This window comes from Amblyomma maculatum, chromosome 1, assembly GCF_055883805.1.
Source record: "Amblyomma maculatum isolate TAMU_Amacu chromosome 1, ASM5588380v1, whole genome shotgun sequence".
In the NCBI taxonomy this organism is placed as follows: Eukaryota; Metazoa; Arthropoda; class Arachnida; order Ixodida; family Ixodidae; genus Amblyomma; species Amblyomma maculatum.
In genome coordinates this window covers 310,331,652-310,403,740 of record NC_139344.1, presented here as the reverse complement: position 1 = coordinate 310,403,740, position 72,089 = coordinate 310,331,652, and the positions used below count along the sequence as shown (strand labels likewise).

Here is a 72,089-nt window from a genome sequence, read left to right as displayed (position 1 = left end):
TAACCAGACCCGACTAAGCCTAACCAATCCTGACCAAACCTAACCATACCCAAGCGAACCCAATCAGACCCGACCGAACACTACCAGAGCCGACAAAATCCAATCCGACCAAACCCAATTACACCCGACCGAACAGAACCAGAGCTGACTAAACCCAACCAGACCCGACTAAACCTAACCAATCCCGACCAAACCTAATCAGATCCGACCGAACAGAACCAGAGCCGACAAAACCCAACCAGTCGACCAAAACCAAGTCCAACCCAACCAACCTAGCCAGACCCGACTAAACCTAACCAATCCCGACCTAACCTAACCAGACCCAACCAAACCCAATCAGACCCGACCGAACACAACCAGAGCCGAGCAAATCCAACCAGTTGACCAAAACCAAATCCAACCCGACCAAACCTAACCAGACCAGACTATACCTAACCAATCCCGAGCAAACCTAACCAGACCCAACCAAACCCAATCAGGACCGACCGAACCAAATCCTACGCGACCAAACTAATTATTCCAGACCTAACCAAACCTAACCAAATCCAACCCGACCAAACCTAACCAGACCCAACTAAACCTAAACAATCCCAAGCAAGCCTAACCAGACCCGACCAAACCCAATCAGACCCGTCCGAACACGATCAGAGCCGTCCAAATCCAACCCGTCCACCTAACCAGTCCCCACCAAACCTAACCAATCCCGACCAAACCTAACTAGACCCAACCAAACCCAATCAGAGCCGACCGAACACAACCAGAGCCGACCAAATCCAACCCGACCAAACCTAACTAGACCCAACCAAACCCAATCAGAGCCGACCGAACACAACCAGAGCCGACCAAATCAAACCTGATCTAAACCTAACCAGACCAGACTAAGCCTAACTAATCCCGATCAAACCTAACCAGACCCGACCAAACCTAACCAGTCCCTACCAAACCCAACCAGTCCTGACTAAACCCAACCAGTCGACCAAAACCAAATCCAACCCGACCAAACCTAACCTGACCCGACTAAACCTAACCAATCCCGACCAAACCTAACCAGACCCGACCGAACACAACCACAGCTGACCAAACCTAACCAGACCCGACTAAATCTAACCAATCCCAACCAAACCTATCCAGACCCGACCAAACCCAATCAGACCCGACCGAACAGAACCAGAGCCGACCAAATCTAACCAGTCGACCAAAACCAAATCTAACCCGATCAAAACCTAACCAGACCCGACTAAGCCTAACCAATCCTGACCAAACCTAACCATACCCAAGCGAACCCAATCAGACCCGACCGAACACTACCAGAGCCGACTAAATCCAATCCGACCAAACCCAATTACACCCGACCGAACAGAACCAGAGCTGACTAAACCCAACCACACCCGACTAAACCTAACCAATCCCGACCGAACAGAACCAGAGCCGACTAAACCCAACCAGTCGACCAAAACCAAGTCCAACCCAACCAACCTAGCCAGACCCGACTAAACCTAACCAATCCCGACCAAGCCAAACGAGACCCGACCAAACCCAACCAGACTCGACCGAACACAACCAGAGCCGACCAAATTCAACCAGTCGACCAAAATCAAATCCAACCCGATCAAAACTAAACCAGACTCGACTAAGCCTAACCAATCCCGACCTAACCTAACCAGACCCAACCAAACCCAATCAGACCCGACCGAACACAACCAGAGCCGAGCAAATCCAACCAGTCGACCAAAACCAAATCCAACCCGACCAAACCTAACCAGAGCAGACTATACCTAACCAATCCCGAGCAAACCTAACCAGACCCAACCAAACCCAATCAGGACCGACCGAACCAAATCCTACGCGACCAAACTAATTATTCCAGACCCAACTAAACCTAACCAATCCCAAGCAAGCCTAACCAGACCCGACCAAACCCAATCAGACCCGTCCGAACACGATCAGAGCCGTCCAAATCCAGCCCATCCACCTAACCAGTCCCCACCAAACCTAACCAATCCCAACCAAACCTAACCAGACCCGACCAAACCCAATCAGAGCCGACCGAACACAACCAGAGCCGACCAAATCCAACCCGACCAAACCTAACCAGACCCAACCAAACCCAATCAGAGCCGACCGAACACAACCAGAGCCGACCGAACACAACCAGAGCCGACCAAATCCACCCAATCAAAACCTAACCAGACCAGACTAAGCCTAACTAATCCCGATCAAACCTAACCAGACCCGACCAAACCTAACCAGTCCCGACCAAACCCAACCAGTCCTGACTAAACCCAACCAGTCGACCAAAACCAAATCCAAACCGACCAAACCTAACCAGACCCGACTAAACCTAACCAATCCCGACCAAACCTAAACAGACCCGACCGAACACAACCACAGCTGACCAAACCTAACCAGACCCGACTAAATCTAACCAATCCCAACCAAACCTATCCAGACACGACCAAACCCAATCAGACCCGACCGAACAGAACCAGAGCCGACCAAATCCAACCAGTCGATCAAAGCCAAATCCAACCCGACCAAACCTAACCAGACCCGACTATACCTAACCAATCCCGACCAAACCTAACCAGACCCGACCAAACCCAATCAGGCTTGACCAAACACAACCAGAGCCTACCAAACCTAATTAGTCCAGACCTAACCTAACCAAATAAAACCCGGCGAAACCGAAAAAACCTAACCTGACCTGACCAAAACCAAATCCAACCCGACTAAACCTAATCAGTTCCGACTAAACCCAACCAGTCGACCAAAACCAAATCCAATCCAACCAAACCTAATCAGACCCGAGTAAACCTAACCAGACCCGACCAATCCCAATCAGAACCGACCGAACACAACCAGAGCCGGCCAAATCCAACCCGACCAAACCTAACCAGTCCCGACCAAACGGTCCAGACCTAACCTGACCTGACCAAAACCAACCCGACCAAACCTAACCAGACTTGACCAAACGTAACCAGTCCCGACCGAACCCAACCAGTCGACCAAAACCAAATCCAACCCGACCAAACCTAACCAGACCAGACTAAACCCAACCAATCCCGACCAAACCTAACTAGACCCGACCAAACCCAATCACACCCGACCGAACATAACCAGAGCCGACCAAACCAAATCCAACTAGACCTAACCTAACCAATCCTCACCAAACCTAACCAGACCCGACCAAACCCAATCAGACCTGACCAAACACAATTAAAGCCGACCAAACCAAATCCAATCCAATCAATCCTATTTAGTCCAGACCGAACCTAACCTGACCTGCCTAAACCTGACCCTTCCCCTCCAAACCTAACCAGACCAACCTAACCAAACCCGACTAGACTAAAGCTAACCTAACTAAATCCAACCCAGTTAAACGTAACAAAACCTAACCAGACAACCAAACCTAACCTGTCCCGACCAAACCTAACCAGTCCAGACTAAACCCAACCAGTCAACCAAAACCAAATCCAACCCGACCAAACCTTACCAGACCCGAATAAACCTAACCAATCCCGACCGAACCTAACCAGACCCGACCAAACCCAATCAGACCCAACCGAACACAACCAGAGCCGACCAAACCAAATCCAACCCGACCAAACCTAATTAGTCCAGACCAAACCTAACCTGACCTAATCCAAAAACAAGTTATGTCGTGTGTCGTAGAATGTTAAGCATTTACCAAGTACTTGGGATGAAGTTTCTTGTTGAGTGCTCGCGGTGTTATGTATTCTGTCTGCCTTGGGCGTCAAACAAGGCGATGAGGGCCAGTGAGCGGGTCTTGTAGTTGCAGTGCTGGGCTTGCCTTCCACTGGTAGTGAAACATGCGATGATTGACGGAGTCGTCTGGGGAACACAGCTGTTGGAGAGCACGACCGGGGTGCAGGTGAGTCAAGTATTCCCAAGACGTCTTGGGAATACTTGACTGCCGCAGTTTGTTACCACCGAAAATGTTTTCGTGTGGAGCGCAGAAGACTGGCAGTTTGGTTCGTTTCAGACCAGTACGCAGCGGCCGACCGTGTCTTGTAGCAGAAAAGTTGAGAATCAGTTAAACTTCCGGATTGTGCCACAGTTCAAATTGAACGAAGCACCGGGTTGAAGTTCTTATTCACGCTTGGCAGAGTAATGATTTCCAGCAGTTTATTTTAGGTATTAGTTTTTGCACCAATGTGTATAGGTTATTAATTCTGTCATGGAATTGGAAAGCTAACAGTTCGTTCATCGCAGCAAATGATGTGGGTACGGGCATGTAGTAAGCGTAGATGTTGCCGTTAGGTGCATCAAAGAGGGGACTCGTGTTGCAGTACATTTCGATAAAGTCCAACGTTCACATTTCGTGGTTGTGCACTTGAATGGCATATTGCAGGTGCTTGCTGTCTTATGAAGCGCATTTCGAAATCAGATAATCATTTCGGTGTGCACACGAGCAGTGATACGGGTTTCTGCCTGAGCGAGTCGTAAATTGGTTCATTATTTTGTCTTTTGCTGGTAACTCGCGCATACTAACGTATCATTGTGACTTGTGCACTTCTTCGGCCTTCATTGCATGGACTTGTTCGTAACCTTTGACAATATTGCCACGTGCCTAGCGCCACGCGACAGCCGTTTGGCGCAGACGACGAAGCGGTTGTTGGCACGAGCGGCGCGCTGGTGCTGGACTCTGTGATCGGAACGACAAGCCGACCTTCTTTGGTGCTCGGCCAGGCGTACCTTCACGGCTCCCTGTGACTTCAGTCGTGACACTGGTGGAGGTGCCATTGATGATCCCTTCTCCAGCGGACGATCCTACGCGGCCGCCTCTCGTGACCACTCCTGTTCATCGTACCAGCCGACGCCTCAGAGGCTTGCCCCCGAGGCCTTCGCTTTTGACGAAGAGACCCTAGCTGTGGCAACAACACCGCCCGCCCGTACCATGACTGTCTCTTCTACCCCTTCGTCCTGTCTCATCCTTCAGACCCCACGTACCCCTAAACCATTTCACGGTGAGCAGTTTGAAGACGCCGAGGACTGGCTAGCTCACTACGAAAGGGTCGCGACGTTTAACGGCTGGGACGACGCTGCGAAAATGCGGAACGTCTACTTCAGCCTTGAAGATGCCGCTCGGACATGGTTTGAGAATACAGAGGCCACATTCTCTATGTGGCCAGCCTTCCGAAGCCAGCTCCTCGGTACGTACGCCAACTGTGACCGTCGAGAGAATGCAGAGCGTGCCCTGACGTCTCGAGTTCAGCCTCAGAACGAAGGGGTCGCAATGTACGTTGAAGACGTCATGCGCCTTTGCTATCGCGCCGACCCGTCCATGAGTGAGGAGAAGGTGCGGCACCAGATGCACGGCGTCAAAGAGCAGCTTTTTTCCGGCCTCGTGCGGAACCCACCCACCACCTTCACGGCGTTTCTGGCTTAAGCTGTGATCATGGAGAAACTGCTACAGCAGCGATGCAGCCAGTACGCTCGGCCGCTGAGTTCCATCTCCACACTACCGCCGTCTGACCGAACAGACTACAATCCCGGGGCAGATATGAGCTCCCTTCGCGACCTCATTCGCACCGTGGTTCGCGAGGAGCTCCAGCAACTTCATGGATCATTTACTCCTGGCGCGGCTTCTCTGGCCAGCATCATCCGTGAGGAGGTCCAGAACGCACTCACGCCACCGACAAGTACAGTCAATCCACCACCACCCCCGGGCCTCACCCAGCGGATGACTTATGCTGATGTCACACGCCGCCCAGCCCTGCTACCTACCCCTCCGCCTTACACGCTGCCACAGGTCACTGTGCATGCTGTGGAACCGCTGCCCCTTTGGGCAGATCGGCACCAGGCGCCTTGGAAGACTGATCTCTGGCGCGCTCCAGATAACCGCCCTCTCTGCTACCACTGTGGCGAGGCAGGTCACCTCTACCAGCAGTGCCTTTACCGTCAGATGGGCCTTAGAGGATTTTCCCCAACAGCCCTCGTCCACGGCCTGGCCAGCAGCCTCAGGACATCGCCGAGTGCGTCACCCGCCAGCGTAGTCTGCCACATTCTCCTCGTCGCGAATCGCGCTCACCTTCGCCTCGTCGCTCTTCGCCCTCTGGGCCACGGTATACGGCTGGGCGCAATGGTTCCTCGAGCCCTCATCGGGAAAACTAGCTCTGGCGACCTTTGGGGGCGAGGCCGCCGCACACCGATTCGCCGTAAAGCTTCGACCGCCGCACCGTTCAATTTGCCCCGACGTCGAACGCCGAATTCCTATCCAGTTTTTGCCGCACAGACCAGATCGCCCCGACGTCGTCCGCATCGCCGACCAGTTATCACCGCCGTGTCGCTTAAATCGCCCCGACACAGACCACACAACTGCCGCCCAACTTCCGCCGCCGCACCGCTTGCTTCACGCCGACCTGCCGTTGACATTAGATCGCCCCGACGCCGACCACCCAACTGCTGTCCAGCTTCCGCCGCCACACCGCTCACTTCACTCCAAACCGACGTCGACAGGCCCTGGTCTTGGCCGGGTCTCCCTGGACATCCCTGTTATCGTCGACACGAAGGAGGTCAGCGCTTTAGTTGATACGGGAGCCGCTTATGCTATCCTTAGCGGGTGTCTTACAAGGACACTGAAAAAGGTGATGACGCCATGGAACGGACCAGACATATGGACGGCAGGCGGACATGTGGTTGCACCACTGGGTATGTGTACAGCCCGGGTTACGGTGCGAGGCTGCACATTTGTTGCGACTTTTCTTGTTCTACACGAATGCTCTCGTGATGTTATTCTTGGCATCGACTTCCTTCGTGAGCACGGCGCCGCTATAAGATCTACCGAACCGCTTGGCGACGTTTTCCGCCAAACTAAAAGCATGAGTACCGCGGGTCCCACTCCACACTGCGAGTCGCAGATGATAGCCTCACAGTGCCACCACGCGCCAGCATCCTCGCCAGAGTTACTTGTGACGAGCCACATCACGGCCTCCGGGTTGTTGAGCCTAATGTCTCCCTCTCACTCGCCTTAGGAGTTTCTGTGGCAAGAGGTCTTTGTTTCCTTCGTGGAAGAGAGATGGAGGTGCTTGTCACCAATTTCTCCAATGAACATCGACATCTGTTCCGTGGCACTGTCATTGCTTACTTCGACCATCTGCACGAAGTCGCCGAATGTTTTGCTTCAGAGGAAGCTACACCTAGCACTGAACCGGATGATGCTGTACACGCTGTCGACATCAATTCTAGCCTTTCCGTTGAAAAGAGGCAACTCCAAGATCTATTGCTGGAGTTTCGTGTGCTTCACGTCTTCATCTAAAGTGCAGCAAACGTCGGTCATTAAACACCGGATTATCACGCATGAAGGCACTCGACCCATCCATCAGCAGCCCTATCGTGTGTCTCCTCAGGAGAGACGCTATCTAACAGCAAGTCAAGGAGATGCTCGCCGATGGCGTCACTCAACCTTCAAGCAGCCCATGGTCGTCACCTGTAGTCCTCGTTAAAAAGAAAGACGGAACACTTCGCTTCTGCGTTGACTATCGGAAACTTAACAGTATGACAAAGAAGGACGTCTATCCTCTGCCACGGATTGATGACTCTCGACCGACTTCGCCGAGCCAAGTACTTCTCCTCCATTGACATCAGGAGTGGTTATTGGCAAATTGAAGTTAATGAGACGGACCGTGAAAAAACTGCCTTCGTAACACCAGATGGGCTCTATGAATTCCGCGTCCTCCCATTCGGGCTCTGCTGTGCTCCTGCCACCTTCCAGCGGATGATGGACACTGCTCACAGGTCTTAAGTGGCAGACATGCCTTGTTTATCTCGACGACGTGATAATTTTTTCACCGACGTTCACGGAACACCTGCACCGCCTGAGAACTGTTCTCAAAGCCGTCCAATCTGCCAACCTTTCTCTCAAGCCTCAAAAGTGCCACTTCGGCTTCACCGAATTGAAGTTTCTTGGGCACATCGTGAGTGCTGATGGCATCCGAGCTGACCCTGAGAAACTTGCTGCCGTTGCTGCCTTTCCCATCCCCGCCCACAAAAAAGCAGTCCGATGGTTTTTGGGGCTGTGCTCCTATTATCATCGCTTTATCAAAAACTTTCCACAGATGGCCAGGCCTCTTATCCTGACTCAAGATGACGCATCATTTTCCTGGGGCGCCGAGCAGCAGATGGCTTTCGACGAGTTACGACGCCGGCTCCAGTCACCCCCGATCCTGGCACATTTCGACGATGATGCCGACACAGAGTTACACACGGATGCGAGCAACGTCAGCCTTGGTGCCGTTCTAGTTCAGCACTAAGACAGGGTCGAGAAAGTAATTGCCTACGCCAGCCGTGCACTTTCCCGTGCTGAGTGTAACTATTCCACCACTGGAAAAGAATGTTTGGCGGTAGTATGGGCCGCTGCCAAGTTCCGCCCGTACCTTTATGGCCGACTGTTTCGTCTCATCACTGACCATCACTAGTTGTGTTGGCTGAAAAACTTAAAGGATCCTTGTGGTCGCTTAGCATGTTGGGCATTGCGCCTGCAGGAGTTCGATTTCGATGTTATAAGTCTGGCCGGAAGCACACCGATGCTGATAGCCTGTCCCGCGCGCCCATTGGCCCTCCTTCGTCAGGTGCCACCGACGACGATAGCTTCCTCGGAGCAGTCACTACGTCGCCCTTATCGTGTATCGCCGCGAAAACGACAGGCCATTCGCAATCAAGTTGAGGAAATGCTGCGGGATGACGTAATCCAGCCATCAAACAGCCCCTGGGTGTCACCAGTCGTTTCAGTGAAGACGGCACACTTCGCTTCTGCGTTGATTACCGCCGCTTAAATAGCATAACGAAGAAGGATGTCTACCCGCTTCCCCGCATCGACGACACTCGACCGGCTCTGCAATGCAAGGTACTTCTCATCTATGGACCTGAAGAGCGGATATTGGCAAACTGAGGTCGACGAAAGAGATCGCGAGAAGACCGCATTCATCACACCGGACGGCCTTTATGAGTTCAAGGTGATGCCATTTGGCCTCTGCTCCGCACCAGCCACGTTTCAACGAGTAATGGACACAGTCCTGGCAGGGTTGAAGTGGCAAATTTGTTTGGTATATTTGGACGACGTTGTTGTCTTCTCGTCAAACTTTAAAGACCACATAAAACGACTGCAGACAGTGCTGGAAGCCATCAAGTTATCGGGGCTAACGCTAAAAGCAGAGAAGTGTCACTTCGCCTACGAAGAACTGCGGTTCCTAGGTCACATCGTTAGCAAGAGCGGTATTCGCCCAGACCCGGAGAAAACAGCTGCAATCGCACAATTCCTACCGCCTGCCGACAAGAAAGCTGTGCGCCGATTTCTTGGGCAGTGCGCTTAATATTGACGATTTGTCAGAAACGTTTCGCGCATCGCCGAATAGTTGACACAGCTTACAAAGACTGATGTACCTTTCAAATGGAAAGTGTCGCAAGGAGAAGCCTTTGACGAACTCAATCGCCGCCTGCAGTGCCCTCCTGTACTTGGCCACTTTGATGAAAATGCCAAGACCGAAATTCACACTGACGAGAGCAGTGTGGGCCTAGGAGCCGTTCTCGTCCAGAAGAGTGCCGGACTGGAGCAAGTAATCGCATATGCTAGCAGGTCCCTCATAAAAGCCGAAGTCAATTACTCGACAACCAAGAAGGAGTGCCTCACGACCATCTGGGCACTTCTAAGTTTCGTCCATACCTATACGGCCGACCATTCAAGGTGGTAAGCGACCATCACGCGCTCTGCTGGCTGGCTAATTTGAAAGATCCCTCCGGCCACCTTGCCAGATGGAGCCTACGACTTCAAGAATTCGACTTGACTGTAGTCTAAAGTCGGGCCGGAAGCATTCCCATGCAGGCTGCTTATCCCGCGCTCCCGTCGACGCTCCCCCGAAGGACGATGACGATGCCTTTTTGGGACCGGTAAGCGCCAGCAGTTTCGCAGACAACAGCGATCAGACACTGAGCTGAAAGCGCTAGCCGATTACTTAGAAGGAAATACCGCTTCCCCTCCTGGTGTGTTCAGGCGACAATTATCTTCGTTCGCGTTAAGCAATGGCCTCCTAGTGAAGAACTTCGCACCCAACAGGACTGCGCAACTCCTTGTAGTGCCTAAAAACCTCCGGCAGGACATTCTGCAGGCGTTGCATGATGAGCCCACAGCAGGCCATCTCGGATTAGCACAGACGCATCGAATCCAGGAGTAGTACTACTGGCCGCGACTGCCTGCCGAAGTTGCCCACTACGTGAAGACATGTCGTGAGTGCCAACAACGCAAGACCGCCTATCAGACCAGCAGGACTACTAAATCCGATTCCGCCCCCAAACCTGCCCTTTCAACAAATTGCGATGGATCTCCTCGGCCTCTTTCCAGCTTCGTCTATGGGTAACAAGTGGAGTGACCACTGACTACCTTACCCGTTACACCGAAGCAAAAGCACTACCAAATGGTACAGCGGCAGAAGTCGCCAAATTTTTTGTCGAATAAATTCTTTTCCGACACGGCGCCCCAGAAGTGCTCATCACGGACAGGGGAACGGCGTTTACGGCAGAGTTGACGCAAGCCATCTTGGAATACAGTCATACAAGCCATCGATGAACAACTGCGTACCATCCCCAGACCAGTGGCCTTACGGAGCGCCTGAACAAAACGATAGCGGGCAAGATCGCCATGTACGTCGACGCTGAACACAAGGCCTGAGATGCCATCTTGCCGTACGTGATCGCGTATAACACGGCAGTCCAGGAGACGACCAGAGCGACCCCGTTCAAGCTTGTGTACGGCAGGGAGGGCACGACGACACTCGACGCAATGCTGCCGCACGTAACCAACGAGGACAACCTTGACGTCACCGCCTACCTGCAGCGTGCAAAGGAAGCCCGACGACTCGCACGGCTGCATATCAAAGACCAACAGCGCACCGACAGCCGACGATACAATTTATGACAACGCCACGCAGAATACAATCCAGGAGACCAAATGTGGGTTTGGACGCCAATTCGCCGTCGCGGACTAAGTAAAAAGTTGTTGCGTCGATACTTTGGACCGTAAAAAATCATTCGCCGCGTCGGACCACTGGACTATAAAGTCATTCCCGACGGAACGTCAGCATCACAACGGCGATGCGTACACCCAGAAATTGTACATGTACGACTGAAGCCATATTACGCGCGTTAAAAGAATCTGTGGTGTTTAAACTTTGCATTGTTTGTCTAAGCTGCTTTGTTTTGGAACATCGAGGCGATGTTTTTTTTTAAGGGGGGAGTAATGCAGCGAAACCTTCAAAACTGTATTTGTTGTTTTTTTAACAGCCGCCGGCATGAGGCCTTATCACTGATTCTGGCACGCGTATCAATTCCGTATCCCGTGTTTGTTCATGCTCGTTGTCGCGATATGACGAGTTATCATTTTCTTTGCCGCGAAAGATGCGCTGAGATCTGTCTCGAAGATTCCGATCACTTGCGTAGTTTCTAGAATGTTCCAGAGTGCACTAGTACAGTTTGCGACGTCATCTAGATTGTTCTGAGCAGCCTTTAAATTGAGCGTTGACGAGTGTGACGGGCATTCTTTGTTCGACCGACGAGCATGTTGCTATCGCCGCCGCTGAGTTGCTTAGTTCTTTTGCGGGCGCAAGTCGGCCCAATAAAGAGTTCCTTCAGTGCAATCATCAACCCTTCATTTGTGTCATCAACCTTGTCACCACTACGTGACAATATGAAGGTACAAGCTGTCCGACGCATTTAACACGCACGAAACGGGTTTTTTCTAGAACCTGTAGCCCGAACAGACATTGACATTCAAAGGAGAGAGCTGCCACGGCGGCAAGCAGAGCAAAGAGCGCCTCACCAAGCTGTTCTACGCCAATGAAGATGGTTCGGAAAAACTCGCTCCCTTTGTAATTGGAAAATTTGAGAAGCCGCGGTGCTGAAGAATTTGAAGAGGCTGCCGTGCCAATACAATTTCAACCGAAAGGCTTGAATGACTTCTGCTATATTCTCTTCATTACTGCAGCAGCTCGATACGAGGATGGGCACCAGGAACAGGAAGATTCTTCTTGTGCTGGACAATGCGCCGTGCCATCCATTGGACACTGCGCAGTTGAGGAATGCAGAAGTAATGTTCTTGCCGCCAAATTGCACCAGCCAGCTGCAGCCACTTGACGCCGAAATCATCAAGTGCGTGAAGCAGAAGTACCGCAAGTTTGGGGGGCAGCGTTGGCTGGCGGGCATGGAACGGGGACAGGCAGACAGGAAGCTATCTGTCCTGGATGCTATGCACTACATAGATAGTGCTTGGGACGCGATCTCCTCAGACACGATCGCGAATTCCTTTCGGCACTGTGGATTCAAGACATGCGATGCCTCCTCTACCATTGAAGCTGCAGCGTCGGTCGATGAAGAGCCCGAGTTTGGCACTCTACACCTGCCAGTGACCTTTGCTGATTACGTTAGTGCCGACGACGATGACGCTGTATGTAGCGCAGTGTCGCTGGATGAAATCGTCGACAGTGTGTGTGCTGACGCTGCAGGTACCTCCGACGAGGAGGACGTGGATGGCTCTACGAAAGCCAGCGTGTCTGTTCCAACCTACGCAGATGTGTTGCGCAGCGTCGACAACATTCGGCAGTTTTTTTGCGCTCACGACAAAGACGGCGACCTGCTGTCAGATGTCGCAAATCTTGAAAGAAAACTAATGCGTCGTGGCTGGGTAAATGTCCAGAAAAAAATAACGGATTTCTTTTAAAGGTGAGAATAAAGGGTTACTCACAGTTCCTCTAAACAAATGCTCGAGTGCTGACATTTTTAAAATAATTGTTGACATTTTTCGATTATACGACGTCCGGATTATACGACGGTTTTGCGTGGTCCCCTCAAAGTCGTATAATCGAGGTACCACTGTATACAGTAAAGCTCGTTACTTCGGACTTCTAGGGACCGTAAGATATGTCCGAACTATCGAGAGAACAAAAAAAAAGAACATGCACGATTTTATCTCAACATACCTTTATTACTTAAAGTAATCACGGATGCTTGTCTGCTTTCCCGCAGAAACCCGCGCGGATACTATTTTCCTCAGTCCTTCAAGGTGCTCAGCAGCGCGCATGCCATCTGCAGTGCCCCAACAAAATTCCTCTAACAAAGAGGGCCTCTGTTGCTTCCTTCACAGTGCGAGGGGGCCGAGGCTGCTCCTCTCGTAGCCCCTCTTCCTCCTCCGAATCTTCGCCGTGCAGCACGTCCCGGACAATTTCTTCCTCAGTTAGAGAGCCAGCTGTAGCAACGCCGTCATTAATGCTGATGTAATCGGCGAGTGTCACAGCATCCGGCAGCACACCTCCGAAATCTGAGCAGTCAACTGCATTGTCGTCTGGCGACACTTCTGCCACTGTGTCATTGCAGGGCTCAGGCAAAACAAAGCCACTGTATCGAAAACAATTAGCGATGACGTGCGCAGGCGTATTCTTCCAAACGTAGGCAAGAATGTTGACCGCGCTCAGAAGATCCATGTCGTACTGCTTACCGACTTCATTGCACATTAGCATGCGTTTCAGCATGCGCCTGCAGTATTTAGCCTTCACATACTGAATTATACCTTGGTCCATCGGTTGGAGGGCCGATGTGTGCTGGGCGGCAAAAAAACAACTTCAATGTTGTTCAGTCCGGTGGCACTGTTATGTGCACTACAGTTGTCAAGGACAATTAACACCTTGCGGTTCTTCGCGGAACTGTCGGTCTAACTTTTGTATCCAGCCGCGAAAAATTTCCGATGTCATCTAGGCCTTTTTATTAGTCCGGTACTCCACCGGAAGAGCAGGCACGTTCTTAAAGCACCGTGGCTTTTGTGCCTTTCCAATGACGACAAGCGGCAAGCGCTCTGTCCCTGTCATGTTTGCGGCTAAAAGAACGGTGACTCGTTCTTTACTCCCTTTTCCTCCAATGCAGGGATCTCCTTTCATTGTCACAGTCTTGTCAGGCAATGCCTTAAAGAAAAGTGCTGTTTCATCAGCATTAAAAATGTCATTTGGATCATATGCTGCGATATGTTCCACCAGCTGAGCGTTCTTCCAGTGGTTGGCAACATCTTCGTTGACGGCACCTCTTTCGCCGCACACAGTCTTGAAAACGAGACCATGTCTGTCTCTAAAGCGCGCACACCACCCTTCTGACGCTTTGAATCCATCGATATGCATCATCAGTGCAAACCTCTCGGCCTGCGCCATGATGAAGGGTCCACTCAATGGGAGGTTTGCATCACGCGAGTTGACCACCCACCGAAGCAAGGCTTCTTCCAACTCCGGATGAGCTGCTGTTCGCGGACGCTTTCTTGACGCTTGGAACTTCTCGCTTTCGAACGCCTGAAGAATCTGTTCTTCATTTTTTACATATGTGCTTAAAGTACTCCTTTTAACGTCATATTTTTTCATTGCTTCTTGTCGGGAGAGCCCGTTCTTAAGGGCCCGCAAAATTTCCACCTTGGTAGCCAAGTCCTTGGCCTCGTAGCTCTTCGGCCATTTCGCCGGTGTTGCCATCGGGGGCGAGTGCAGTGATACCAGCGCACAACAGAGAAGCAATGAGCCGCACTAAAGCAAGCAGTCTTCAATACAACAGCGTAGCGCACCGACAGCAGCAAAACGACAAAATGGCACCGCCAGTAACGTCGAGTCATGAAAAACAAGAAAAAGCGCCCATCCAGCCACAAGTCGAGTCAAGTTGATTAATTGATGTCCATGGCGATGCTGCTTTTGGGTATCGCTATTGCGCCGCGTTCGTCTTATTTTCGTTTTCGAGCCTCGGTAGCTGCCCGAAGTTGTCCGAATTATCCGTAGTGCGGTCAAATCCGTCCCAATTAACGAGAGTTTCGTCCCATAGACTCCTATACATAATTCTGAGGACCAGGCGCGAAGGTCCAATTATCCGATTTTCCAAATTAACGGGAGTCGAATTAACGAGCTTTCACTGTATTACAATGGTAGATTTGCGTAGAGGCTATTGGCAAGTTGCGGTAGCCGCAGGAAGCCAACACTTGACGGCCTTTTTAACCCACGAAGGGCAGTATGCTTGCGCGTCATGCTATTTGGCTTGAAAAACGCGGCCGCAACTTTCCAGCAAATGATGAATACGCTGCTATCGAGGCATCAGGTCTATGCTGCGGCATACCTTGACGACATCGCTATTTTTTCGGCTTCTTGGCAGGAACACCTGAAGCATTTAAAGACTGTGTTTGGCTTACTCCGCTAGCCTAAGCTCAAGGTCAGCACCGAGAAATGCCAAGTCGCGCAGGCACAGATAAAGTACCCGGGACATGTAGTGGGCGGTGGTACTCGCACCGGATCCCGAAAAACTAGCTGCTCATCAGAATCTCGTGCCACCTACCATGAAAAAGCAGCTGCGGAGCCTACTGGGGCTATGTGGATACTACCGCGAGTATGTACGGAGTCGCTGCACCACTCACGTTAACGAAGCAAGAGGTACCAAACGCGATCCCTTGGACTCTGCAAGCACAGTGAGCTTTCAAGAAATGCAAGATTTCGCTTTGCGAAGCAACAGCGTTAAACACTCCTGGTATGTCTTTACATGTGCCTCATGTATAGCAAATTTTAGGGCACACTGCTGTGCGCAATGAAAGATTTGGCATGCTGTCATGAAGAAATTTCGTATTTTCAGTGCCGTTGTTTTGCATTGGTTTTATTTCCAGACTTCGAGCGTACGGTTTTCCTCAGTGGGGACGCATTTAGGTGCGCTGTAGCCTGGAGAAATGGTCGCCTGAAGAGGAACGTGGCGGCCTGATTTTTTTTGTGTAAATGCCTGGATTCCAAGCTCATTTACCCTCTTAGGAGAGATGTGTAAGGCTGCAGTGAAAAGCGACTCGTGAGTGGAGTCGAGCTGGCAGTCGAACCCCCCACGCGCCGAGGCCAAAGAGCGAGCGGTTTTTTTTTTTATTGTGCTTACTCGGCACGTCTGCATGGGCCCATCAACAACTCGACAACCGCGCAAAGTCTCGAGTCAACTCCCCTCTTGCGGGGCCGAGCTGCCCTCAGCCTGGGGCAGCTCATCACCATTCACATCACAAAACACGGCAGTGGCGGGAACATTCACGCCACTGAGGGGCCATGGCTCAATCATCTTGTTGCTCTTTTCCCCACCCGGAGTTGGGAATGAGAGACAGCGCGTCTGTATTACCATGGCAGGCGCCTTAACAATGTTCAACTACCACATTGTAGCGCTGTAATGCCAGCGCCCATCTTGCCAGTTTTGCCCCATGAGACGTGCTCATCGTCAGATAGGACAGGGGATTGTGGTCAAAAACCACGTTAACCTGAGCTCCAAACACCCAGTGATCAAATTTTTTGAGCAAACAGATGATGGCGAAAGCCTCACGCTCGATTGTTGACCAGCAGGTTTGAGTTGGCGTGAACCGGTGGTTGGCAAAGGCAATTGGTTCCTCTCTGCCAGAATCTCCAATTTGCGCCAAAAAACAGTCTTTAAATGCTTCAGGTGTTCCTGCCAAGAAGCCGAAAAAATAGCAATGTCGTCAAGGTATGCCGCTGCATAGGCCTGATGCCTCGATAGCAGTGTATTTATCATTCGCTGGAAAGTTGCAGCCGCGTTTTTCAAACCAAATGGCATGACGCGCCAAGCATACTGCCCTTCGTGGGTTACAAAGGCCATCAAGTGTTGGCTTCCGGCGGCCACCGGTACTTGCCAATAGCCTTGATGCAAATCTACCATTGTAATATATTTGGCGCGGCCGACCCGCATGATTAACTCCTGCGGGGGTGTCATCGGGAATGCATCAGTGCGCGTGACTGCGTTTAGCGCGCGGTAATCGATACACATACGCACTGAACCGTCCTTTTTCCCTACGCAGACCACGGGATGAGCATAGTCGCTTTCGACCAGATATACGAGGCCGAGGTCTAAACACCCGTTTACCTGCCGGCCCACCTCTTCCCTAAGAAGTTCAGTCACTCGGTAAGGGAAAGCGCGTTTTGGCTGATACCCGTCATGAAGCTCGATTTTGTGCAGTCCTACTTCCGCGGCCCCAGGGGTCTCAGTGAATAGATCAGAATAACCGCCGAATACTCTCACGATTCCAGCGCGCTGCTGGGAGCCCAAATGTGCATTTCTCGCATTCGACCGAAACGAAGCCTGGGTGCGCGAACGAGGGGCGAGGAGTGCACTCGATCTCTGCGAAATCTGTGTCTTCGTCAAAGACTACCCTGACGTGACTAACCCGAGCGTAATAAGGCCAAAGCCTGTTGGCATGCACGAGCGGCGCAGCTCGCGCACCGGTATCACCTCAGTAAGAATTCTGCCTTTCGCGCGCTGTTATCACATAGGAGACGAGCCATTTCGGGGCCAGTTTGCTGCCACGGTCGGTGTCAAAAACGAGAACCTGGTCCTCCACATTAAAACTGTTGCGGGCCTGTCTATTGTATGCTTGAACATAGCTCCCCTAGCGCGCTCGCCGTCAGTCCCGCCGCGGCTATCTCTAGCTGCTCACGTAGCTGTCTAATACCCTCTTTACACGGCCGGCTTAACCACGGTTACGCTTAACCGAGGTTACCGAACTTAACCACGGTTAACCGCCAATCGCGGTTAGCTGTGCTTACACAGCCCGCCGCCGTTCTCGGTTACCGCCGCCATTGCCCATAAAGTAAAAGCGAAGCAACGCGGTAATCTGCGGAACGAAGCAGCATTTACAAATATTTTATTTATAATGTAGTTTCCAGAGTGCCGTCCGGCAAGGCGTCAACAACGCGGTGAAGCCCCGCACGATGGCAGCACCTCATCGATCATCATAAACACCGCCGCGTTCGCCCCTCCTCCCGCAGACCAAACGCGAACGACATGGCGGTTCGCTAGCGCCGACGTCAGAAACAAAGCATGCTAAACTTAATGGCATCTGGAATACTGAGCCGAATATCAGAATTGAATCACTCCTGATCACTGACCAGCGGCAAACTGCTGGCAAGACCGATAACCGCGATACTATCAAGTTTCTGTTAAAGACAGCTGCCGCCGGTACATTGCGCCTCACCGTTCTGCTTATACTAGCTCTGCAATTAATATATCGACAAAGTTTATCATATCGTTATTTTACGGCGGCAGAATAGAATTCACAATAAGGATGTTTCAGGAGTACACCATTTCGACAGCGTTGATCAGTTCCAAAGCGCCGATCGCCACGGCTTTGAAGAGAAATAATGTAGGCCTATCGACGACTAGGGGGTTACGCACCCCGCCGTAGTTGGCCGCGCTCACTTGCTTCACCACCGCGGTAAGTGTAACGTACCTCAGCCTGCTCGCAGCATCCCGCACTGCAAGCGTTGCGAACTTGTGCACTTTCATTAAAGAGCTAAGACCGCGCATTTTTGTGACGTTCCGCGCTCAGCACCAAGCCGCACAAACGACACTGCAAACACAGGACGGGGCGCTTCAGTACGCAGACGCTTGGCTGTAGGCCGTAACCGAAGACGCTGGGCGGCACAGTAGACACCGGCTATTCAATACGGGCAAACGAGTACACTGCTGAAGCAGACACGCTTGTACGCTTCGCGCACTCGAGGTCCGACGAGCAGCCTCCGTCAACAGACGCCGCCATAACCTCGGTTAACGACGCAAACCTAGGTCGCCAAACTCGGTTTGCGATAACCACGGTTAAGGGTGTAACTGTGGTTTGGTCTGCCGTGTAAATGGGCTAACCAAGGTTTCGCGTAACCGCAGTTACGCTAACCGTGGTTAACTCTGCCCGTGTAAAGAGGGTATAAGATATTTTGCGGGCTCTTCTCTTAGCGGCTGGGAGCGGCTGCTCACCTGTCCAGGCACGCTGCAATATGGGCAGTGGCCTCGTGGGGTTCCTGCCATAAAGAAGTTGGAAAGGAGCCACCCCATCGTGTCATGGGGAACTTCCCTATACAGTCGTCAACTGATTTTTCGGACTCCAAAAATTCGGACATACTCAATTATTCGGACTGCTTCGCGGCACCATCACTCTTCCCATAGGCCGTAATGCATAACAAATACCGAAATTTCAGACACTTCGCAACCTCTCATTTGATTTTTCGGACCCTACTCGAGCCAACTCGATCGACAGCAGCTACCCACACCGATGCTGACTGAAGCATGAAGCGCCATTTCCGTTTCCGAATGAGCCTCCTTACCACCCCAAGAGGTGGCGGCAGGAGCGGAGTTTGCTCATCATCGCTTTTGTGTTGCGGCACAATGGCTAGTTTCGGTCTCGCCCATCCAAATCCAGGTCAAATCCAGTAGCCGCTGGCCCGGTCGTCTCTTCTGTCTTCTTTGTGACGGCGTGCGGTGTAGTTAAAGTGTGCAGTGTTCATTTTACTTGTGTTCCTTGTGTGCTGTGTACGCCTAGCAGTGAGACCAACGAAGCACACGGGAATGGCGCCAACATCGGGGCAGTCAGCACCGGAGAATTCAGCTAAGAAGCGCGGAAAATATGCAACGCAATATGGATAACGGCGAAGAAGATCGCCGTGATCCATCAAGTGCAGAATGGCCGCCTGCAGAGCGAAGTTGCCTGGGAGTTCGGCATCTCGAAGCAGACTGTGTCGGACTATATGAAAAACAAAATGAAGATATTGAACGAATCATTGGTCTTCTTCAGTGCTGGAAAGAAAAAATTTCAGAGGGCAGCCACCCGAAGCTCGAAGAAGCACTCCACATGCGGCTGTGTGCGACAGTTGCAGAGGATCCCAGTGTCGGGCGATCTTTTGAAACAAAAGGCGGAGGCCCTCGCACTGCAAATGAACATCGAAGGCTTCAAGTTTAGCGATGGCTGGCTCCGTATTTTTAAGAAGAGGTACGACCTCACTTTCAAGATGCGCGGCGAGAGTGGTGCCGTGGACCAGACTCTTGTAACAAATTACCACTCCGACAGACTGGAGTCGCTGCTGGACAGATTTTCGCCTGATGATTTATTATTTTATTTTATTTAACACATACTGTGGACCAAACATGGTCCAAGCAGGAGCTTGGATTGTGATGAAACATGCCTTTTTTATAAGATGTTACCTGAGAAGACACTGTCCGTGTCTGGCGACCCCTCCCACGGCGGAAGGCATAGCAAAGACCCGGTCACAGTGATGGTTGGCAGCAACATGTCGGCAAACGAAAAGCTCCCGATTCTTGTGATTGGGAAATCAAAGAGTGCGAGATGCTTCAAGGGGGGTAAAAACATTGCCCGTGTGGTATGAAGCCAACTCGAAAGCTTGGATTACGCAGCATCTTTTCGCTGCCTATGTACACAAGCTGGACCGGAAATTCAACGCCCAAAATCGCAAGGGGTTACTCTTTGTGGACAATTGCGGTGCACATGGCCACATTGATGACCTGGAATCCATTCAGTTGGAATTCCTGGCACCAAACACAACGAGCGTCCTTCAACCTATGGACCAGGGTGTGATTAAAAATTTGAAGGTGCTATAGACCGTTTTCGCAACGAGGAGGAAAAAAGCCTCGAACCGGAACGCTCTGCGCGGCTCCTCCTGTCTGGTATGTGGGGACGCGGGGATAGCAGCGGGGGCAGCAGGGCATTCTACGGAGAAAGGGCACACGTTGCAGTCTTTTGCACACAGAGTGTCTTGAATAGCCGCAAAGTATCTAAGCTGATGTGAGCGATGTGCTTTCTTTCCCTGTTCTTTCTTCTTTCACCCCTTTCTTTCCTTCATTTTCCTGATCGTTTCATTTCTGCCGGCCGCAGTTTAGCTGCTAAGAGCTGCCGCGGTTAACGCAATCTTTTTTTTTTTGACTCAGTTGTTTGCATTAACAAAAAATAACTAAAGGGAGATGATTAACAGAAGATAAAAGATTAACAGCAGTGGTATGCGCGTGTGTTGCTCTACACTGTTCCACTTGCAACTCACTCAATTGGGCGAAGACGAGCAGCGTCTGATTTTCAAGCCCCAACCGAAAATGCTTCGCTTTGGCAGCCTTTCGTGCGAGTTCCGAACACTGTGTTTGTAGAGTAGGGACCGGAAAAACTGAATACCCATGCAACAACGGCAGACTTTGGGCAACAAGCGGATGATATTCCTTGGGGCAAATATTTACGAGATGCTGTCAGGTAAGGAAGAACTATTTTGATTCAGTCACCTGAGGTTAATGCAACTATGAAAGAACCTGTCCCACTTGAAGACAACGATATACTAATAAATTGGTTGTCAACTTATTCAGTGAAACAGTGCTAAAATATTTTTTTTAAACACGCATCTCGTAAGATTTTGCTGCCGATAATAAATGGGAATATGATCATAGGAATAGCAGCGATTGCTTGCAGTAAGCAAACCTTGCGACGAAAAATGGACTATATAATTGTTGACAAAAGCAACTTTCGATGAGGTCATTATGGGACATAATTAAGGTCCCTATTCCTTAGGTATCATTTGTCCATTTTATCTTGTATTTTATTGTCAGCATGACGGCAGCGTCAGACAAACGCAACAAACGCCCAGTCAGAGAAATTGCAGGATAGCAGCTTCCGCTGTTGGGAAGTCATCGCCACTCCCCGTACATACCGGCAAACAGGTGGTTGAGTCATGTAGGCAATGCTGAAATCCGATTGCCTGGTAGTGGACGCTTGCCTGATTGTCACCCAACAAAAGTAGCCAGGGTAGAGTAAATGGATCCGAAATGGATAATGGATACTTAAGAATAGAACCCCAGTGGAGGTGTGGGAACTTCCACAGTAGCCGCTCAAGCAGTAAAGAGTATATGAATGATCAGTTGACCCAACAAATCTAGCGCGATTAGCATTGCTCCTGAACGTGACATGAAACGGCTACATTCACTTTCTTTCTTTCCTCAAATTGTTACGGTAAGCTGTCTCTAGAAATCATTTAAGAATAAAAAGTAGATCGAAAGCTGCCATCACTGCCAGTGGTGCGCCGCCACCTCTCTGTGCCACATCAAAGGTACACACTAATTGTAATCAGGCTTGTAGCCTTCAGCCAATCTGATGAGGAGCATAATTTTTTGTAATTTCTGACCGAATGGCTGCGCTGCTACTGAACACTTTTTTCTTTCAGCTAGGTACTTTCAGAAAGCAAAAATTTGCACGCGAAAGCTTCAAAATGCCGATTTGCGCTACTTGTCGCCTGTTCCGCGGATGGGACCCCACATACCAGCATGGCAGTTGTTCACAACTCGGCCGCTAGATGGCGCCACATACACAAAATGGCAGCGCCCATGATAAAACGGTCTATAGACCTTTTCAACAAGCCTCCAGGGGAGTTGCCATTTTTAAATCCCCGGTAAGAAAAGCAAGGACGAGGGCGACGCCCAATATTGGACTGCAAGAAGTTTGTCGCGTTGCTGTTCTCTGCGCTTGTTTACGTGTGGTTTGCCGCTTTTCGCCGTGTTTTGGGAGAAACAATCTCCGCGTCAATGCTTGTACGAGCATTTTTTACTCCGCAAGACTTTGAAGGAGACTGGCTGGTGTAAATATATGAAAAACGGGCCGTTTTGTTTCATGGCATTTGTACATTCAGGTGACACTCATCCGTCGTGTTCAACGGGGACCCAGCCAACCTGGCTTATTAATATCGGAGGTAAGATTACTGCTTATACTATTTAGTTTCGATAGCTATTCACTCTATACCATTTTCTGCATCTCGTTTGACCGATACAGATGTCGCGGATACTCAGCTGCTGACCCTAAAGACGTGGGTTTGATCCCGGCTGCGGCGGTCACATTTCAGTGGAGTCTCCAATATGGCATTTTTAACCCCTACTTTTACAGAAGCCGAGCAAGAGAATTTGTGATCTTAAGCCCGTGACACTGAGTACTTCAGATGATTGTTGCCTACGCGTTATCGTTTAGAAAAATGTAAGCGAGTGCACTTGAGTGGATGAGCTCCCTGCAGCGTATAATATTCGACATGCATGTCGCTGCCAATAAGCAAATAACGCTCTTGCCATTCTGAAGCCTAGCAGAGAGCATCAGCTAGCGGTACTTAATTTATGTCTTCACTTCCAGCTGTAATTAGTAGGAGCCCGTTGTGTCTAGGACGGTGCGGGCAGGGCAATTTATTTTACATAGCCCAAACTAACAAATGTAATCAGAAGGGTGTACCGAATCACTACGTTGGAAGTTAATAAAGCTATGACATGCATAACGTGGGCTGTATTGCAATTCGTCTAGCGAGGAAAGCCTCACTTTTGAGCAATTTTTCTTGCTACCGTCAAGCCGTGGGAAGGTTAATGGTGCAGTGGGACACAAACGTTTGGTTAGGTTCAGTGGCGTCGCTATGGACAACCGCGGCGCGCATTGAAAGTGTGAGGTGGATGTGTGATTGGGTCGATGAGCGAGAAAGACGGGAGATAAATGAAGAAGACAACAGACTGCCGGAGAGAGATGCTGCCAGCAGTCTTCGCTTTGGAAAGTGAACTACACACAAACAAAAAGAGGCGGTGCGGCAGGTTAATGCAGGTGCTTCCAGAGTACACGCACGTACTATCATGGGCAATATGAGCAGGAACACACGAGCGCATGGCCCTAGAAACCCACTTGGGGAAATTAGGCTGTTGCCGCTGTCGGAAACAAAGTATAAAGGGCGCCATGGTTCCGCTAACTGGTAGAACTCTCGCCTTGCTAGCGTTGCCGCAAAGCGGCAGCTGATTGATTGCAAGGTGCCGGCCGTTAGCCGTGATAAGGCTATTATGGAGCGCAGACGGCGGACCGTGCTGTCAGTAGTTCTGTGACAAATACCGCTGTTAACCCTTTATTTTCTATGTGGGCAAATTTAAAACGTTGACCAGAAAATATTCGTTCAGAGCATGCTTGACACGCATACACCCACAAAGAAAAAAAAAATAGCTAACACTGGTATTAATTGCACAGAACTAGAGACCACTGTATACAAAAAGTGCACTTTGTAATTATAAATATCCCAAAGTAATCTTCTAATCTTCTTTTACAGATCAGGAGTACGAGCATCCTGATGGGATTACAGCTGAAACATGTGGCACCCAGTCTTCTTGAACAACGTGATGAGCTGCGCAACGAGCTTTCCTCGCCGCATTTCTTTTTTTCTGGCTGTTTGTGCAGCCGTAAACAGCGCAGTGTTGTTCAGAGGAAGCTTGGTAGCTGTCCGACATCGGAACTAGATGCAATCACATCGGAAAACAATCACACGCACATGCCAATGAATGCAACCATGTGGCCAGTAGAGACATGTGCTCCGCATGCAGTCCAGACGGAATGGGCAACATTGAGCGGCACGTTAATCTCGCCGCCAGCAAGTTACTCTTGGCCTCTTGCCGCCTGGTTTGAGGCTTATGACTGGATGATGGCGCTCCTAGTGTTGAAAGGGTCTATACAGAGCACGCTTGCCGAGCCGCATGGTTCTGTGCATTGACAAACAATCCATCACTGCCGCCCGACTGCCCTAGCATCTCCCAATCCTCACGTGAAAGCAGGCAGTCTACTCCCTCGCGAGCTTGCTGGTAAGTGCGCATACGAGGTTTATAGCCTCCGGCTGTGCTATAACTGGCGGTCGCCTCCTCACACCGACCACCAGGGTTACTAGTTTAGCCTCTAGTTTCTCCAAATGCTGACAAGATTTATCTTGCCGCAAGGCTGCTGAAACTCTCCACGAACGAGACTTTCTCTGACTACCGTAATTTTGCTACCGGTGTCTATGATCGCCGTTGTCGGCACTCCAGCGCATTCTATATCTACTTGCTGTAGTTTCGAAGTATGCACTTCGGACGATCGGAGCACTCTCATTTCTGAAATCAGCGTCCTGTCTAGGTGAACTGGCGCTAAGGTCTCGGCCGTTCCTGTGTTGGCGACTTTTTGTGCTCGGATGCACCTGTCTGGTTTCTGCGCATTCTGAACAGCTCGGGGGCAGTCCTTGGCTTGATGGCCCACTGTGCGGCACACATAACACTGCGCGTTTCGCTTGTCACTACCTTTCGGGAGGGGTTCAGTTCTTCCTATCTCGCCGTGAGCCGCCTGTCGCACCGCGCGTCCCTTTCCCTTTGCCTGCTCGAATGTCTGCAGTATCTGTGAAATCGCATCCGGTTTCACCCATTTTTCTCCTTCGCACATATTCCAAGCCCTCTACACTTAGGTTAGCTTTCATCCTATCAGCAACGATGAGGGCTATCACATCATCCTTAGTGTCTGCTTCCCTCGAACGAAGATAGTAGTAAAAGTAGGTCTTTACGCGGGAGGCGAACTGTGCCCATGTTTCCTCCCTGCATTTAATGGCGCGTTCGAACCGGTCTAAGTACTGAGCAGGGGTGAGCTTTAGTTCGCTTAACACCGCAGTTTTCACTGACTCGTAGGCGCTGCACTCATCATCCCCAAGACCGCAAAGCAGGTACTGAACACGCTCGGTAAGCGCTGGCATGATCAAGTGTATGCAGCTGTATTCAGGTACATTGTACGTTGTGAATAGCCTCTCCACTTTATCGAACCACAAGGGTACGTCCGCGTCACACGGTAGCTTGAGTCCCTTTAGGACCTTGGCACACTGGGAGACCGGGACAAAGCCCGATCGCCGTTGCTCGTCGGATTCCGACATCACGGGGGTCTGCCCGTCGCACCCAATCCGACTTTTTTCAACTTGAGGTGTTCTCGCAACTCAATTTTGAGCTTTTACAATTGAAAATCGAGTTCCATGTGGCGAATTGCCATAACCTCGGTCTCGGTCAGTGCCGTTACTTTCCGTAGCGCACCTGCCACCGGCTCGGTTATCGCCGCTTCCTCCGCTGGTCCAACCGTCGCATCCTGTTTTGATGCCCCAGCTGGCTGACCATTGCCCTCTAAACCATTCTCCTGTAACATATTCTCCTCTTCTGCCTGTCTGCCAGCTGAGCTCGCCATCATGCTTCTTGTCAACACCATACACCCATTCTACGCTTGAGCCATAACCACCTCAATGATACATAAGGAATCCCGCTCACCCGTGCTGGTGTCTGTAGTGGCTGACGTTGCTTCTCCATTGTCGCCTTGACCGGGGCTGCGGGATGGACAACGCCTCAGGGTCGAGGCGCCAGGGTTCGTCCTTCCCTTGCTGGTACTCTGAGGTCGGCTCCCTCCAGGCCTCCCGAAACTGCTACCAGCTGGACGTCTGGTGATGTCTGGAAACTGCTGGATGAGGGCGATGTCCGCTCGGTGTCCTAGGTTGCCGAATCCTGTCGTGCTGCGCCAGTAATTTTATGCTCGTTCGTTGCCAATCTTCGGAGGGACTGAAGCCTCTCCAAACGTGGTCATTCGGCAGTGAAGAAGCAATAAACGATCAGATGATGGTCAAGAGGAGAATTATATTCACAGAAGGAAAATAGTATACATTGGCAAACTGTAAATTACAGTAACAAGAGTCACACAAACAACTGTAACTTAAAGAATAGGCTCTCACACACAGAAGTCGCTCTACAAGCCCTTACTTTCCTACCGAGCGTTTCTGTTAAAGGCCTAGGGCCTGTAGATACTTGCTAAGCACAGAGCCTAAATCTTGACGGCCGAACATGGTCCGAGGACATCAACAAAGACCCGAGGGCGGTCACCTTAAGTGATCCGCCCCGAAAATGAAACAGCCAATCAAATTATCAGGTTTGGGGTGCGACCTGATTCCGGTGAACACCTCCGGCAACGCACTCCCTCACCAGAACAGGAGGTGGCCACCCTGGTGCAGTAATTGGCCACAACCTCCTATGATAAGTTCCATAAAACCCCGGCCCTCAGTCACCAGCGGCTGCGGAACAACTGACCACGGCGGCGGTCAGACCTGCGACGCAGCAGGGGGTGCTAAGAAAGCCTGGCTCTGCTGGACAGGCCGCCATTGGAAACTGACCCTGGCAACGTTTAATGCTAGAACCCTAGCTAGTGAAGCTAGTTTAGCAGTGCTGTTAGAGGAACTAGAGGGCATGAAATGGGATGTCATAGGGCTTAGTGAGGTTAGGAGGCCGAATGAGGCATATACTGTACTGAAGGATGGGCATGTATTGTGTTATCGAGGTTTACCAGAGAGGCGACAACTAGGAGTAGGTTTCCTTGTCAATAAGTATATAGCGGGTAATATAGATGAATTCTATAGTATTAATGAGAGGGTTGCAGGCATCGTGATTAGGATTAATAAGCGGTATAAACTGAAGGTTGTACAGGCCTATGCACCCACATGTAGTTATGATGACCAGGCAGTTGATAGCTTCTATGAAGATGTAGAATCGGCAATGAGAAAAATAAAGACGCAGTATACTGTACTAATGGGCGACTTCAATGCCAAGGTAGGGAAAAAACAGGCAGGAGACAAGGCAGTAGGTGACTATGGCATTCATTCTAGGAATAGCAGGGGGGAGTTACTAGTTGAGTTTGCAGAGCATAATAACTTATGAATCATGAATACCTTCTTCAGAAAACGGAAGAACCGGAAATGGACATGGAAAAGCCCTAACGGAGAGACTAAAAATGAAATCGACTTCATAATGTGTTCAACCCCCGCCATTGTGCAGGATGTAGAGGTAATCGGGAAAGTGCGATGCAGTGACCACAGGATGGTGAGGTCCCAAATTAGCCTAAATCTGAAGAAGGAACGCAACAGATTAGTAAGAAAGAAACCCATCAACGAATTAGCGGTGAGGGGGAGGGTAGAAGAGTTCAGGATCTCGCTACAGAATAGGTATTCAGCTCTAACTGAGGATGGCGACATTACCCTAGAGGCAAGGAACAATAATTTCCGAGATATTATTACTGAGTGCGCGGTAGAAGTAGGCGGTAGGATAGTTAGAGAGGATGCCGGTAAGCTGTCTAAGGAGACGAAAGATTTGATTCAGAAACGCCAGAGTATGAAAGCTTCCAATCCAACAGACCAGATCGAATTGGCCGAGATATCAAAGCTAATCAATAAGCGCAAGGTGGCCGATATAAGGAAGTATAACATGGAGAAAATAGAGCATGCTGTAAAGAACGGGGGAAGCCTTAAAGCGGTAAAGAAGAAATTGGGCATAGGCAAAAACCAGATGTATGCGATAAGGGACAAGGCGGGCAACGTCATCACTAATGTGGACAAGATAGTCAAAGTAGCCGAGGAGTTCTATACAGATGTCTACAGTAGCCAAAGTAGTCAGGACCGTAATGAGATTGGCGGTAGGGAAAAACAGTCAGACGATCCTCCAGTGACGAAGGACGAGGTCAAGAAAGCACTAGAAACTATGAAAAGGGGGAAATCAGCTGGAGAGGATCAGATAACTACAGATTTGCTGAAGGACGGGGGGGATATCGTGCTAGAAAAACTGGCCACCCTGTATACGCAGTGCCTGGGGTCATCGACGGTACCGGAACCATGGAAGAATGCAAACATTATCCTCATTCACAAGAAAGGGGACTCTAAGGACCTTAAAAATTACAGACCAATCAGCTTACTGTCTGTTACGTATAAGGTATTTACTAAGGTAATCGCTAACAGAATCAGGACAACCTTAGACTGCAATCAAGCAAAGGATCAAGCAGGGTTTCGGAAACGGTACTCTACTATCGATCATATCCATACCATCAATCAGGTGATAGAAAAATGCTTGGAATATAACCAGCCCTTATACATAGCATTCATTGATTACGAAAAAGCATTTGACTCAGTTGAAACCTCAGCGGTGATGCAGGCATTGCAAAATCAGGGGGTAGACGAGCCGTACGTGAAAGTGCTGGAAGATATATATAGTGGCTGCACAGCAACCATAGTTCTGCATAAAGAAAGTAACAAAATTCCCATAAAGAAAGGTGTTAGGCAAGGAGACACAATCTCCCCGGTACTATTCACAGCTTGTTTAGAGGAAGTATTCAGAGACTTGGAATGGGAGCAGATAGGGATAAGGGTAGATGGAGAATACCTCAATAATCTGCGATTTGCTGATGACATTGCCTTGCTAAGCAACTCGGGGGATGAACTGCAAATAATGATTGATGACCTAGACAGTAAAAGTAGAAAGGTAGGCTTGAAAATCAATATGCAGAAGACTAAGGTAATGTTCAACAGCCTCGGGAAGGAACAGCAGTTTACATTAGGTAGCGAAATACTGGAAGTAGTAGGCGAATATGTCTACTTAGGACAGGTAGTAACCGCAGATCCAGACCATGAAAAGGAAATAACAAGAAAAATAAGATTGGGATGGAGCGCATTTGGCAAGCACTCGCAGATTATGACTAGCAGCTTACCGGTATCGCTCAAGAGGAAAGTATACAACAGTTGCATCTTGCCTGTACTCACCTATGGGGCTGAAACGTGGAGGCTAACCAAGAGAGTTCTACTTAAGTTGAGGACAACCCAGAGGGCTATGGAACGAAAAATGGTAGGGGTAACATTAAGAGATAGAAAGCGTGAAGAGTGGGTCAGAGAAATAACTCAAGTTACCGATATTCTAGTGGAAATTAAGAAGAAGAAATGGACATGGGCAGGACATGTTGTTCGAAGAGAGGATAACCAATGGTCGCTTAGGGTAACAAACTGGATTCCAAGGGAAGGAAAGCGTAACAGGGGGCGGCAGAAAGTTAGTTGGGCGGATGAGATTAAGAAGTTCGCAGGGGTCAAGTGGATGCAGCTAGCACAGAACCGGGTTAAGTGGAGAAATATGGGAGAGGCCTTTGCCCTGCAGTGGGTATAATCAGGCTGATGATGATGATGATGATGATGAATCAAATTATTGAAAAACATGCCACAACCCCAGTGGGTTGGGAATTAATTACGCCAAATAAAAATACATCATTCAAAACACACACTCTCTCCACTCGCCGGTCCCAAAACCCTCTCACACGGCGCCTGTCTTTCCCTCCCTTCCCCAGTGTGTTTGCGACGCGACCTTGCAGCTGACGCCTTTGTGAAAGAAACGCCGCGGGGGATCTGGAGACTAGGCCACCCAGCCGTCCCGTTCGAGGAAAAGGGGGGGGGGGGGGGCACTGTCCCAGAACAGTGTACAGTCGTCGTTGCTCGCACCCGATGTCTGGCAACACAGCAGGAGGCAGCTGGGCTGATTCGCTACTTGGGAGGGCCAAGGGTCGCGCCTATTGTCGCCTTCTGCAGGACATTTAGTGAGCGGTTGTGGCAGTGCAAAAGGCTTCATTAACGGCGTCTCTCTGCACCCATGCTTGGTGCCACGGTGGGAGATCGCTGGGTGAGCCGGCCGTAAAGTGATTCGCACAAGCGTGCCGCTATTGTTCCTGGCTAAAAAGGGTGCATCTGCCGTTCGCTTCCTCACGACGCCTTTGTGCGAAGGGACCAAACAAACCAAGCCTCCAAGATCCAAGATCCAACCAAGATCAGCCAAGCACCATGCGGCTTGGCTGATCTCACGCGATCCGCAGCGGCGAAGAACCACGCCATGCCGGCCGCGGGACGCTCGAAAACAGTGCAGTTTCGATCATTCAACTTTGGAATGGGAGCAGTTAGGGATAAGGATAGATATAGAATACCTCAGTAATCTGCGATTTGCTGATGACATTGCCTTGCTAAGCAACTCGGGGGATGAACTGTAAATAATGATGAATGACCTAGACAGGAAAAGTAGAAAGGTAGGCTTGAAAATCAATATGCAGAAGACTAAGGTAATGTTCAATAGCCTCGGGAAGGAACAGAAGTTTTAAATTAGGTAGCGAAGTACTGGAAGTAGTAGGCAAATATGTCTACTTAGGACAGGTAGTAACCGCAGATCCGGACCATGAAAAGGAAATAAGAATAAGATCGAGATAGAGTGCATTTGTCAAGCACTCGCAGATTATGACTAGCAGCTTACCGGTATCGCTCAAGAGTAAAGTATACAACAGCTGCATCTTACCTGTACACGAGGCTAAAACCTGGAGGGTAACCAAGAGAGTTCTAGTTAACTTGAGGACAACCCAGAGGTCTATGGAACGAAAAATGGTAGGGGTAACATTAAGAGATAGGAAGCGTGCAGAGAACTCAAGTTACCGACATTCTAGTGGAAATTAAGAAGAAATAGCATGGGTAGGACATGCAGTGCGGAGATATAGTGTTCTAGAATTGGGAAGTGTGCCGTCTTTGGCGCGCGGCAATGGGAGCGACGTGGTCGCCGGAGCGATGAAAAGCGTAGGTGGCGCTGTCAGCCGTAGGAGTGCATCACAAGCGCACGCGCCGCAGAGGAAACGTTGGGGAGTCTGCTTCTGCGGCTCGTTTCCTGCATGAATTTTGTTGCATCGCGTTGCTTCTCTGGCTGTTGTACTATGGCGCGTTGTTGAGCAAGAGCGATGATTGGTCAAGCAGGAAAACACATTTGCAGAGAGCACAGTAACAGTTTCGTCCGTCTCATATGACTTTCGTACCCCCCCCCCCTTCTTTTACTGAATGCTCTTTTCCTTCCTTTCGTTCTTTCTTCTTGCTCATTGCGCGCTCTTTCTGCTGCCTTCCCTATTCGAACCCTTCCCTTGTCGAAATACACTCAAAGCATGGTTGACTCAACGCATGGTTTCCTAAGCAACAGCACCGCGGAAGGCCTTCGGGTAACTGCAGTCCACAGTCGACCTCGTTGACTACTTATCTGCAAAATGCGGTTTTACATACATTATCACATCGAGACTAAGCCAAGACAAACTAGAAAACCTCTTTGGCATCGTGAGGCAATTTAATGGCTGCAACGATCATCCCACGCCGGCTAATTTTTAGTGACAGTTAATGCCCTGGCATTTTACAACTTAGCGAAGCCCCCAAAGACAGGAAATTGCAATGCTGAAATTGTAAATGCCTTACTTGGAATTAGCCGTACAAGTGAGAAACCTACCCAGCTTCTTTCAAATCCTATTGATGAGCTTGACCGTTTGGTTGACGAGGGAAGGCTCGAGGACGTCGAAGCTACTTTGAATTCCCTTCCTTCAGATGACCACAGATATGTCACTAGGCACAGTTCTAGCCGTCTCATAGCTTATATTGCAGGATATGTCGCTAGAAAGTTCATGAAGAAGTCAAAATGAAGTACTTGCTCTGCTTATCTCATTTCAAGCTAATCGTGTGCGGCACAAAAAGAAGAAAATCAATTTATCTCAAACTTCGACCACAGAAGTCTTCTTTATCCGCCCTCCGAGCTTGCAAAGCTCGTGCACACGCTGGAAGAGTCTTTCAAAGTTTTTTTTTTAGTTCAAGAAAGATTAAAGCAAATAGCATGCGTGAATTTGCTTTGTTTTTGCAAAGCGCAGAGGTTTCCAAGTTTGGTTGCCCTACTCATGACAAAGAAATGACACTTAACATAGTGAAGTTCTACGTCCTCATGCAATTGCGTTTTTATGCCAAGTCGTTAAACCAAGAGCAGACCTCTAAAGCAGAGCAGGTAAAGCACCTAAAGCTGTGGAGGTGCAAGTAATCGTGTTTGAGGACTTTAATCATTCTGCCTTTCTCTTGTGTGTTTTCAAAATTTACCAGCTTAATTTATTCACGGCCTAGTACAGTTCATTAATATTCTCATATAGTTCTGTACAGTTTTATACGTTTGTACCATATTGTTGCACTAAGTCGCGATTTTTTTTTTTCACGTCGTCCATTATGTGGTTTCGTTCATTGCTATGTGCTCTCATTCATTCATTTCGTTTTGAGTAGGACTGCCAGTTCATATGTATTCGCCCACATTTAAATAAAGTCATCAGTAAGCGCTGGCATAATTTCTGTCTTCAAGCAATCTTCAAGTAATACTCTTGTTTGGGCGAGCTGGTTCATCTTTGAAAGGTTATGTATACTTGCGCAAAAAACGGGACACAAAAAGGCACATAAACGACATGTCGTTTATGTGCCTTTTTGTGTCTCGTTTTTTGCGCAAGTATACAAAACCTTTCAAAGCAATCTTCACATACCTCTATTTACATGTGGCACAAAAAGTATGCTAGCCTAGCCTAAAACACCATTCACTGCGTTTTCAGTACGTGCGAGCGTCGATGGAAGACTTCAGTCTAGCCTGTATAAACCGGTGCATCCAATAATAAAAATTTACATGATCATAGAAATACGTTAGACATTCGTCATTGAACCTCCCACTAGTGTTCGAGAAATAAAGCACCCAATACGTTCAGGAAATATATCTTGCCGTTGCTTGTCAGTTTGTCAGCAATCTGTATCATACATTGCCTGTAATTGCATTGCCGTTCCCTGACGACGGCCGCTTATTTTATAGGGAACTAGTTGTTTTGTTCATGAACATAACAGTTTTAATACATTTAGACAAGCGTGTGTGGGAGCTAAAGCGACACAATTTATTGCTAGGCGCCTTCGGAGTCCGATTGAACTAGCGGTGACGAAGGCGGTTCACCCAGCTGTCTGCTCCGCGCTCACTGCGCTCCTCCTGCACACAGCGCCCTCTCTCCTATAATCGCTGAAACGACCAGCTCGCCTGCGGCAGACGGCACACTTCTCAATTCTAGAACACTATAGCGGAGAGGATAACCGATGGTCGCTTAGGGTAACAAACTGGATTCCAAGGAGAGGAAAGCGTAGCAGGGGGCGGCAGAAAGTTAGGTGGCCGGATGAGGTTAAGAAGTTCGCAGGGGTCAAGTGGATGCAGCTAGCACAGAACCGGGTTAGGTGGAGAAATATGGGAGAGGTCTTCGCCGTGCAGTGGGTATAGTCAGGCTGATGATGATGATGGTGACTCAACTGCCACTGTGCGCTCTCTAAACACAATTTCAGCCCATTTCCCAGTTAAATTCATCTTTGATTTTTATTTTCATGAAAGTAAAGACACTAAACTTGACAAAACAAGTAAAAACAAAAAAGCACTCATTTTCGAAAAAAAAAAAAGCGTTTTTTGACCCGCATATCCCCTTACAGGAGTGTAAGTCCGACTATAACAGATGCATGGGCGAGTTGGTAATCCATGAGTACAGACAGTGCAAAAAAAAAAAAAGACTCGTACATAAGTCATCTTTTTTTTTTTGGTGCTGTCTGCAATCAGAGTATAAGCAAAACAAGTTTTATATTTCCTAATTACAGAGAGAAGTCTGCATGCAAAACGGTTGAGCGTAATAGCTTTTTGCTGTTAGCATCTGCCCGAGACACAACACAATTTCATGACCATATATTGCCGCATATAAGTCTACCTTTTTTTTTTTAAATGTCCTTCCAAAAGTTGAGGGGTCGACGTATATGCGGAATCTTAAAGACTGCTTATATGCGGGGCCAAAAGTAATTACAACCGAGTCGCGGATAATATCACGCCCCGTGCACTCGTAATTCCATAAAAGTTGTCAGACACAATGCGAAAGTGGATCTGCTTTAAAAAAACTAATTTTAATCGAGATTTGCACCAAACCGTGGGCGTTCCACAGAAAAACGGCCAAAGCCGGGCGGGCTGGCAATGTTTGATACAAATGGGACAGCTACAAATCCAATCCAAAACGACCACATGCGACCAGTCACATGAGCCGAGAAGCATTCCCGCGTGTTGTGCAATGTTGTGTGCATTTCGCCATTTCTTCTCGTCGCACCACCTGGACACTAGCCGACATGACAGCTAACAGCTATGTATGTGGTTTGTGTCACTCGACGGACGCCTTGCAAGATGCCGCCACAACCTCGGCAACAGTACAGCGCTGCTTTCAAGCGGCAAGTCATCCTCTAAGCAGAGTCGAAAAACAACGTCGAAGCAGAGCGGAAGTTCGACGTCTCAGAAAAGTGCGTGAGAGGCTGCAGAAAACAAAGAAGTAAGCTATTTGCGTGTGCTGCTACACGCCGTTCCTTTCACGGGCCGAAGTCCAGACAATACCCTGCCGTTGAGGAGGCGGTCAAGATTGAGTTCACAACCAGAGAAGCAAGAGCCTGAGTGTTTGCTACAATGGCATTGAAACAAAGGCACGCGCTGTCGCGGAGGAGATGTGCATCCTGCATACCAAGTTTAAAGTGTGTAAAAAATGGGTGAAGAATTTCATGAAGAGGAACGGCCTAAGCCTAAGGCGATGAACAACCGTATGCCAACGGTTGCCCAAAGCCTACGAAGAAAAACAGAGCGCCTTTCTGCGGTACGCGAGTGACCTGCGGGCAACACATTCATTTCTGCTTGGTCAATTGGCAACGGTGACCAGACTCGTCTGGTTTGTATGCCTAGCAATAGGGCTGTGTCCGCAAAAGGGGACCGCCAGGTCCGCCTGCTGACAACGAGCAACACGCACAACCGCTTCACGGTCATGTTATGCTGTACAGCAGATGGGCACAAGTTACCGCCATTTACTTAAGGGGGGACATGGCTCTTAAAGCTATTTTTCTTAATTTTTGACCAAACTTGATAAAACTAGGCAGTCTGATTCAGTTTCTTGCGTTGATTTCAAATATGTAACTATTTGTCCAATTGGCCAATTAGTTCAAAAGATAGATGAAATTAATTTTTCACAATTTGCAGAAACAATGAAAAAGTAACCACACGAAAAAAATTTCATATTGACACTTTGCTAGGCACTAGAAAGCATAATGTATACAATGTTAGGAGAACTTTTTTGATAAAACTAATATTAGCGATGTTATAGCATTTCAAAGTCCACCATTCAAATGTGGGTGCCCTACTGTCTGACCTAGAGCAAAATTCAAAAATTTTTAAGCTACATGCCACAACAAAAATTATGGTTCTACCTTCATTGAAGGCAGAGATATTGCTTCTGCAAATAAGCAAGAAGTCAAGAATTGGTGTTTTGAGAAAACGAGAAAAAAGAGATTGGCTCTCTTTTAATCAAAAATGTAGAGAAAATATTGCAATATTTTGGAATGTAAGTGACTAGAAGGCACCAGGGATGTAGTCAGACTGGCTATGGCCACCCAAATGGCGTTTTTTGAAAGCTTGCTGCATGTCCGCAGTGGTCTTGCACTTGTTTGCAGATGCCACTGCTCGGCGGTGGTCTGTCACCATCTGAGAGTAGGGTGGTGTATCTCAGGTTGTGCAGTTGCAGTGATCTCTGGAAGAGGGTGAGAGCAGCCTCACCTTCCATTTCACCAGCCTTCTTGGTGGTGTTTTTCTGGCATGCATGGGTCTCCTTCCAAGCCTTGTATGCCGGGTCATCTTCGCTTGGGGCACGCTCGCAACTAACGCAAAAATTACTCAGAACCACGTAATCGAGAACCATTCCTGTAAACAGCTCGATGACCGTGCCGACGGCGATATGGGAAGAGTGGCCGCGCGTCATCCAGGAGCCGTCGTATGACACAGCAATGTTTCCGGGATTTGCAACCTGCAATTTATCATATAGATCCCAGACCGATTCTGTGCAGAGATGTTTGCTTCTCGGCAGCAAGTGCTGCCGCGGGCGCCAGCTTCTTCACATGCCTTTGCCAAGTTTTGTTGTGGAGGCCACGATGCGAAATGTCCATGGTCGCAAAAACGTCACTGAGTGCCGTTTGTCGATTCCGGGTGGCTTGCATCACACGTGGAGCAAGGACATTCACAACGAACGGGTTGCACTTCTCTTTTCCGTTCACACGGGCCGAGCTCCACGCCGACGCAATATTACCGTAGCACGCATACTCGATAATAATCTTTATGACGAGGCCATATTCACGTTCACCTTTCCCTACCGTGACGCTACCGCCACACACCTTGCACTTCAAAAACGACATCAACGCGTTCATTGAGTCCAAACTGACGACAACGAAGCCCGTCTCGATGTCCGATGGCGCGGCCGCAACATCGTCAGTGCGAGTGAAAAAATCCATCTTTCGCTTGGTGGCCGGTGTTGAAGAAAGAACTTGTAGCTTTCCTTGGCCTTCCATTTCTCTCTGCAACCAACTCCGTACGCTGCAATATTTCGGTGTCGCGCCGAATGCGGCTGCTGTCAGGAATGCATTCACTCGTCGGCGATCCGGTTAGGCCTAAGTCCACTTAGGTACTGTCCGCGGCTTCGGCATCACTTGCTGTTGGCGGCGGACTATTCTCGACGCCGGCCGAAGGAACTGAGCGTCTTGAAAATGTAGGCCGATCGTTTCTTCTTTTTGCCAAACTTGTGACTCGTGGCAAATTTCGGTGTTGCTTCCGACATCGTGCCGCACTTGTCACAACCCTACGACTGAACAAGGAGAGACGTGTCGCCTGCGGAGGAACAGACGACAGGAACTTTGCGCGGCCAGTCACAGCGCACTTTTCAATCATGTGTGCTAGAGCTCGACGAATAGAACCGCGCGTTTGAACTTTTTTTATGCTCGGATTTCAACGTCACCAGTAAGCCGGCGGAAGCACTTGTGGCGGGAAATGGGAAAAGAAAAGCCGCTCTTTCCAATGAGACCAAGATGGCTGCGATCGCGCGTGTAGAAAACGACCTATGCGCCTCGGAAAAAGCTTCTTTGCAGATTTCAGCTGACAGTGATGCTATAAACTGATTCTGTGGAACCAAATACTGCGCCGCGAGATATAAAACCTGGCGAATTAAAGGAATAATAGCTACAGATTCTGAAAATGTCAGTTTCAAAAAATCGTTTTTTTTCGTCTCAAAGAGCCGTGTCCCCCCTTAAAGCGGTAGCGGACGCGGGATGCGACCTGGTCATCATTCCGGGCGGATTGACACCTATTCTTCAGCCACTGGATGTGGTGCTGAACAAGCCATTCAAAGGCCGCATTGGTAGATTCTACGACGAGTGGCTCCAGCAAGAAAACCCAGACACCAACAGGGCGGCTGAAAAAAGCTTCTTTAGGCGAAGTGGCTCAATGGGTCAACGATGCCTGGTATGGCTACCAACAGACATGGTCTCCGCGGCATTCTCCACGTGCGGCATCTCGGCAACGCTTCCGACGACCAGCGGCAGCAGTGGCTCATAAAATTATGATCGCGACTGTGTCCTCACAAGAGACGACAGATGTCTCGTGAATGAATAAATGTTTCTTTATGACTCAGCCTTCTGAAATACTTCTTGGGTGAGCTAGGACCGTAGGGTGCGGCAGCGTCGACCTAAATTCGGAGTAGAACTTTTTTTTGCCCAAAGGGGGTCGCGAGTTGGGGGGTGCAAACTCCAAGTGCAAGAAGGCCAAAAAGTGCAAACTCATCTCTTTTACTCGTCAGCATAACCCCCTTATTTTTTCATATGAAGTTGCTAACTCTTCCATAGAACGCGTGGAATCATATAAGTACCTTGGAATCACACTTTGCAGCGACCTTTCTTGGTGTACACACATAACTAACATCATATCATCTGCAAACAGATCTTTAGGCTTCATAAAACGTCACCTATGTCATGCGCCCCAACAAGTAAAACTTTTGGCATATAAAACACTGATCAGATCAAAGCTTGAGTACGCCAGTCCAAATGGAATCCATCTCAGATATACTTAACAAATGCGATTGAATCAGTTCAAAACCGCGCCATCCGTTTCGTGCATCACGCATACTCGTATTCCATCAGCGTTTCTCTAAAGGAAAATTCCAGTCTTGATAACCTTTTACTTCGTCGCCGCATTGCCAGTCTTTGTTTACTGCACAAAATTCTAAACAGCTCACTAAATCAGGCACCTTACATTGTGCATCGCACCCACATACCTCATCGCGCTTCGCATCCATTTCAGATAACTCGGCTTGTTGCTCGCGCCAAAACTTTTTCAGGATCTTTTTATCCCCGAGCAATTGTGGACTGGAATGCCCTTCCCCAAGTCGCCACCCTCTCATGCCAATCTTCATTTATTGATGCCTTAAAAATTTATTTTCAAACACAATGACCTGTGCTTGTATTTTCTCATGTCTGTAAACCCACCCCTTATGTAATGCCTCCAAGAGAGGCCTTTAAGGAAATAAAGTGAAGTGAAGTGAAGTGAACTTATAATCGGAGTGCCCCCCAGCGGTGGTTCTGTGGATAGGGCTCTTCACTGCCGAGACAGAAGACATGGGTTTGGTCACGGAACCTATGGCCGCTCTTCGATGAAGATGAAGGCGCTTGTGCATTGTGCGATGTCAGCACGCGTTAATAAACCCCAGGTATTTATTCAATTTCCAGAGCACTTCACTACGACGCACCATATAGCCGATGCCAGTTTTGGACTGATAACTGAGTTGTCATGCTCCAAGCTCCAAGCTAGCATTTCTTTGCTGCTGTTTCTTCCTTTGGCATGTACGACAATGACGTGAAAGATTTTTAAAAAATTTATCATGCTTGAAACGGAGGCGTTACGGTTTGATAGGCACTAGATTTTCCAGGGATAAAATGAAACAATCCTAAAGTGGCGGTATTTATAAAGCGCAACAAAACTTTCCTGCTGTTAGCTGGTCGACTCAAATGCGCACACCGCGATAATTTGTTTGTGTTAATGGCACACACCACGCACAGCCCAATTGGTGAGGTTCGAAATGCCTGGCATGAAGGAATAAGAGCTCACTGGAAGTGGAATTATATGAGAGTTGTACGCAGGAGTAATGCTTGCAATTGTTCAGACATTTTGTCATCAGTAAGGCACCAAAATGGCAGCATTATAGCGCAGTTGCATGCTGAGCTCCAAACACAGTTAATGTGAATGAACTAAATCTCACTAATAACTAATCGATTTTAACTCTACGAAAATGCAAATAAACTTGCTCCAACACAATCGTGCCATGAAAATATTGTCTAGCTCCCGAATGCTTGCTGAACGTGGCTACCGGGTAGGCGCGTCCCGCAGTCCCCAAGGAAGTGCCCGCATGGCGGCGCGCCCATCGGCAAAGAATGGCCACGCCTGGGAGCAGCTATAAAACTGGTCTATAGTCACTGCCAAAGAAATCTGCAACCAAGCTGAAGCAAAACAAAATAACATCGAAGAGCTGTGTATTCAAGAGTGAAGGAAGAAAAAAAAATCTTGAAACAATTACACGGGACAGACAAGCGTTTCGTGGCCTGAAGACTGGATTCCACTCCCCCCCTTTTCAAATTTTGTAGCAGGAAAAATGGCATTTTGTAGCAAATATGCGAGCTTTTGTAGTAAAAAAACGTTTTGTAGCATAATTTCAAATCTCAAGATGCTTAATCCTGCACGTACATTGTCGTGCATGCCAAAGGAAGAAACTGCAGCAAAGAAATGCTAGCTGGAGCATGATAACTGTTTTCATGTGGTATATGGAGTTCAGCGTCCAAAAGTGGCATCAGCTATGAGGTACGCCGTAGTGAAGTGCTCCGAAAAGTTAACGAATGCCTGGGGTTCTTTAACGTGCACTGGCATCGCACACTACACAAGCACCTTCATCTTCATCGAAGAGCGGCCATAGCTTCCATGATCGAACCCATGTCTTCCGGCTCGGTAGTCAAAAGCCCTATCCACAAAGCCACTACTGGAGGGCACAACACCGTTTCTCCATTTCTTTTAGGTTTTGAACAAATATTACCACAGTAGCGGCTGAATACGAATATTCTCTATTTAGATGCTTTCAGTGTATGTGAAAGATCTGTTTAGCCGTTTGGGCCAGCTCATAGCATGTAATGAAATTATCTTTGTTGAGTCTAAGGGAGAAACCACAAAAAGCTACTATGCTCAACCGTTTTGCACGCAGAGGAAATGAAAATTTGGATCGCTGTTAGTGTGAGTGCAGACAGCGCAAGCGAAAACGAAAAAAAAAAATGGAACGTAGGTCCCAGTTTTTTTGTTGTCTTTGCGCTGTCTGGACTCATGGATTACCCAACTCGCCCAAGCGTCTGTTATAATCGGACTTACACTCGCGTTAAGGAATGGCAAATGAAAGGCAAAGACGAACCACTGGTGGCCGAAAACACTCTTTGCTAAGCAACTTTAGAGCGAAGCTAGCCAATCCGGTTACATCTCTCACTATAGAGTCTGGTCCAAAATTTACAGTTCGCAACCTGCATGGCACCTTCGTATGCCTTCGTATATTGCGTCAACGAGAGGACAGTGCGATTCAAAATGCTGTATTATGTGAAACAAGGACAAATGTGAGTAGTGAGGTACAGCACACACCTACATGCATAAGTGGTAGAGTGCGTTAACAGATGAACTGAAGAATGATTGCTCACGAACACGCGTATTCAACGCGAGGCGCCTGCGTGACCCGCAGTCCCGCAGTCCTCTGGCCGCGCCCACCCGACATAAGTCGCCACGTGTCGAGAGCAGGAGCGCGCTAGAAGCCTGCGTGCGAGGGTAAAAAATCTATTTCAAGCAGATATGTCTGGCCAACAATAACTGTACGCAAGGTAGCGTCGAAGCAACAAATACAAGACCAAGATCATCACTCACATCGTCCACACAAGACAGTCACAACTCGCGCCACAGAAACAAACTTAAAAAAAAAAAAACACACACATACAGGTGCCACGAATTACGTTCACATTCCCTCCCAATACATCTAAATGAGACTGCTTTCTGAGTTTCAACGGCAAAAAACAGATCAAGGCAACGCTTCTTTCAATCGCTGATCACTTTGGCCAATCTGGTCAGCTGCAGTTCATTACAAAACACAATGGCTTTTGCACTAGCTTTTTTCCTCACAAGCAAAATTCTTAATTGCCTGGGTCGCCTTCTCTTTCTATAGACCGGCCGGAGCTGCGAAGCCCTGTTGTTTGTCAGTTTCAAGAAGACAAAGGTTATCCCTCTAAAAAAATCAGGACTTGTAAATATCTTCTATCTGTAAAAGGCCCATCTCCCGAGAAGTCCTCAGTAAGCCTTCAAGCCCATCGAAAAAGCACTTTTCATGCACCACACATCCTTCGCAACAGCTCATAGACAGTTTTCAAGAACTGAAATTTCATTTCTGCACAAGGACAAAGAGGCATCAATGACACATGTGCTGTCTTTTGTATCTAAACGCCTCAAAAATTTCTCGGGCAATCCTATCCCGACTCTTGCCTAAGAAGGCGACCTTAGGCAATTAAAAAGAATTTTATGCTTGTGAAGAACAAAGCTAGTAGAGCAAAAGCCATTAGTGTTATGTAATGAACTGCAGCTGACCAGATTGGCCAAGGCGATCAGCGATTGAAATAAAGGTTCCCTTGATATGGTTTTTGTGCTGAAACTTGGAAACCGGACTCGTTTAGATGTATTGTGAGTGAATGTGAACCTGATTCTTGGCAGCTGCTGATGCGTTTTTTTTTTGTTTTTTTAGTTTATGCCTATGTGGCGGGAGTTTTAACTCTTGTTAGACGATGTGAGTGACGGTGTTGGTCTCGTATTTGTTGCTTGGATGCTACCTTGCTGGCATTTATTGTTGGCAAGACATATCTGCTTGGGATAGTAGATGCGTGCGAGTGTGCTGTACTTGAGAGTAGAGAAGGAAGTTGTGGCCGAGTGTGAAAGAGGAAGTTCGGGTTCAGTTTTGTATTACAGTTTGTAGTGTGTGCCTGTTTCGTGTTTCTATATGTTTGCCTATGCTGCACAGCAGTTCTGAGTACAGTTAAACCTCGATATAACGAAGTCGTAAAAATCGGCACTTTACTTCGTTATAATGAAATTTCGTACCTAGCATGCGGAAACATTACCAAATCACTTGCCAGTTGTAAGCACTCATCCTTTATTTTCTCTAACCCGACCCAACCCAACCTAACCTAACCTAACCCAACAAAACCTAACCCATCCCGACCAAACCTAACCAGACCCAACCAAACCCAATCAGATTCCACCGAACACAACCAGAGCCGACCAAATCCAACTAGTAGACCAAAACCAAATCGAACCCAACCAAACCTAACCAGACCTGATTAAACCCAACCAATCCAGACCACACCCAATCAGACCTGACCGAACAGAACCAGAGCCGCCTAACCCAACCAGTCGACCAAAACCAAATTCAACCCAACCACACTAACAAGACCCGACTAAACCTAACCAATCCCGACCAAACCCAATCAGACCCAACCGAACACAACCAGAGCCGACCAAATCCAACCAGTCGACCAAAACCAAATCCAACCCAACCAAAACCTAACCAGACCCGACTAAGCCTACCCAATCCTGACCAAATTTAACCAGACCCGACCAAACCCAATCAGATCCGACCGAACACAACCAGAGCCGACCAAATCCAACCTGGCCAATACCTAACCAGACCCGACTAAGCCTACCCAATCCTGACCAAACCTAACCAGACCCGACCAAACCCAATCAGACCCGACCGAACACAACCAGAGCCGACCAAATCAAACCAGTCGACCAAGACCAAATCCAACTAGATCAAAACCTAACCAGACTCGACTAAGCCTAACCAATCCCGACCAAACCTAACCAGATCCGACCAAACCCAATCAGACCCGACCGAACACAACCAGTGCCGACCAAATCCAACCTGACCAAACCTAACCAGACCCAACAAAACCCAACCAATCCCGACGAAACCCAATCAGACCTGATCAAACCGAACCACAGCACACTAAACCCAACCAGTCAACCAAAACCAAATCCAACTCAACCAACCTAACCAGACCAGACTAATCCTAACCAATCCCGACCAAACCTAACCAGACCCGACCAAACACAACCAGAGCAGGCGAAATCCAACCAGTCGACCAAAAACAAATCCAACCCGACCAAAACCTAACCAGGCCCAACTAAGCCTAACCAATCCCGACCAAACCTAACCAGACCCGACCAAACCCAATCAGACCCGACCGAACACAACCAGAGCCGACCAAATCCAGTCTACAAAAACCAAATCCAACCCGGCCAATACCTAACCAGACCCGACTAAGCCTACCCAATCCTGACCAAACCTAACCAGACCCGACCAAACCCAATCAGACCCGACCGAACACAACCGGAGCCGACCAAATCAAACCAGTCGACCAAAACCAAATCCAACTAGATCAAAACCTAACCAGACCCGACTAAGCCTAACCAATCCCGACCAAACCTAACCAGATCCGACCAAACCCTATCAGACCCGACCAAACACAACCAGAGCCAACCAAATCTAACCAGTCGTCCAAAACCAAATCCAACCCGATCAAAACCTAACAAGACCCGACTAAGCCTAACCAATCCTGACCAAACCTAATCAGACCCAACCAAACCGAACACAACCAGAGCCGGCCAAATCCAACCGTCGGCCAAAACCAAATCCAACCTGACCAAACCTAACCAGACCTGACTAAACCCAACCAATCCCGACCAAACCCAATCAGACCCGACCCAACAGAACCAGAGCCGACCAAATTCAACCAGTCATCCAAAACCAAATCCAACCCGACCAAACCTAACCAGAACTGACTAAACCCAACCAATCCCAACCAAACCCAATCAGACCCGACCGAACAGAACCAGAGCTGACTAAACCCAACCAGTTGACCAAAACCAAATCCAACCCAATCAACCTTACCAGACCTGACTAAACCTAACCAATCTTGACCAAACCTAAGCAGATCCGACCAAACCCATTCAGACCCGACCGAACACAACCAGAGCCGACCAAATCAGACCAGTCGACCAAAACCATATCCAACCCGACCAAACCTAATCAGACCCGACTAAATCCAACCAATCCCGACCAAACCCAATCAGACCCGACCGAACAGAACCAGAGCTGACTAAACCCAGCCACTTGACCAAAACCAAATCCAACCCAACCAACCTAACCAGACCCGACTAAACCTAAGCAATCCCGAGCAAGCCTAACAAGACCCGACCAAACCCAATAAGACCCGACCGAACACAACCCGAGCCGACCAAATCCAACCAGTTGACCAAAACCAAATCCAAAATGGAAAAGTCCTAACGGAGAGACTAAAAATGAAATCGACTTCATAATGTGTTCAACCCCCGCCATTGTGCAGGATGTAGACGTAATAGGGAAAGTGCGATGCAGTGACCACAGGATGGTGAGGTCCCGAATTAGCCTAAATCTGAAGAAGGAACGCAACAGATTAGTAAGAAAGAAACCCATCAACGAATTAGCGGTGAGGGGGAGGGCAGAAGAGTTCAGGATCTCGCTACAGAATAGGTATTCAGCTCTAACTGAGGATGGCGACATTACCCTAGAGGCAAGGAACAATAATTTCAGAGATATCATAACTGAGTGCGCGGTAGAAGTAGGCGGTAGGATAGTTAGAGAGGATACCGGTAAGCTGTCTAAGGAGACGAAAGATTTGATTAAGAAACGCCAGAGTATGAAAGCTTCCAATCCAACAGACCAGATCGAATTGGCCGAGATATCAAAGCTAATCAATAAGCGCAAGGTGGCCGATATAAGGAAGTATAACATGGACAAAACTGAGCATGCTGTAAAGAACGGGGGAAGCCTTAAAGCGGTAAAGAAGAAACTGGGCATAGGCAAAAACCAGATGTATGCGATAAGGGACAAGGCGGGCAACGTCATCACTAATATGGACAAGATAGTCAAAGTAGCCGAGGAGTTCTATACAGATCTCTATAGCAGCCAAAGTAGTCAGGACCGTAATGAGATTGGCGGTAGGGAAAAACAGTCAGACGTTCCACCAGTGACGAAAGACGAGGTCAAGAAAGCATTAGAAACTATGAAAAGGGGGAAATCAGCTGGAGAGGATCATTTAACTACAGATTTGCTAAAGGACGGGGGGGATATCGTGCTAGAGAAACTGGCTACCCTGTATACGCAGTGCCTGATGTCATCGACGGTACCGGAACCATGGAAGAATGCAAACATTATCCTCATTCACAAGAAAAGGGACTCTAAGGACCTTAAAAATTACAGACCAATCAGCTTACTGTCTGTTACGTATAAGGTATTTACTAAGGTAATCGCTAATAGAATCAGGACAACCTTAGACTGCAACCAATCAAAGGATCAAGCAGGGTTTCGGAAACGGTACTCTACTATCGATCATATCCATACCATCAACCAGGTGATAGAAAAATGCTCAGAATATAACCAGCCCTTATACATAGCATTCATTGATTACGAAAAAGCATTTGACTCAGTGGAAACCTCGGCGGTGATGCAGGCATTGCGAAATCAGGGGGTAGACGAGCCATACGTGAAAGTGCTGGAAGATATATATAGTGGCTGCACAGCAACCATAGTTCTGCATAAAGAAAGTAACAAAATTCCCATAAAGAAAGGTGTTAGGCAAGGAGACACAATCTCCCCAGTACTATTCACAGCTTGTTTAGAGGAAGTATTCAGAGACTTGGAATGGGAGCAGTTAGGGATAAGGGTAGATGGAGAATACCTCAGTAATCTGCGATTTGCTGATGACATTGCCTTGCTAAGCAACTCGGGGGATGAACTGCAAATAATGATTGATGACCTAGACAGAAAAAGTAGACAGGTAGGCTTGAAAATCAATATGCAGAAGACTAAGGTAATGTTCAACAGCCTCGGGAAGGAACAGCAGTTTACATTAGGTAGCGAAATACTGGAAGTAGTAGGCGAATATGTCTACTTAGGACAGGTAGTAACCGCAGATCCGGACCATGAAAAGGAAATAACAAGAAGAATAAGATTGGGATGGTGCGCATTTGGCAAGCACTCGCAGATTATGACTAGCAGCTTACCGGTATCGCTCAAGAGGAAAGTATACAACAGTTGCATCTTGCCTGTACTCACCTATGGGGCTGAAACGTGGAGGCTAACCAAGAGAGTTCTACTTAAGTTGAGGACAACCCAGAGGGCTATGGAACGAAAAATGGTAGGGGTAACATTAAGAGATAGAAAGCGTGCAGAGTGGGTCAGAGAAATAACTCAAGTTACCGACATTCTAGTGGAAATTAAGAAGAAGAAATGGACATGGGCAGGACATGTAGTGCGAAGAGAGGATAACCGATGGTCGCTGAGGGTAACAAACTGGATTCCAAGGGAAGGAAAGCGTAGCAGGGGGCGGCAGAAAGTTAGGTGGGCGGATGAGATTAAGAAGTTCGCAGGGGTCAAGTGGATGCAGCTAGCACAGAACCGGGTTAAGTGGAGAAATATGGGAGAGGCCTTCGCCCTGCAGTGGGTATAATCAGGCTGATGATGATGATGATGATGATGAAATCCAACCCGACCAAACTTAACCAGACCCGACCAAACTTAGAGCCGACCGAACAGAATCAGAGCCGACCAAATCCAACCCGATCAAAACCTAACCAGACCCAACTAAGCCTAACCAATCCCAACAAAACCTAACCAGACCCTACCAAACACAATCAGACCCGACCGAACACTACCAGAGCTGACCAAACCTAACCAGACCTGACTAAACCCAACCAATCCCGACCAAACCCAATCAGACCCGACCGAACACAACCAGTTGACTAAACCCAACCAGACGACCAAATCCAACCCGATCAAAACCTAACCAGACTCGACTAAGTCTAACCAATCTCGACCAAACCTAACTAGACCCAACTAAACCCAAACAGACCCAACCGAACACAGAGCAAACTCAACCAATACCGACCAAACCCAATCAGACCCAACCGAACAACCAGAACCGACCAAATCCAACCAGTCAACCAAACAAAATCCAACGCGACCAAACCTAACGAGACCCGACTAAACCTAACCAATCCCGACCAAACCTAACCAGACCTGACCGAACACAACCAGAGCCGACCAATTCCACCCAGTCAACCAAAACTAAATCCAACATGACCAAACCTAACCAGACCTGACTCAACCCAACCAATCCAGACCAAACCCAATCAGACCTGACCAAACAGAACCAGAGCCGACTAAACCCAACCAGTCGACCAAAACCAAATCCAACCCAACCAGACTAAACCTAACCAATCCCGAGCAAACCTAACCAGACCCGACCAAACCAAATCAGACCCGACCGAACACAACCAGAGCAGACCAAATCTAACCCGATCAAAACTTAACTAGACTCGACTAAGCCTAACCAATCCCGACCAAACCTAACCAGATCCGGCCAAACCTAATCAGACCCAACCAAACACAACCAGAGCCTACCAAATCTAACCAGTCGACCAAAACCAAATCCAACCCGACCAAACCTAACCAGACCCGACTAAGCCTAACCAATCCCGACCAAACCTAACCAGACCCAACCAAACCCAATCAGACCTGACCGAACACAACCAGAGCCGACCAAATCCAACCAGTCGACCAAAACCTAACCAGACCCGACAAAGCCTAACCGGACCTGACCAAACCCAATCAGACCCGACCGAACACAAACAGAGCCGACCAAATCTAACCAGTCGAACAAAACCAAATCCAACCCGATCAAAACCTAACCAGAACTGACTAAACCCAACCAATCCCGACCAAACCCAATCAGACCCGACCGAACAGAACCAGAGCTGACTAAACCCAACCAGTTGACCAAAACCAAATCCAACCCAACCAACCTTACCAGACCCAACTAAACCTAACCAATCCCGACCAAACCTAAGCAGATCCGACCAAACCCAACAGACCCGACCGAACACAACCAGAGCCGACCAAATCAGACCAGTCGACCAAAACCAAATCCAACCCGACCAAACCTAATCAGACCCGACTACATCCAACCAATCTCGACAAAACCCAACCAGACCCGACCGAACAGAACCAGAGCTGACTAAACCCAACCAGTTGACCAAAACCAAATCCAACCCAACCAACCTAACCAGATGCGACTAAACCTAACCAATCCCGACCAAACCTAACCAGACCCGACCAAACCCAATCAGACCTGACTCAACACAACCAGAGCCGACCAAATCCAACCAGTTGACCAACACCAAATCCAACCCGACCAAACCTAACCAGACCCGACTAAACCTAAGCAATCCCGAGCAAGCCTAACCAGACCCGACCAAACCCAATAAGACCCGACCGAACACAACCCGAGCTGACCAAACTTAACCAGACCCGACCAAACTTAATCAGAGCTGACCGAACAGAATCAGAGCCGACCAAAACTAAATCCAACCCGACCAAACCTAACCAGACCTGACTAAATCCAACCAATCGCGACCAAACCCAATCAGACCCGACCGAACAGAACCAGAGTTGACTAAACCCAACCAGACGACCAAATCCAACCCAACCAACCTAACCAGACCTGACTAAACCTAACCAATCCCGACCAAACCCAATCAGACCCGACAGAACACAACCAGAGCCGACCAAATCCAACCAGTCGACCAAAACCAAATCCAGCCCGATCAAAACCTAACCAGACTCGACTAAGCCTAACCAATCCCGACCAAACCTAACTAAACCCAGCCAAACCCAATCAGACCCGACCGAACACAACCAGAGCAAACTCAACCAATACCGACCAAACCCAATCAGACCCAACCGAACAACCAGAACCGACCAAATCCAACCAGTCAACCAAACCAAATCCAATGCGACCAAACCTAACGAGACCCGACTAAACCTAACCAATCCCAACCAAACCTGACCAGACCCGACCGAACACAACCAGAGCAGACTAAATCCAACCAGTCGACCAAAACCAAATCCAACCCAACCAAACTTAACCAGACCCAACTAAACCCAACCAATCCCGGCCAAACCCAATCACACCCGACCGAACAGAACCAGAGCAGACTATACCCGACCAGTCAACCAAAACAAAATCCAACCCAATCAGACCCGACCGAACAGAACCAGAGCCGACCAAATCCAACCAGTCGACCAAAACCAAATCCAACCCGACTAAACCTAAACAATCCCGACCAAACCTAACCAGACCCAACCAAACCCAATCAGACCCGACCGAACACAACCAGAGCCGACCAAAACCTAACCAGACCCGACTAAGCCTAACCAGACCTGACCAAATCCAGTCAGACCCAACCGAACACAACCAGTGCCGACCAAATATAACCAGTCGACCAAAACCAAATCCAACCGGATCAAAACCTAACCAGACCCGACTAAACTGCCGCAATGTTATCGTACTGGCGCCGCCATGCGGCGAGCTCGGGAGACTGGCACGCGCTCGTCTTCGCTCTCGGTGCTCGCCCGCCAGTCACTTCCGTGCCTGATCTTGCCGGTGCTTTTACTTAGTTCTAAGTAAACCTGCTGAACCAGTTTCACTGGCTTCTGTGACATTTTTGGTGGAGGCGCTGGGTAGATCCCATGTACGAAGAGCCTCTGGCTGCCCCCTACGCCCATCTACACACCGTGGACACGACACCTGTGCACAAGGCGAGCCGTCGCTTGAGAGGCTTAGCACACGAGTGTGGTCCTCTTGTTTCCCCACCGCGAACCACGATGACTACAGCGGCAATTCAGACCACCACTCACCTTCCCGTGAGTGCCCAGCAGCTGATCTGCCATACTCCACGTATGCCCACGCCGTTTCATGATGACAAGTTCGAAGACGTTGAGGACTGGCTGACCAGCTACGACCGGGTCGCTGTGTTTAATGCGTGGGACGAGGAACGAAAATTGCAGAATGTTTATTTCACACTAGAAGACGCCGCCAAGATGTGGTTCGAAAACCATGAGGCTACCATTTCCACCTGGCAAGATTTCCGGCGGCAGCTGCTCTCAACATTCGGCAACGATGCAAGAAAAGAGATGGCCGAACTCGCTCTACAGTCCCGAGCACAGCGGCCTAATGAAAGCGTCGCCCTGTTTGTGGAAGAAATGACTCGCCTTTTCAACCGGGCGGATCCGTCCATGTCGGAGATAAGGAAGGTGCGCTACCTTATGGAAGGCGTCAAGGAGCAGCTGTTCGTTGGCCTTGTACGTGACCCTCTACGTACTGTTGCTGATTTTACGAAAGAAGCAACAAGCATTGAGCGCGCCTTGAATCAGCGATTTGTACATTTTGATCGCTCTGCGAACATCGCTGCCGTAGACTTCCGCTTGCCAATGGCCGGAAACGATAGGGAAGCCCTTCGCGAACTTATCCGAAGAATCGTGCGCGAAGAGCTGCAAAAGCTGCCCTCTCTCGAACAACATCCACGTGTGGGGGGCATCTCGGATATTGTGCGCGAAGAGCTCCGCCAAGCAGTGCTATCACTACCGTCACCCCAGCCGCCTGCGCAACAGATCATGACGTACAGCGACATGTTGCGTACCCCTGCGCCTGAACCATTGGCACCCTGCAACCCTGCTCTTCCCGCTCGTCCTCCATCCCAATATCCAGTTTCAACTGGTGTGCCTGAAGCTCGACCACCCGTTCACAAAGCACACGCGTGGCGCACGCCAAACAATCTGCCTTTGTGCTTTCACTGCGGCGAAGCCGGTCATGTTCTGCGTCACTGCCCGTACCGTAGGATGGGCTTACGTGGATTTTCCCCGGATGCCCCTCGGCCGCACTATGGCGAACGACCTCGGGACATCGACCAATACCTCAGCGACCACGTCCCACCTGCGTCCCTCCAGCGACGCCAGTCCAGGTCACCACCGCCGAGACAGTTTTCAACCAGCCGCCGTTCTTTCCTCAGGAAGTCCCCAAGTCCACACCGGGAAAACTGAAGACGGCAACCCTCGGGGGGTAGGGCCGCCGTCGATGGACACTACGACCAACATCCTCCGCTCACCGATTCGATCACACAGACCGACCTCCGACTCTTCGCTCCGACCAACAGTCCGACCACTTTTCGACGATCGCCGAAGCTTTCCTCCGACGCCCCCAATCGACGCACCGCACGACCGAGTCCGACGACCTCCCGACGATCACAGAAGCTTACCTTCAACGCCATAATTCGACGCAACGAACGACCCGTCAGCCTGACGATCCCTGACACGCCGCACTTTGTCGACGGTGAGCTACATTCTGCCGAGATACCGATCGTCGTTGATAACCACAACACGACTGCCCTTCTAGATACCGGCGCTGATTTTTGCGTTATGAGTCATGGCCTTCCTACCATTCTGCGAAAAGTCCCGACTCCTTGGCACGGAGCCCCGATAAGGACAGCCAGAGGGCATGTGGTAACGCCGCTCGGAGTGTGCACCGCTCGCGTCGCGATTCACCACGTAACTTTCTCATGTTGCTTTGTTGTGCTAGCAGAGTGCTCCAAGGACCTGATTCTCGGCCTTGATTTTCTTAGAGAAAACGACGCATTCATCGACCTCCATGATTTCATGGTGACTTTTTCCACTCACCGCGCAATTTCCGATGAGTAAAGACAGCACAGTGACGACTACACAGACAGGCTAGTTTTCCGAGTGTGCGACGACCATGTCTACCTCCACGCACCAGCTTGTTTGTTACAGTGCAGTGCGACAACCCCCTGCCTTGCAAGGCCTCGCGGAAACGAACATCAATTTATTGTTGAGCCTACAAGTCTGCGTCGCTCGGGGGATCTTTGCCTTGAGAAATAAACGAACTGAACTACTTTTAACGAACTTTAGTGCCGAATACCGCCATTGACCGCAAGGTACAGCTATCGCTTATTTTGACGAAGTCAGTGCGCCATCCGCCCATTGCGCCCTTCCGCTGGCCAACGAGAACCCTCCCGAGAGCACTGGACATACTGTTCAAACTGACGTGAACCCAGCTTTGTCTCTCACCGAGAAACACCGCCTTCAAGCAATTCTGAACACTTACCGTGACTGCTTCGCCGTCACTTCCAAGGTGAAAGAAACGTCAGTAACCAAACATCGAATTATAGTTGATCCCACCGAGCGCCCTATCCGACAACACCCCTACCGAGTATCGCTGAAAGAACGAGAGGCTATTCGGGCTCAAGTTGATGAAATGCTCTGCGATGATGTGATCCAGCCATCCACAAGTCCATGGGCCTCACCAGTTGTGCTGGTCGCTAAAAAGGACGGAGCACTCAGATTCTGCGTCGACTATAGGAGGCTTAACAAAATTACGAAAAAGGACGTCTACCCATTGCCTCGAATCAATGACTCGTTCGACCGACTTCGCCACGCCCGATACTTTTCATCGCTCGATCTACGCAGTGGGTACTGGCAGATCGAAGTCGATGAACGTGATCGAGAGAAAACCGCATTCATTACTCCTGACGGACTGTACGAATTTAAGGTGCTTCCCTTCGGTTTGTGTTCCGCTCCCGCAACCTTTCAAAGAATGATGGACACTGTCCTAGCCGGCCTGAAATGGCAGACATGCCTCGTCTACCTTGACGACGTTGTCATTTTCTCTGCGACCTACGAAGAGCACCTCAAACGATTGACGGCCGTGCTAAATGCCATCCGCGGGGCCGGACTCTCACTAAAACCAGAAAAATGCCACTTTGCATTCCAAGAGCTCAAGTTCCTGGGTCACGTCGTGAGTGCTGAGGGAATTAGCCCTGAACCAGAGAAGACGGCTGCCGTAGCTGCTTTCCCGACCCCCAGTGATAAAAGTTCCGTGCGTCGGTTTTTGGGCCTCTGTGCATATTACAGGAGATTTGCGCACGACTTCTCCCGAATAGCAGAACCATTGACTCGTCTAACAAAGGACGACCAGCCTTTCATCTAGACCGACGAGCAGCAAAGGGCCTTCGAGGAGCTTCGCAAGCGCCTTCAAACAACGCCCGTACTTGGCCACTTCGACGAGGAGGCTGACACAGAATTGCATACCGACGCCAGTAACGTTGGCCTCGGTGCAGTTCTCGTTCAGTGGCAAGAAGGCGTTGAGCGGGTGATTGCTTACGCCAGCCGCACCGTCTCGTTCCGAAGCGAATTATTCTACTACCGAAAAGGAGTGCCTTGCAGTTGTGTGGGCGGTAACAAAATTTCGGCCGTATTTGTATGGTCGGCCGTTTAGAGTGGTCAGCGGACTGTATAGGGAACTTCCCTATACAGTCAACTAATTTTTCGGACTCCAAAAATTCGGACATACTCGATTATTCGGACTGCTTCGCGGCACCGTCACCCTTCCCATAGGCCGTAATGCATAACAAATACCGAAATTTCAGACACTTCGCAACCTCTCCATTTGATTTTTCGGACCCTACTCGATCGACAGCAGCTACCCACACCGATGCTGACTGAAGCACGAAGCGCCATTTCTGTTTCGGAATGAGCCTCCTTACCGCCCCAAGAGGTGGCGGTAGGAGCGGAGTCTGCTCATCATCATCGCTTTTGTGTGCTCCGACACAATGGCTAGTTTCGATCTCGCCCATCTAAATCCAGGTCAAATCCAGTAGCCGCTGGCCCAGTCGTCTCTTCTTTCTTCTTTGTGACGGCATGCAGTTTAGTTATAGTGTGCAGTGTTCATTCTACTTGTGTTCCTTGTGTGTTGTGTACGCCTAGCAGTGAGACCAACGAAGCACACGGGAATGGCGCCAACATCGGGGCAGTCAGCGCCGGAGAATTCAGCTAAGAAGCGTGGCAAATATGCAACGCAATATGGATAACGGCAAAGAAGATCGCCGCGATCCATCACGTGCAGAATGGCCGCCTGCAGAGCGAAGTTGCCTGGGAGTTCGGCATCTCGAAGCAGACTGTGTCGGACTATATGAAAAACAAAATGAAGATTTTGAACGAATCATCGGTCTTCTTCAGTGCTGGAAAGAAAAAATTTCAGAGGGCAGCCACCCGAAGCTCGAAGAAGCGCTCCACATGTGGCTGTGTGCGACAGTTGCAGATGATCCCAGTGTCGGGCGATCTTCTGAAACAAAAGGCGGAGGCCCTCGCACTGCAAATGAACATCGAAGGCTTCAAGTTTAGCGATGGCTGGCTCCGTAATTTTAAGAAGAGGTATGACCTCACTTTCAAGATGTGCGGCGAGAGTGGTGCCGTGGACCAGACTCTTGTAACAAATTACTGCTCCGACAGACTGGAGTCGCTGCTGGACAGATTTTCGTCTGATGATTTATTATTTTATTTTATTTATCACATACTGTGGACGAAACATAGTCCAAGCAGGAGCTTGGATTGTGATGAAACATGCCTTTTTTATAAGATGTTACCTGAGAAGACACTGTCCGTGTCTGGCGACCCCTGCCACGGCGGAAGGCATAGCAAAGACCCGGTCACAGTGATGGTTGGCAGCAACATGTGGGCAAACGAAAAGCTCCCGATTCTTGTGATTGCGAAATCAAAGAGCGCGAGATGCTTTAAGGGGGGTAAAAACATTGCCCGTGTGGTATGAAGCCAACTAGAAAGCTTGGATTACGCAGCATCTTTTCACTGCCTATGTACGCAAGCTGGACCGGAAATTCAACGCCCAAAATCGCAAGGTGTTACTCTTCGTGGCCAATTGCGGTGAACATGGCCACATTAACATACCTGCCAACACAGCAAGATCAAAAATCAGGAGATTTTATTCAGAACATGAAAAGGGGGGGGGGGGGGGGGGGAGCGTTAACTTTTCATGTAGTGCCAGAAGAGTCCTTTCGCAGGGCTTTTGCGGTGGCAGATTTAGCGAGCTTCAAAAATTCATCAGAATAGTTTTGTTCAAAGCATGGCTGAGACTGCTTGTGGCCCTTCACCAACAGCAATTGTTCGAGCGTTGTGTTGCACATCGATGAACGGAATTCAGTTCTTGTTTTCCTCACTGTGCTAAAAATCCTCTCGCACTGTGCATTGCTGTGTGGTATTACAAGAAAATCAAGTACCACCTTTGCAACTCGGCCAAACAGGAGTTTTCCATCACTGTTTTGCATTTTACCGACTTTTGCCCACTGGACATCACACCTTTCTTCCTTCAGAATATGCTCCGGAAGATTGTACGCCTGCAGCATAGCAAACTCAGCTTCCAGGGAATCCAACGCATCTTCAGCAGTCTCACTGCAGTCGTGAGGCAGCAGCTGGGGGAAGCTTTGAACAAAAAAACGAAGACTTGAGAAAGATGCTTCAGAAATAAGATTCAGGTTGGCAACTTCAGCATGCTTCGCAGCTTGGTTCTCAAAAGGAAATTTGTGCCTGATGTAGTCGCACGCAGTGCTGAAATAACTGCGCACAGAAGCAAAAAATTCTGTCTTATCATTTAAATTAAGTTTCTCGACCAACGCTGTGGCGCGACTTCCGATGACCAGGTCATTGTCTCCTTTCTGGCAGCTAATATCTTGATGTAGAACATCAAGCGGAGAAGCAGCAGCCTTTACAGCTGTCGGCAGCACAAACCTTGCCAAAAGCTCTGTGAGGAGCTGCAGTAAAACAGGCCGCAGAATATGTATTTGTGGTGCCTGCGACTGCAGCTGGCAGTTAGCTTTCTCAAAAAGCGGGACCACACTTTTCAAAAAATATCCAAAAGCCAAGTTGATGTCACATGTCAAAAAATGGAGCAGTCTTTCTTCGCGAGATAAAGCAGCTTCTCTTGCAGTTTCAGATATAACTTTGGCTTTTTTTGCAGGTACGACATCTTTCTTCTCTGTTATTGCTTTACGCTTGTGACTCGCACCATCGGGATTTTCACCTCCTGTTGATGTGGGCCTTCGAGGAATATGATAAGAATCTAAGAAGGATGGGCATCGCTTTTTTGTTTTTACCTCATTCAAGAAAAAACTGACCAGAGGTTTCCATTGGTCAAGCATTCTAGTGAGGCACTTGCCTAAAGACAACCAACGAGTTGGCACATGTTTCAAAATTTTTCGCACCTCCGTATTGTGCATGTCTTGAAATTCTGAAAGTTTGTCTTTGCGTTTGGCACTTTTCTCCAAGTAATAAAATACATCAACGAGGACCTCGTCGAACTTCACTGGCAAGCACGCTGCTCCTTTCTCAGCAGCCAGATTAATCAGATGACACGGGCATCCAACAACAACTTAGTTTTCTTGAGCTTCCTTTAAGACTGCAGCGACGCCGTTTTTTTTCCCTAACATAACGTTTGCATTGTCGGCGCAAAACGCAATGCAGTTGGATACAGGCACGTCAACATTTTTCAATGCCTCCAACACGAGGTTACCTATTTTTCGTCCAGTTGCCTCCCCATGAAGTTCTTGAAGGCTCATTAGCCTACTGTCGATCTTCGAGCATTCTTCTACGTAGTAGGTCACTACAATCGGGTATATCTGTGCAGCACTGTCATTGCTACCGTCCACAGCAACAGCAAAAGCACGGTGTTTCAAGGCATTTAACATCGCGCTTTGCACCTCTGAGGCCATTTCGCCCACGATTGCAGTCGCCTTGGTGCGTCCGCATCCATACCGCTTTGCTTCCTCAGACCGCGGAAACATTTTTCGTAAAAGAGGCCCAACATGGTCGCTGACACTTAGCGGCAGGTTATGTTCGATTAGGAAACCTGTAAAAAGGCACTCCGCACGTATCACACTTTTGTCGCAGTCCTTTTGCAGAAAGTTTGCTATGTTCCCTTGCTGGTCAGTGGCGCGAACGTTGCTCACATGCTTCGCTGTGGAAACGTGATGTTTCAAGTCACCTTTGCCGCCGTGACACACACTGACGTCGCATCCACACGTTGTGCAAAATGCGAAATGTTCGCCTTTTCTTGACGTCACAAAACAAGGAAAGTCAGAAGTATACGATCTCAAAAACTTCTGCAAATATTTCTTTTTCGGCTTTGAGAGCGCCATGATGTCGCGAACAACACAAGGATGTTGATCGTCACACAGTGGACCGCAGACACACTAAGCCTACACACAGCAAGCGACAGCAACGGTGCACACAAGGGAAGGCCTGAGAAAACATGTGCAGCCAAACGGCACCACTGGCTTTAGCTTTGATTTGGCTTCGGCTCGCTGCTAGCCAATGATGCTGATGGCGTTGCTGCTGCCGTTAACTTTGATGGGGGCGTTACGACGCGGCTGCAGATTCTGCGCCGAGATTTTTGCAAAAATGATTTCCGCGCGGGCTGAGGCAACTTTTCAGGAGATTTAGGCTAGTGATCGTACAATCGGAAGGTGCAGTGAAAAATCGGGAGTCTCCCGACTGAATCAGGAGAGTTGGCAGGTATGCATTAATGACCTGGAATAAATTCAGTTGGAATTCCTGACACCAAACACAACGAGCGTCCTTCAGCCTATGGACCAAGGTGTGATTAAAAATTTGAAGGTGCTATAGAACTTTTCAACAAGCCTCCAGGGGAGTAGGCATTTTTAAATCCCCGGTAAGAAAAGCAAGGACGAGGGCGATACCCAATATTGGACTGCAAGAAGTTTGTCGCGTTGCTGTTCTCTGCGCTTGCTTACGTGTGGTTTGCCGCTCTTCACCGTGTTTTGGGAGAAACAATCTCCGCGTCAATGCTTGTACAAGCATTTTTTGCTCCGCAAGACTTTGAAGGAGACTGGCTGGTGTAAATATATGAAAAACGGGCCGTTTTGTTTCATGGCATTTGTGCATTCAGGTGACACTCATCCGTCGTGCTCAACGGGGACCCAGCCAACCCGGCTTATTAATATCGGAGGTAAGATTACTGCTTATACTATTTTGTTTCGATAGCTATTCACTCTATACCATTTTCTGCATCTTGTTTGACCGATAGATGTCGCGGATACTCAGCTGCTGACCCTAAAGACGTGGGTTTGATCCCGGCTGCGGCGGTCACATTTCGGTGGTCTCCAATATGGAGTGTTTAACCCCTACTTTTACGGAAGCCGAGCAAGAGAATTTGTGATCTTAAGCCCGTGACACTGAGTACTTCAGATGATTGTTGCCTACGCGTTATCGTTTAGAAAAATGTAAGCGAGTGCACTTGAGTGGATGAGCTCCCTGCAGCGTATAATATTCAACATGCATGTCGCTGCCAATAAGCAAATAAAGCTCTTGCCATTCTGAAGCCTAGCAGAGAGCATCAGCTAGCGGTACTTAATTTATGTCTTCACTTCCAGCTGTAATTAGTAGAAGCCCGTTGTGTCTCAAACGGTGCGGGCAGGGCAATTTATTTTACACAGCCCAAACTAACAAATGTAATCAGAAGGGTGTACCGAATCACTACGTTGGAAGTTGATAAAGCTATGACATGCATAACGTGGGCTGTATCGCAAATCGTCTAGCGAGGAAAGCCTCACTTTTGAGCAATTTTTCTTGCTACCGTCAAGCCGTGGAAAGGTTAATGGTGCGGTGGGACTCAAATGTTTGGTTAGGTTCAGTGGCGTCGCTATGGTCACCCGCGGCGCGCATTGAAAATGTGAGGTGGATGTGTGATTGGGTCGATGAGCAAGAAAGACGGGAGATAAATTAAGAAGACAACAGACTGCCGGAGAGAGATGCTGCCAGCGGTCTTCGCTTTGGAAAGGAAAGTGAACTACACATAAACAAAAAGAGGCGATGCGGCGGGTTAATGCAGGTGCTTCCAGAGTACACGCACATACTATCATGGGCAATATGAGCAGGAACACAAAAGTGCATAGCCCTCGAAACCCACTTGGGGAAATTTGGCTGTTGCCGCTGTCGGAAACAAAGTAGAAAGGGCGCCGCGGTTCCGCTAACTGTTAGAACTCTCGCCTTGCTAGCGTTGCCGCAAAGCGGCAGCTGATTGCAAGGTGCCGGCCGCTAGCCGTGATAAGGCGATTATGGAGCGCAGATCGCGGACCGTGCTGTCAGTAGTTCTGTGATAAATACCGCTGTTAACCCTTTATTTTCTATGTGGGCAAATATAAAACGTTGACCAAAAAATATTCGTTCAGAGCATGCTTGACACACGTACACCCACAAAGAAAAAAAAGATAGCTAACAGTGGTATTAATTGCACAGAACTAGAGACCACTGTCCGCAATCTGCACTCCATAAGTGTCTTATCATCGCTAGCGCCTTGCAATCAGCTGCCATTTCGCAGCAAAGTGCCTGGGTTTCAATCAATTCTTCAGAGTACTCATTTCCCCTTTCTACACTTTTTTTTTTTTTGCAGCCACTGTATACAAAAAGTGTACTTTGTGATTATAAATATCCCAAAGCAATCTTCTACTTTTCTTTTACAGATCAGGAGTACAAGCATCCTGATGGGATTACAGCTGAAACATGTTGCACCCACAGTCTTCTTGAACAACGCGATGATCTGCGCAAAGCACTTTCCTCGCCGCATTTCTTTTTTTCTGGCTGTTTGTGCAGCCGTAAACAGCGCAGTGTTGTTCAGAGGAAGCTTGGTAGCTGTCTGACATCGGAACTAGAAGCAATCACAGCGGAAAACAATCACACGCACATGCCAATGAATGCAACCGTAGCCGTGGCCAGTAGAGACATGTGCTCCGCATGCAGTCCAGACGGAATGGGCAACATTGAGCGGCACGTTACTCTCGCCGCCAGCAAGTTACTCTTGGCCTCTTGCCGCCTGGTTTGAGGCTTTTGACTGGAAGATGGCGCTCCCAGTGTTGAAAGGGTCTATACAGAGCACGCTTGCTGAGCCGCATGGTTCTGTGCATTGACAAACAATCCATCACTGCCGCCCGACTGCCCTAGCCGCTCCCAATCCTCACGTGAAAGCAGGCAGTCTACTCCCTCGCGAGCTTGCTGGTAAGTGCGCATACGAGGTTTACAGCCTCTGGCTGTGCTATAAATGAACTGACGGTCGCCTCCTCACACCGACCACCAGGGTTACTAGTTTAGCCTCTAGTTTCTCCAAATGCTGACAAGATTTATCTTGCCGCAAGGCTGCTGAAACTCTCCAGGAACGAGACTTTCTCTGACTACCGTAATTTTGCTACCGGTGTCTATGATCCCCGTTGTCGGCACTCCAGCGCATTCTATATCTACTTGCTGTAGTTTCGAAGTATGCACTTCGGACAACCGGAGCGCTCTCATTTCTGCAATCAGCGTCCTGTCTAGGTGAGCTGGCGCTAAGGTCTCAGCCGTTCCCGTGTTGAAGACTGTTACTTTTTGTGCTCGGATGCACCTGTCTGGTTTCTGCGCATTCTGAACAGCTCGGGGGCAGTCCTTGGCTCGATGGCCCACTGCGCGGCACACGTAACACTGCGCGTTTCGCTTGTCACTACCTTTCGGGAGGGGTTCGGTTCTTCCTTTCTCGCCGTGAGCAGCCGCCTGTCGCACCGCGCGTCCCTTTCCCTTTGCCTGCTCGAATGTCTGCAGTACCTGTGACATCTCATCCAGTTTCACCCATCCTATCAGCAACGATGAGGGCTATCACAAAGATAGTAGTAAAAGTAGGTCTTTACACGGGAGGGGAACTGTGCCCATGTTTCCGCCCTGCGTTTAATGGCGCGTTCGAACCGGTCTAAGTACTGAGCGGGGGTGAGCTTTAGTTTGCTTAACACATCAGTTTTCACTGACTCGTAGACGCTGCACTCATCATCACCAAGACCGCAAAGCAGGTACTGAACACGCTCGGTAAGCGCTGGCATGATCAAGTGTATGCAGCTGTATTCAGGTACATTGTACGCTGTGAATAGCCTCTCCACTTTATCGAACCACAAGGGTACGTCCGCATCACACGGTAGCTTGAGTCCCTTTAGGACCTTGGCACACTGGGAGACCGGGACAAAGCCCGATCGCCGTTGCTCGTCGGATTCCGACATCACGGGGGTCTGCCCGTCGCACCCAATCCGACCTTTTTCAACTCAAGGCGTTCTCGCAACTCAATTTTGAACTTTTCCAATGGAAAATAGAGTTCCATGTGGCGAATTGCCATAACCTCGGTCTCGGTCAGTGCCGTTACTTTTCGTAGCGCGCCTGCCACCGGCTCGGTAATCGCCACTTCCTCCGCTGGTCCAACCGTCGCATCCTGTTGTGATGCCCCAGCCGGCTGACCATTGCCCTCTAAACCATTCTCCTGTAACATATTCTCCTCTGCCTGTCTGCCAGCTGAGCTCGCCATCATGCTTCTTGTCAACACAATACACCCGTTCTACACTCGAGCCATAACCACCTCAATGATACATAAGGAATCCCGCTCACCCGTGCTGGTGTCGGTAATGGCTGACGTTGCTTCTCCGTTGTCGCCTTGACCGGGGCTGCGGGATGGACGACGCCTCAGGGTCGAGGTGCCAGGGTTCGTTGTTCCCTTGCTGGTACTCCGAGGTCGGCTCCCTCCAGGCCTCCCGAAACTGCTACCAGCTGGACGTCTCGTGATGTCTGGAAACTGCTGGATGAGGGCGATGTCCGCTCGGTGTCGTAGGTTGCCGAATCCCGTCATGCTGCGCCAGTAATTTTATGCTCGTTCGTTGCCAATCTTTGGAGGGGCTGAAGCCTCTCCAAACGTGGTCATTCGGCAGTGAAGAAGCAGTAAACGATCAGGTGATGGTCAAGAGGAGAATTATATTTACAGAATGAAAATAGTATACATTGGCAAACTGTAAATTACAGTAACAAGAGTCACACAAACAACTGTAACTTAAAGGAGAACAGACTCTCACACAGAGAAGTCGCTCTACAAGCCCTTACTTTCCTACCGAGCGTTTCGGTTAAAGGCCTAGGGCCTGTAGATACGTGCTAAGCACGGAGCCTAAATCTTGACTGCCGAACATGGTCCGAGGACATCAACAAAGACCCGAGGGCGGTCACCTTAAGTGATCCGCCCCGAAAATGAAACAGCCAATCAAATTATTGAAAAACATGCCACAACCCCAGTGGGTTGGGAATAATCTTGGACCCAGGTCCTTAATTACGCCAAATAAAAATACAACATTCAAAACACAAACTCTCTCCACTCGCCGGTCCCCGAATCCTCTCACACGGTGCCTGTCTTTCCCTCCCCTCCCCAGTGTGTTTGCGACGCGACCTTGCAGCTAACGCCTTTGTGAAAGAAACGCCGCGGGGGATCTGAAGACTAGGCCACCTAGCCGTCCCGTTCGAGGAAAAGGGGGGGCACTGTCCCAGAGCAGTGTACAGTCGTCGTTGCTCGCACCCGATGTCTGGCGACACAGCAGGAGGCAGCTGGGCTGATTCGCTACTTGGGAGGGCCAAGGGTCGCGCCTATTGTCGCCTTCTGCAGGACATTTAGTGAGCGCTTGTGGCAGAGCAAAAGGCTTCATTAACGGCGTCTCCCTACACCCATGCTTGGTGCCACGGCGGAAGATCGCTGGGTGAGCCGGCAGTAAAGTGGTTCGCACAAGCGTGCCGCTATTGTTCCTGGCTGATAAGGATGCATCTGCCGTTCGCTTCCTCACGATGCCTCTGTGCGAAGGGACCAAACAAACCAAGCCTGCAAGATCCAAGATCCAACCAAGATCAGCCAAGCACCATGCGGCTTGGCTGATCTCACGCGATCAGCAGCGGCGAGGAGCTGCGCTATGCCGGCCGCGGAACGCTCGAAAATAGCGCAGTTTTGGTCATTCAACTTAGGAATGGGAGCAGTTAGGGATAAGGGTAGATGGAGAATACCTCAGTAATCTGCGATTTGCTGATGACATTGCCTTGCTAAGCAACTCGGGGGATGAACTGCAAATAATGATTGATGACCTAGACAGGAAAAGTAGAAAGGTAGGCTTGAAAATCAATATGCAGAAGACTAAGGTAATGTTCAACAGCCTCGGGAAGGAACAGCAGTTTAAATTAGGTAGCGAAGTACTGGAAGTAGTAGGCAAATATGTCTACTTAGGACAGGTAGTAACCGCAGATCCGGACCATGAAAAGGAAATAAGAATAAGATCGGGATAGAGTGCATTTGCCAAGCACTCGCAGATTATGACTAGCAGCTTACCGGTATCGCTCAAGAGTAAAGTATACAACAGTTGCATATTCCCTGTACTCACCTATGAGGCTGAAACATGGAGGCTAACCAAGAAAGTTCTACTTAAGTTGAGGACAACCCAGAGGGCTATGGAACGAAAAATGGTAGGGGTAACATTAAGAGATAGGAAGCGTGCAGAGTGGATCAGAGATATAACTCAAGTTACCAACATTCTAGTGGAAATTAAGAAGAAGAAATAGGCATGGGTAGGACATGCAGTGTGGAGAGGATAACCGATGGTCGCTTAGGGTAACAAACTGGATTCCAAGGGAAGTAAAGCGTAGCAGGGGGCGGCAGAAAGTTAGATGGGCGGATGAGGTTAAGAAGTTCGCAGGGATCAAGTGGATGCAGCTAGCACAGAACCGGGTTAAGTGGATAAATATGGGAGAGGCCTTCGCCCTGCAGTGGGTATAGTCAGGCTGATGATGATGATGGTGATTCAACTGCCACTGTGCGCTGTTTAAACACAATTTCAGCCCAGTTCCCGGTTAAATTCATCTTTGATTTTTATTTTCATGAAAGTAGGGACACTAAACTTGACAAAACAAGTAAAAACAAAAAAGCAGTCATTTTCGAAAAAACCCGCGTTTTTCGACCGGCATATCCCCTTAACAGGAGTGTAAGTCCGACTATAACAGATGCATGGGCGAGTTGGTAATCCATGAGTACAGACAGTGCAAAAAAAAAGAAAAAAAAAGACTCGTACATAAGTCATTTTTTTTGGTGCTGTATGCAATCAGAGTATAAGCAAAACAAGTTTTATATTTCCTAATTACAGAGAGAAGTCTGCATGCAAAACGGTTGAGCGTAATAGCTTTTTGCTGTTAGCATCTGCCCGAGACACAACACAATTTCATTACCATATATTGCCGCATATAAGTCGACTTTTTTTTTTTTTTTAATATCCTTCCAAAAGTTGGGGGTTGACGTATATGCGGAATCTTAAAGTCTGCTTATATGTGGGGTCAAAAGTAATTTCGACCGAGTTGCGGATAATATCATGCCCCGTGCACTCGTAATTCCATAAATGTTGTCAGACACAATGCGAAAGTGGATCTGCTTTAAAAAAAACTAATTTTATTCGAGATTTGCACCAAACCGTGGGCGTTCCACAGAAAAACGGCCCAAGCCGGGCAGGCTGGCAATGTTTGATACAAATGGGACAGCTACAAATCCAATCCAATCGTAAACGACCACACGCGACCAGTCACATGAGCCGAGAAGCATTCTCGCGTGTTGTGCAACGTTGTGTGCATTTCGCCATTGCTTCTCGTCGCACCGCCTGGGCACTAGCCGACGTGACAGCTAACAGCGGTGTATGTGGTTTGTGTCACTCGACGGACGCCTTGCAAGATGCCGCCACAACCTCGGCAACAGTACAGCGCTGCTTTCAAGCGGCAAGTCATCCTCTACGCAGAGTCGAAAAACAACGTCGAAGCAGAGCGGAAGTTCGACGTCTCAGAAAAGTGCGTGAGAGGCTGCAGAAAACAAAGAAGTAAGCTATTTGCGTGTGCTGCTACACGCCGTTCCTTTCACGGGCCGAAGTCCGGACAATACCCTGCCGTTGCGGAGGCGGTTCAAGATTGGGTTCACACCAGAGAAGCAAGAGCCTGAGTGTTTGCTACAATGACATTGAAACAAAGGCACGCACTGTCGCGGAGATGTGCATCCTGCGTACCAAATTTAAAGTGTGTAAAAAATGGGTGAAGAATTTCATGAAGAGGAACGGTCTAAGCCTAAGGCGACGAAGAACGACCGTATGCCAACGGTTGCCCGAAGCCTACGAAGAAAAACGGAGTGCCTTTCTGCGCTACGCGAGTGACCTGCGGGCAACACATTCATTCCTGCTTCGTGAATTGGCAACGGTGACCAGACTCCAGTCTGGTTTGTATGCCTAGCAATAGGACCGTGTCTGCAAAAGGAGAGCGCCAGGTCCGCCTGCTGACAACGAGCAACACGCACAACCGCTTCATGGTCATGTTATGCTGTACAGCAGATGGGCACAAGTTACCGCCATTTACTTAAGGGGGGACATGGCTCTTAAAGCTATTTTTCTTAATTTTCGACCAAACTTGATAAAACTAAGTAGTCTGATTCAGTTTCTTGCACTGATTTCAAATATGTAACTATTTTTCCAATTGGCCAATTAGTTCAAAAGATAGATGAAATTAATTGTGCACAATTCGCAGAAACAATGAAAAAGTAACCACACTAAAAAAATTTCATATTGACACTTTGCTAGGTACTAGAAAGCATATGTATACAATGTTAGGAGCACTTTTTTGATAAAACTAATATTAGCGATGTTATAGCATTTCAAAGTCCACCATTTAAATTTGGGTGCCCTACTGTCTGACCTAGAGCAAAATTTAAAAATTTTTAAGCTACATGCCACAACAAAAATTATGGTTCTACCTCCATTGAAGGCAGAGATATGAGTTCTGCAAATAAGCAAGAAGTCAAGAATCGGTGTTTTGAGAAAACAAGAAAAGAGATTGGCTCTCTTTCAATCAAAATTATAGAGAAAATATTGCAATATTTTGCAATGTAAGTGACTAGAAGGCACCAGGGATGTAGTCAGACTGGCTATGGCCACCCAAATGGCGTTTTTTGAAAGCGTGTTGCATGTCCACAGTGATCTTGCACTTGTTTGCAGATGCCACTGCTCGGCAGTGGTCTGTCGCCATCTGAGAGTAGGGTGGTGTATCTCAGGTTGTGCCGTTGCAGTGATCTCTGGAAGAGGGTGAGAGCAGCCTCAACTTCCATTTCAACAGCCTTCTTGGTGGTGCTTTTCTGGCATGCATGGGTCTGCTTCCAAGCCTTGTATGCCGGGTCATCTTCGCTTGGGGCACGCTCGCACCCAACGCAAAAATTACTCAGAACCACGTAATCGAGAACCAGTCCTGTAAACAGTCCGATGACCGTGCCGACGCCGATATGGGAAGAGTGGCCGCGCGTCATCCAGGAACCATCGCATCACACAGCAATGTTTCTGGGATTTGCAACCTGCAATTTATCATATGGATCCCGGGCCGATTGGACTTTTGCTTCTCGGCAGCAAGAGCTGCCGTGGGCGCCAGCTTCTTCTTCACATACCTTTGCCAAGTTTTGTTGTGGAGGCCACGGTGCGAAATGTTCATGGTCGCAAAAACGTCACTGAGTGCCGTTTGTCGATTCCCGGTGGCTTGCATTGCACGCGCAGCAAGGACGTTCACAACGAACGGGTTGCACTTCTCTTTTCCGTTCACACGGGGCGAGCTCCACGCCGACGCAACATCACCGCAGCACGCATACTCGATAATAATCCTAATGGCGAGGCCATATTCACGTTCACCTTTCCCTACCGTGACGCTACCCCCACACACACCTTGCACTTCAAAAACGACATCAACGCGTTCATTGAGTCCGAACTGATGACAACGAAGCCCGTCTCGATGTCCGATGGTGCGGCCGCAACATCGTCAGCGCGAGTGAAAAAATCCATCTTTCGCTTGGTGGCCGGTGTTGAAGAAAGAACTTGTAGCTTTTCTTGGGCTTCCATTTTTCTCTGCAACCAAACATGTACGCTGTAACGACCCCAGCCATGCAAAAACAAGCTTCAAGTTCAAATGGAGTTTAAAGTGTTGTTCTTTCCTTAAAAAGCCCCAAATTAAGCAAACAGGAAGTTTTGCTAAAAACAAAGCAGTTTTTATTCAGAGGGAAGGCATAATGAGATATGCAACAACCCTATAAACACTGTAGCCTTGGAAAGAAGGTAGTTAGCTGTCATAATATAAAAACTCCCTGCAAAAATTCAGAACTGCCGCTCCTTAAAACTGCAACTTTAAGGCACTATTTCTTTTCTTGCCTTGGTGACTCCAGCTTGGACAATGCCGGTAAGAGCCTTTCCTGTCCATTATTCAGAAGGGCTTGTCCACTCACAACATCTCCAAAATTTTTAGACTTAATGCCTTTTGTGAAAAGCAGCTCAGCATTGGTGCTCATATTTCTGGCTAGCCTGATCACTTCCTGTACCTTTTCCTGATTCTGACCTCTTTTCTGGGTGTCCTTGTCCTGTACATCAGGGTAACGTCTTTGCGCCTTTTTCCTTCAAGACCCGTGCTGATAGGAGGGAAAGGGAGAAGAATATTTTTGCAGATTCCAAGAGGAGATTCTCTTCCTTTTTTTTTTCCCCTCGAAAGAGCCGCGCTGCTGGCGCTGCTCAGTCAAAAAGCGTGTTGCGCGGGGATGTAGAGTGAGTGCCAATTCCATGCGTTCGCAATCTTTGCTTTCGTTTTTTTTTCTTCCGGGGGTTTGGCGGGGTGGCTGATCATCTTCATGTCAAGCATGATACTTCTTTTTAATCCTGCAAATACATTGTCGTGCATGCCAAAGGAAGAAACTGCAGCAAAGAAATGCTAGCTGGAGCATGATAACTGTTTTCATGTGGTATATGGAGTTTAGCGTCCAAAAGTGGCATCAGCTATGAGGTACGCCATAGTGAAATGCTCGGGAAGTTGACGAATGCCTGGGGTTCTTTAACGTGCACTGGCATCGCACATTACACAAGCGCCTTCATCTTCATCGAAGAACGGACATAGCTTCCATGATCAAACCCATGTCTTCCGGCTCGGCAGTCAAAAGCCCTATCCACAAAGCCACTACTGGAGGGCACAACACCGTTTCTCCATTTCTTTTAGGTTTTGAACAAATATTACCACAGTAGCGGCTGAATACGAATATTCTCTATTTAGATGCTTTCAGTGTATGTGAAAGATCTGTTTAGCCGTTTGGGCCAGCTCATAGCATGTAATGAAATTATCCTTGTTGAGTCTAAGGCAGAAACCACAAAAAGCTACTATGCTCAACCGTTTTGCACGCAGAGGAAATGAAAATTTGGATCGCTGTTAGTGTGAGTGCAACAGCACAAGCAAAAACGAAAAAAAAAACTGGAACGTAGGTCCCAGTTTTTTTGTTGTTTTTTTTTGCGCTGTCTGGACTCATGGATTACCCAACTCGCCCAAGCGTCTGTTATAATCGGACTTACACTCGCGTTAAGAAATGGCAAATGAAAGGCAAAGACGAACCACTGGTGGCCGAAAACACTTTGCCTAAGCAACCTTAGAGCGAAGCTAGCCAATCCGGTTACATCTCTCACTATAGAGTCTGGTCAAAAATTCTACATTCTCATTCGCAGAATCAAAAAAGTAAAGAAGCAAAACATGCATTCAATACTTGTGAAGGACAGTCCCAGAAAAAAAATACGCCACCGCTGCACAACAACGGCAATTTATAGTTCGCAACCTGCATGGCACCTTCGTATGCCTTCGTATATTGCATCAACGAGAGGACAGTGCGATTCAAAATGCTGTAGTATTATAAGGAACAAGGACAAATGTGAGTAGCGCGGCACAGCACACACCTATATGCATAAGTGGTAGAGCGCAATAACAGATGAACTGAAGAACGATTGCTCACGAACACGCGTATTCAACACGAGACGCCTGCGTGACCCGCGGTCCCGCAGTCCTCTGGCCGCGCCCACCCGACATAAGTCGCCTGGTGTCGAGAGCAGGAGCGTGCTAGAAGCCTGCGTGCAAGGGTAAAAAATCTATATCAAGCAGATATGTCTGGCCAACAACACTGTACGCAAGGTAGCGTCCAAGCAACAAATACAAGACCAAGGTCATCACTCACATCGTCCAAACAAGACAGTCACTACTCGCGCCACAGACACAAACTTAAAAAAAAAAACCACATCTACAGCGGCCCCGAATTAGGTTCACATTCCCTCCCAATACATCTAAATGAGTCTGCTTTCAGAGTTTCAACGGCAAAAAAACACATCAAGGCAACCCTTCTTTCAATCGCTGATCACTCTGCCCAATCTGGTCAGCTGCAGTTCATTACAAAACACGATAGCTTTTGCACTAGCTTTCTTCCTCACAAGAGACTGGCCAAGGCGATCAGAGATTGAAATAAGGGTTCCCTTGATATGTTTTTTGTGTTGAAACTCGCAAACCGGACTCGTTTGGGTGTATTGTGAGTGAATGTAAACCTGATTCTTGGCAGCTGCAGATGTTTTTTTTTTGTTCTTTTTAGTTTGTGCCTATGTGGCGGAAGTATTAACTTTTGTTAGACGATGTGAGTGACGGTCTTGGTCTCATATTTGTTGCTTGATGCTACCTTGCTGACATTTATAGTTGGCCAGACATATCTGCTTGGGATAGATGTGTGTGAGTGTGCTGTACTTAGTAGAGGAAGTTGTGGCCGAGTGTGAAAGAGGAAGTTCGGGTTCAGTTTTGTATTACAGTTTGTAGTGTGTGCCTGTTTCGTGTTTCTATGTGTTTTGTCTATGCTGCCCCGCAGTTCTGAGTATTATGCATCAACTCACCCCACAAGCTGCTATACCACCTCTTACTATCAAGCAGGTGACAAATAAGATTTGAATGCCTTGAGGATGTTCTCCATCTCAATGCGATTCGCCTGGCACTTCCATTTCTTTTTCTCTTTTTCGATTGGACATTATGGGGCATTGGAAGAAGACAAATCACTCACAGATTAGCGTGCAGTTGAATAGATGATCCCTCATTTGATCAGCTCCAGCGTTCTGCTGCCACCCTTATAGTAGTGAGCACCAACCTATCTATGTTCCTTTCAATAAATCTTGCTCTGTACACATACCAGCTATGTCTAAAATAGCCAGGTTACAATGACCCTACAGTGCAAAACCGTTCTTCAGCAAGCACCTTTATGATTCTCAATAAAGTGGCAGCTAATCACACTATTATAATAAAATGAACCCCAAGTGATATTGCTCATGCACTTATTTATTTATTTATGGCGCTGAGTTTGCCACGCGGCATAAAAGGTGGTGGTATAGTGTCACAGGAATGTGTGGAGTGCAGCCATGTGCAAGAAGTCACACAAACTGCGTGCATAAATGTTGTTTGTTGTCCATAAGTGGAAATGAGAGTCATTACTTGGTGAAAGTCCAGCTTTTTGTAGAATGGTGTTGCGCATATGCAAAGTTCCTGGGCATGTCCATATTAGATGCCGTACAGTGGTGTCGCAAGCCGGTTCTTCGCAGTGTGGGCATTTGTCGCTTGTAGCTTCCTGCATGCTCATGCACTTACACTTGCCTTTAGAGGGTCACATTGTATCTAATACTGCACACATGATGGCCTCATCTTGCAGAACCCTTTAAAGTGGTCCCTCAACCTGACAGTAAGTGTTGCATGCACAGGCTACTGCTTTAAGAAATGGACTGTCCAATTGGCCCACATCACAAATAAAACTGCAATTAATAAATACCCAAACTGTTATGTACAGCGCTTTCGAGCGCAGCTGGTCATGGCGTGATGACAGAAAAATCCTTACCTTAGCAGACTTGGAGACCTTGCCAAGAATCAGCCTTGGCACTGAGGTCCACGATATCTTAAAAGAAGCCATCAGCTCTCCAAGACCTTCTGCATGACAACATACAAAAGAGGCATGAGAAGCTTTTGTTAAATGCCTTCAAACAAGAAAATCTCGTTTAACCATATACAGTCGAACCCGGTTATATCGAACTCGGATATATCGAATTTTGGTTATATCGAACTCACGGAATATCCCCTTGAAAATCCCATGTAAAAGTATAGGAAAGCCGCGCCATATATCGAACTCAATTTCACCGGTCGTTCGATATATCGAACTCCGCACCACGCACTGGAAAGTGTGCCTTCCCCAAAGAGGATCGCATCACCCTTGGTCGTTTGCCGCGTGATGTTTTCAAGCCACGCGCGGAAGGAATGAGAGGGGACAGTTCTGGACAGCGCCGCGCCCATTACCCAAAGGCGCGCGCATCTGCAGTTATCATTTCTCCCGCGCCAACACATGAAGTTTGCAAGCCATGTGCGTGGGTGTGCCCATTCTTTTGCCGAGCTCTCTCCTTCAACACGCGCTACGCATGCGCCAAGCCAGCTCAGCCCGTTTTCAGACAGACGTCGGACGCTTTCTCCAGCGTGTGTTGCGAACCCTCTGCCCACGGCGGCTGACGTGGCTATGGCGCCTGCGAACGTTAAGAAGCGGCAGCTCTCTCTGTTTCTTTTTTTTTTTGCGAGAGTCATTCTTTCTTATCGTTGTGCTGTACGCGCGACGTAGCGTAAGATGTGGCGGCTGCGGACGTTAAGAAGCGGCAGGCATTTTTTTTTTTTTTTGGCGGGAGCCATTTATCTTTGCATGTATGAATCGACGGAAGCACGCGATCTGCTGCTGCGATCATGACGCCCGCTCCAAGCGCGGCGTGATAAATCGAGCCAGGCTTGTGCAATCAAGCCATCACGGGCACTCTGCCAAGTTCGCTCCCCGTCACTGGAGGAGCTATAAAAAGATAAACGCGCCCTGATGTTATCGCTGCGCAGCATCTGGGCATGCTGCCAAGAAATGAGCTGTGGATGCGACGACCGAAACGGAGTGACGCGCGCCATCCACATGCAAGCGAAAACGTTCGCGATTTCTGCCACAGCGACACAGAAACCTTGTATTGAGCTGTCGTGGTGGCTCGTGGTGGCTCGAGCGGCAAGAGGGACGCAGTTCCAACATTGAAATTTTTCGCTCTGTCGCAGCCGCTCGTCGCTGAGATCGCTCCATCACTTGCATGTGAGCGAGCTGGTCTTAACGCATTTTTTTTTTTTTCAAAATCTCGGGTGCAAAAGTGGAGAGTGGGTTCATTATGCGAGTGGGTTGATTACGCGACACATGCGGTATCATTTTTTGGCATCGTAAGTGCCGTCACAAGCAGATTTTTGTACATCGAATAATCGGTATATCAAACTATTTCGCGATCCCCTTCGAGTTCAATATATCCGGGTTCGACTGTAAGTGGATGGAAACTGATATGGTATGATATCC

The 72,089-nt window shown here is 48.8% G+C and overlaps 1 long non-coding RNA gene and 1 pseudogene across 1 annotated transcript; both read right to left on the bottom strand.

The window, feature by feature from the left end:
- LOC146207067 (uncharacterized) overlaps positions 1 to 8,432 on the bottom strand; it is a 189,625-nt pseudogene extending 181,193 nt beyond the window's left edge.
- Positions 8,433 to 24,173: 15,741 nt separating this feature from the next.
- Positions 24,174 to 70,665, bottom strand: LOC146207066 (uncharacterized). Its single transcript, XR_014703308.1, has 3 exons — positions 70,575 to 70,665; positions 61,442 to 61,680; positions 24,174 to 26,156 (listed from the first exon to the last, which is right to left on the bottom strand). It is a non-coding gene; the product is annotated as an uncharacterized LOC146207066 (long non-coding RNA).
- Positions 70,666 to 72,089: the final 1,424 nt, after the last annotated feature.